We start from the raw sequence: 71,216 nt of genomic DNA on the forward strand, positions 1-71,216 counted from the left end.
GAACTCCAGATGCATGCACCACTTTGCGCATCTGGCTTTACGTGGGTACTGGGGAATCAAACCCAGGTTGTTAGGCTTTGCGGGCAAGCACCTTAACCGCTAAGCCATCTACTCCCAAATAACCAGTATTCATTAATCCCAGGTTTGCCTGAGACTCCTTTAAAAGATCTGCTTTTCTTTCTACTTTTTCCTTCCTTCCTTCCTTCCTTCCTTCCTTCCTTCCTTCCTTCCTTCCTTCCTTCCTTCCTTCCTTCCTCCTTCCCTCCCTTTCCTTTCCATCCTCTCTTTCTTTCTTTTTCTTCCTTCCAGGAACTGGAATTTATTGTCAATCATTTTCTATTTAGCATCAACAAGATGCCACAACTACAAAATATCATGCACATTGCAATGTGACAGGGCTTTCTAAGAGCACTTTCATTTTCATGGTGTGTGTGTGCACACGCATGCATTCAAGTGTATCACTGTGGGCACACACGGTGTGGGGGCGGAGGTCAGAGAACAGCTTCGGGTGTCAGTCTTTGCTTCCCACCTTGTTAGAAGCAGGGACTCTAGTTATTTATTCACTGCTTCATTTGCTAGGCTAGGTGGCCCATGAGCCTTCTGGGGGATTCTCTTCCCTCACTGTAGACACTCTGGAATTACAGACACTTGCCCCCACAGGAGCTCACACTTCTGCAGCAAGCCCTATAAACACCAAACCATTTCCCCAGTCCCAGCACATTCTTAACCAGAAAGTGATCTGGTGCTTCCTACTGTCTTGACTGTTCTGAAAGTTCTTTGATATTGGCTTGTTCTTTTGCCATAGGATTGTTTGTTTGTTTGTTTTTCCACTTAGGGTCTCACTCTAGTCCAGGCTGACCTGAAATTCACCATGAAGTCTCAGGGTGGCCTTGAACTCACAGCGATCCTCCTACCACTGCCTCCTGAGTGCTGGGATTAAAGGCGTGCGCCACCACGCCCTTGCTATAGGATTTTTAATCGCCCCCACAAAGTGTGAGTTTCTTAGGGGCAGGAGCTAAGCAGATTCAATACAAGGACAATCTCACAGTGATTAACATGACTGAAGGCCAATGAAAGTGAAGAAAGTAGTGAGAGGATCAACTTAGACCTCTGCTTTCTGATCAGTATGGCAAGGCAGGCCAGCTTGTTGTAAGATATTCACCTCCCTCTCTAAGAAACGTCATCAACTTTAATAAATGCCACAATTCAAGCAGGTTTGAGATGCATCAACATAGGATACATTATATAATGATGATAGTTGGTATTGAGTATATATATATGTGTCAAACTGTTTTTTAAAATATTTTTTATTTTTATGATTTTTTATTTATTTATTTATTTATTTTGGTTTTTCTAGGTAGAGTCTCACTCTAGCTCAGGCTGACCTGGAATTCATCTGTACTCTCAGGACGGCCTCAAACTCACAACAATCCTCCTACCTCTGCCTCCCAAGTGCCGGGATTAAAGGCGTGCGCCACCACACCTGGCAATATTTTATTTTGAAAATATTTTTAATGCTAGAAATACATTTTTAAGAATGTCTAAGACTTCCACTTTTTTAAAAACATAGTCTATTTATTTATTTGAGAGAGAGAGAGGAAGGGAGAGAATGAGCACGCCAGGGCCTCCAGCCACTGTAAACAAACTCCAGATGCATGAGCCCCTTGTTTATCTGGCTTACAAGGGGCCTGGTGAGTCAAACCGGGATCCTTTGGCTTTACAAGCAAACGCTTTCACCACTAAGCCATCTCTCCAACCCTTAAAAAATATTTTCATTTTGATTTATTTATTAGAGAAAGAGAGAGAGAGACAGAGAGGCAGATAGAGAATGAGTATGTCAGGGCTTCCAGCCAATGAAAATGAACTCCAGACGCATGTGCCACCTTGTGCATCTGGCTTACGCGGGTGCTGGGGAGCTGAACATGGGTCCTTTGGCTTTGCTGGTAAATGCCTTAACCACTGAACCATCTCCCCAGGCCTCAAAATATATTTTTAAAAATATTTATTTATTTATTTGAGAGAGAGAGACAGAGAAAGAGGCACAGAGAGAGAGAGAGAAAGAGAGAGAGAGAGAGAGAGAATGGGCACACTAGGGCCTCTAGCCACTGCAAATGAACTCCAGACATGTGCGCCCCCTTGTGCATCTGGCTAACGTGGGTCCTGGGGAATCAAGCCTCCAACAGGCATCCTTAGGCTTCACAGGCAAGCGCTTCATCGCTAAGCCATCTCTCCAGCCCTTAAAAAATATTTTTATTTATTTATTTGAGAGAAACAAAAGGAGCAAAAGAGGGAGGGAGAAAGTCAGAAAGAGAATGAGTATGGGCGTTCTAGGGCCTCCTGCCTCTGCAAAAGAACTCCAGATGCACATACCACTTTCTGCATTTGGTTTTACATGAGTAGTGGTGAATTAAACCCAGACCTGCAGGCTTTTGCAAGGAAGCACCTTTAACCATTGAGGCATCTCTCCAGCCCCCAAACTCTGTGCTTTAAATCAACAATCCTACTAGGTTAGGTTAGTACCATTATTCTCATTTTTCGATGAAAACACTAAAAAGATGTTCCTAAGGTCACAGAGATGGAAATGTAAGAGGTATACATTGCCCCTAAATAAATAATTGCTGGATCTGTGTAAAATTTTCAGTTGAACAAACTTTTCAAAGAAGCTTGTTTTAAAATGAACGTCCCTACATACGCATAGCAAGGCTAGAATACCATCTTGTTCCCCTCCGCAGTTTAGATAAAGTATGGCAGGGAATTGCAGAAGCTGAACACAACTTTAGCTTAGCATAGACCTCAAGCTTACCTGGGACACCTTTAGAAGGTCCACTTTGTTGTATCTTTTAAAGCTTATCAGTTACTGAGGGATCATAATTTGGGGCTCAGAATGTCACTCAATAGAAGAGTGCTTTGCCTAACAGAAGAAAGAAAAAGAGATTGTAATTTTTATTTTTTTTAAGGGAGGCTTTCAAAAAATATTTTTAAATTTATTGCAAAACAGAGCACACCAGGGCCTCCAGCCGCTGCAAATGAACTTCAGATGCAAGTGCCACTTTGTACATCTGGCTTTATGTGGGCACTGGGGAATTGAACCTGGGTCCTTAGGCTTTGCCAACAAGCACTATAACTGTTGAACCATCTCTCCAACTCCTGTAATTTTTTTTTGTTTGTTTCATCAAGATCCCCAATAAAAACTTTGTTAATTTAAAGGCATTATTTGCTCATTAAACCATTTATTATTGCTTGCAATTCTTCCAAAAGTCCCTTTTATAGACACACATCTTTTTTAAGCTTCTCATCTTGCTTTGGAAAATATATACATACACCCACGTGAGCTTTCGTTTTCATTTTCCAGGGGGCGTGGAGGCGAGGTGAATTACAATGAAATTGGTTTGTACTAGGTATTTTTATCACAGATCGGGAGGCGGGAACCGCAAGAAAACACTAGTTTCTCAGTAGGTCACCAGTTCTAGGGATTCACTGCACAATTACACCGAAAGTCATTTACTAACCTTAAAATGTATATATATATCTCCCGGGGCTGGAGAGATGGCTCAGCCTTTAAAGGCACCTGCTTGCAAAGCTTGAAGGCCCTGGTTCCATTCCACAGTACCCATGTAAAGCAAGATGCACAAAGTGGCACATGCATCTGGCGTTCTTTTGCAGTGGCTGGAGGCCCTGGCGTGCCCATTCCTACCTCTCTCTCTGCTTGTGCTTGCAAATAAACTATATATATATATATATATATATAATTTTTTTTAAGCATTCCGGAGCTGGAGAGATGGCTCAGCAGTTAAGGCGCTTGCCTGCAAAACCTAAGGACCAGAGTTGACTCCCCAGTGCCTACGTAAAGCCAGATGCACAAAACGGGGCGCAAGCATCTGGAGTTCCTTTGCAGGGGCTGGGGGCACCCATTCTCTCTCTGTCTCTCAACAGATAGAAAATAGATAAGACGTAATTATGTCTAGATGGGTAGATAGATGGTAGATAATACATAATTACGTTTTTTAAAAAAATCAATTAAAAATTATTTTCGTGGCAAGGCTCCTTTACATAAGACTTGGACCGAAGCCGTCACCACAACCAGCGGCAATCTCCTGTGCCGTCAAGCCCTTCCTGTCCCCAAGGAGCCCCCAGCGTCCCCCGGGGAGCCAGGCGGTGGCTCGCCCCGGGTCCCCGAGGACGTCCCCGGGCGCAGAGGCGCAGGAGGCGGCCCTGGGAGCGCGGGAAGCACCCCAGGCTCTCAAGTTCACGACCCCGTCTTTCCCACAGGGGAGAATAAAGGCACAGTGTGGTCCTTCCGCCCGCGGAGGAGGAGGTTGTGAGCGTCGCGGAGGGCGGGGGGAGGGAAACCCTTCGATCCGGTCTGGGAGAGGCGACGTCGGCGAGCCGGGGCCGCGGGAATCCGGGACGCCGGGAGGGGAGCCGCGTTCCGGGAATCGCAGCCTCGCCCGGAGTCCCCGCCCATCCCGCCCGTCTGCGCGCTCGTCAGCCAATGGCCGCGTGCGCCGGGGACTCCCCGCAGCCAATCAGCGCGCGGGGCTCTGGGTCGGGGGCGGGGCGAAGGGAGCGCGGCGGCGGCGGCGGCCAGCGGGCGGCTGGAGGGTCGCTGTGAAGGGTCCGCGGGGACCCCGAGCTGCGGAGCGCGTCGGGTTCCGGGCTGAGGCGTGCGGGGTGGCGGCTTCCCCCGGGGACGCCCCCTCCCGGGACGGCGGGTGCTGGTGGCGGGCCGCACCCACGGGCTCCGGCTCGGGCTCGGCGTTGGAGACGGAGGCGTCGCGGCCTGAGAGGTGAGGAGGGGCCCCCGGGCCGACGGGGGCGGGCGAGGAGGATGAGCTTCTCCCCAGGCCCGCGTGGAGCTGACATGGAAAAGTGGGGGGCCGGTCTCCCTGACCCGGGAGAGGATTCCCCCACAATGCGGGTCCCGGGACCTGGCATGGAAAAGTGGGGGGCGGTCTCCCTGACCTGGGAGAGGAGTACCCCACCACCCCCAACCCCAATGCGGGTCCCGGGACCTGGCATGGAAAAGTGGGGGGCGATCTCCCTGACCTGGGAGAGGAGTACCCCACCACCCCCAACCCCAATGCGGGTCCCAGGACCTGGCATGGAAAAGTGGGGGGCGATCTCCCTGACCTGGGAGAGGAGTACCCCACCACCCCCAACCCCAATGCGGGTCCCAGGACCTGGCGTGGAAAAGTGGGGGGCCGGTCTCCCTGACCTAGGAGAGGATTCCCCCCACCACCCCCAATGCGGGTCTGGGACCTGGCATGGAAGAGTGGGGGGCGATCTCCCTGACCTGGGAGAGGACCCCAATGCGGGTCCCAGGATCTGGCATGGAAAAGTGGGGGGCCGGTCTCCCTGACCTAGGAGAGGATTCCCCCCACCACCCCCAATGCGGGTCTGGGACCTGGCATGGAAAAGTGGGGGGCGATCTCCCTGGCCTGGGAGAGGAGTACCCCACCACCCCTAACCCCAATGCGGGTCCCAGGACCTGGTGTGGAAAAGTGGGGGGCCGGTCTCCCTGACCTAGGAGAGGATTCCCCCCACCACCCCCAATGCGGGTCTGGGACCTGGCATGGAAGAGTGGGGGGCGATCTCCCTGACCTGGGAGAGGACCCCAATGCGGGTCCCAGGATCTGGCATGGAAAAGTGGGGGGCCGGTCTCCCTGACCTAGGAGAGGATTCCCCCCACCACCCCCAATGCGGGTCTGGGACCTGGCATGGAAAAGTGGGGGGCGATCTCCCTGGCTTGGGAGAGGAGTACCCCACCACCCCCAACCCCAATGCGGGTCCCAGGATCTGGCATGGAAAAGTGGGGGGCGGTCTCCCTGACTTAGGAGAGGATTCCCCCCACCACCCCCAATGCGGGTCAGGGACCTGGAATGGAAAAGTGGGGACGATCTCCCTGACCTAGGAGAGGAGTACTCCACCACCCCCAACCCCAATGCGGGTCCCAGGACCTGGCGTGGAAAAGTGGGGGGCGATCTCCCTGACCTAGGAGAGGATTCCCCCCACCACCCCCAATGCGGGTCAGGGACCTGGAATGGAAAAGTGGGGGGCGATCTCCCTGGCCTGGGAGAGGAGTACCCCACCACCCCCAACCCCAATGCGGGTCCCAGGACCTGGCATGGAAAAGTGGGGGGCGATCTCCCTGACCTGGGAGAGGAGTACCCCCCACCACCACCATCCCCGGCACCATGACTCCTCCATCCCGGGCCTGGAAATCCCCGCATTCCGCCCTCTGTCCTAGCTCCCACTTCCCACTTGCCCAGCTTGGTCACCTGGTTCCCTCCGCCCGAGGTACCCCAACCTTACCCTGACTCCCTGCTTCCGTCGCACATCCCCGGGTTCCCCGAGTCCCCTACCCATGTCCCCTTTACAAACTTGACTCTTCCTCCCCACCGGGCGCCTGATTTCTCTCCCCCACCTCCCAAAGCCAGCATTTTGTCCTGCAATCCCAACCAGTGCTTAATATATATTTTTAAATCTCTTGCACCTACCAATTCCTAAATAGATCCGACGTGTCTTTTTAAACCTGAGAACGAGTCCTTCTGTCTCAACTTGGACACTTTTTTTCTGTTCATTCAAGGATGGACATTTTATTCATTTGTCCCTCAAAAGGAAATCTTGTTTTAATTAAATTAAATCTTTGTTTTAATTTGTATAGTATTGGGCATTTCAGTGGTTAACACTGTTTTAAAATTCTTATTGGAATGTCAGGATGCATCTTCTAATAAGCTCTGTTGGTTTAGTCAGTGCTGTAAACAAACCCTTTAGACTGTGTGGGACAGCTAGCTGGCTTTAAGTTAAACAACTCTTGGTTACTAACACAGGTCATCCTTTGAGCTGATTGCCACTTCCTTAATTTCCTAGTGTTAATGTATATTTGAAAGTGTTTTTGAACTACAAACTGGATGCTATGTTTTTATAGAACTAACCTCAGTAGTAAGTTAAACTGTGCTTTCCAAATACTTATTTTGGGGAATAATTTGGGGTTTTGCTTTTAATCACAAGTGAAAGAAAAAAATGGAGGAAATGTTAGGAAGGATAAACTTTGTACTAGAATTTTTCTTCTTCCCAAGTCTGTATTTAGACAAGAAGAGTCTTTTTCTCATAGGTAATTTAGAGCATTATAAATACAGCTGCCAGCTAATTTACTGGAGCATATTCTTAGGAATTAAACATGATGTTCTTATTTTTATTTATGATGGTGGGTTTTCTGTTTAACTTTTTTTCCCTGAGGGAATTTGACATTTCAATCAGATGCTACGGAGAATGTTAATACACGCCAGTGATCAGGTGTTAAACTAGCTACTTAGGGCCCCTCTATTACCTAGACAGACATCTTGTCATATCGGCAGATTTCTCATAGAAAATGCAATGTTGTAACGTAGTTTCGGAAGCTAAGCACTGCCTAAAACTGCAGTGGCAGGAAGGTTTTTTTTTTTTTTTTTCTCCTGGAAGTTATTTCAGACTTCCTCATTTTAATGGGTGTCAGAATTCCCTGGCCCTGAGACATTTGCAGCTTGACTCTGGGAGAAGCCTGGAATGTTCTCACAGCTCTCTCTCCCTTTCTTTGATTGCAAAGACAGTGTGATCAGAGTTGAGGTTTCTGTTAAGATTATTTCACTGAGCTCTTACCCTGCTGTAGGGAGTAATAAAGATAACTGAGTTATCATCAGGATCTTCACAGAATTTACAAAAATTGGGTTAACAAACCCATTTATAATAAAGAACATCATAGAGAGAGAGCTTATTCATAAATACAGAATAGAGAACATAATGGAAATTAGAACATAATAGAACATGTGGAATTATATTCAAATTATATTCATTATAATAACAAATACATATGTAATATTTTCTGTGTTTTGAGCATTTTGCTCACAATACTATAACCCTCATAACCTTATTAGGAGTCTTAATCTCTTACACAGAGGTAAACTTTTAAGCAACTAACTTGTCCAGCTAAGAAGTGATAGATCCTGTTTGTACTCAGCCTGGCTTCGGAATCTGGGCTCTTAACTATGGTAACGCTGTAACAGTGAGTAGCATAACGCTGCTGTATCAGAAAACTCATTATTGTGCTGAGATGTAGCCAGGGGTAGATGCTTGCCTAGCATGTGCCTGGGCCCTGGGTTCACTTGTCAGTACCCCATACATTAATAACTAAATACATACACAAACCTAATTTTCTGCTAAGTGCTGCAAAGTATGTTAGGTTTGGAGTGTATCACGACATGTAATTTCTGTTCGATCCTTTAGGGAACTCTAAAAGAGAAGTGGGACATGTGTGTGAGAGTGGGTGGGGGTGGAGTTCTGTAGAAGTTCATCTGGGGTTATAAACAGTGGGATAAAGCAGGCTTGGGAAGGCCTTGGCACTGTAGGAACCAGGTGTCAAAGCATAAACTCCAGAGGCTGGGGAGATGCGTCAGTGGGTAAGGTGCTTGCTGTGCGTCATGGCACATGCCTGTGTTCCCGGTGCTGGGGGGGGGGGGGTTCAGGGAACCCCGGGGCTCTCCGGCTGTCTAGTTCAATGTCATCAAAAAAGACTTTATCTCCAAAAACAAAATGGAAAACAGTTGAGGAAGACTTCAGTGTCAACCTCTGACCTCCATGAAAACAGACACACACACACACACACACAGACCCACGTGTGCATACCATACACACGAGGAAAGGAAGCAGACTTTAAAAACGACATGCTGTAGAGGAGACCCAGTAGTGAGTTACTGGAGTTTCCTGGTAGAGTTGGCTGGTGGGCAGTGATGAAAGTTAAGACACATTGCGCATTATGAGGCCAAGCAAAAGAGGAATGAAGCTTACATATTGGCTTTACAGTTGGAAAGTTGCAAAAATAATTTCAGCATGATTTGAGTAAAAGCCAGATTGCTTACAGTGTACGTGTAGTGGGACAACTTGAGAGAAGTTTGAGGAAAGGATTTTGTTTTGTGGTACTCAACCTTGAACCCAGGTCCCCTTCTGCATGGTAAGTGAGTGCTCTACCTGCCTCTGAAATGCCTTAGCCTTACTTATTACTACTACTATTCTAAAATAGACAAGTACTGGAAGAGGTTGATTGTACCCTACGGGTTCTTTGAAGCCAAGTTTTTAGGTTCTTTAATACCTAAAATATTTGGCAGTATTAGTCACCCTTGAAAAAACTTTTGAGGAAGAATTATGGCTTTAAAGTAATGCTTGTGAAGGATTCGCCCACCAACAGTGTTCAGAATGTTTAAGAGGGAGGAAAGAGACTAGAAGCCGGAAGGTGGTTGTCAGTATTGTGACCAGGGCCCAAGTTCGACTGGTTGTGGTAGAGGGTACAGAGACAGGCCCGGGGAAGGGACTATGAATGAAGTCCCTAGAAGATTTGTCACTGAGAAAACTTAAAACTGTAATGGGCACGTAAGAGAACGATGGACTCCGTTGACTTAGGCAGTTCAAGGTTGCGTGAGTTATTTATAGGTATGGGAACAAGGTGATTAAAAAAATAAATACATAAAAGTGTGCTGTTTTTAAAGATTTCTTAAGTTCATTTGAATCAGAGGTAGAAAATCCAAGATAATATGTAACTAAAGCTTCAAGTCAGAATTCTTGAAATCATTTTTGTTGGAGTAGTGTTTTGTTTGAAGTTCTGTACCTTCAAAGATACAGATGCTTCAGAGGAAAAGTAGGTGTCGAATACTTTGGATACAGTTATAGGCGAGAGATAAGAGCTAGCAGAGAGCACAAGAAAAGCAGATAAAGGAAAGCCAGCTAAGCTACTCTGTCTGGTTGCATAGGAACCAGGAGGTGTGAGGAATTAAGAGGCAAGGATGGAGAGCAATGTTGAAGGCTTCAGAAGCACTTAATAACGTCACAGGCCACTGCCTTTTTTTTTTAAATAATTCTGTGGCTGTCTCACAGTTTCATGAGAAGTTAGGGTAACCTACGATCAGAGAGCAGTGTCTGTTCCTATAGTGGCTGTAACTGATTATTGTTTCAAAGCTGCATTGTGTTGATCTGCAGAGCAAGAGCTTCATTTCTTTCAGCAAAATAAATATGTTGCCCTTTTTAAAGTTTGAGTGTTACACTTGGGTGTTGTGGTGCACACCTTTAATCCCAGTACACAGAAGGCAGATATAGGAGGATCTCCATGAGTTCAAGGCCACCCTGAGACTATATAGTGAGTTCCAGGTCAGCCTGGGCTAAAGCGAAACCCTACCTCGAAAAAAACAAAGAAAAAAGCTTGAGTGTTGCCTCCAACTCTCCACATTCTCTTTAGCAATGTGTTTTATACTTCACAATAAGGGAAAGATCCGCCTTACTTCTGCAGAGCCATCTTATTTTTTGTTTGGATGTCCTGTGTCTTGTACACTTCTGCAACCTCACACACTAGTGCATTTCAGGTAGGGCAGATAGACCTCTGGGACTTCTCCATTAGTGATTTTCACTTCACAGTTCAAATCAAAGATGATATACTTTGTATGAGTATGCTGTTTTCTCTCGGAAACTCTTAATTTAAAACCCTTCATTTAAAGCTGGGTACCTGTCGGAATTGGGTCTGTCCATGTCCCGGTAGCACTTAGGATATCTTACCTCTCTAAACTTTGAGTTTCCCGTGAGCAAGAACTGTTTCTTTGGCTTCAGTTGTAATTTGTAGCATTATATTTCTTAAGTGATGGTGAGAACATGGACGTTGTACTAAAGTATTTTTGAAACGTTCTCATTTCTCTAAAATAGACAAAAATAATTTGTAAAAGATTTTCTGCTCTTGAATCATGAACACACTCCATATTTCCTTCCAGTATGCTTACAGTCGGACTTTTACACCAATTCCATAATGAATCTGGAGTATATGTGTGCCATGAAGAAAGGGCTTTTTATTTTTTTATTTTTATTTTTTTGCTTATAGAGCTGGTTTATCCAAAAGTACATATTTGCAGAGTTGCTTATTTCCCCAGTGAAGTGAGAAGCCTTTTAAAAAGAATATTTATCAGATACTTGGGGGGGGGGTGTTGTTCTTAATATTTTTAATTTATTTATTTGAGAGCGACAGACACAGAGAGAAAGACAGATAGAGGGGGAGAGAGAGAATGGGCGTGCCAGGGCTTCCAGCCTCTGCAAATGAACCCCAGACGCGTGCGCCCCCCCTTATGCATCTGGCTAATGTGGGACCTGGGGAACCGAGCCTCGAACCGGGGTCCTTAGGCTTCACAGGCAAGCGCTTAACCACTAAGCCATCTCTCCAGCCCTTTTTTATTATTTATAAGGAGAGAAACAGGTTAAAGATGGCTATACCTTAGCCTCCTGCTACTGCAAAGGAACTCTAGATGCATACACTACTTTGTGCATCTGACTTTACATGGGTACTGGGGACTCAAACCCAGGCTGGCAAGCTTATTAAGCAAGCACCTTTCACCACGGAACCATCTGTCCAGCCCATGTTTTGTTTTGAACTATGATCTCACCGTGTTTCCCAGGCTGGCCTCTTGATTCCTAGGCTTATGTGATCTTCCTTCCTCAGCCGCCCCAACTTAGCTAAGACTACAAGTGTGAACTGTGCCCAGCTTATAAATTCTTTATTATTTATATTATCTTTATAGTGCCAGGGATCAAAACCATAGCCACTTGCATGCAAGGCAGGCTCTCAACAGAGACATTATGACCCACAAAGCCTGAAATATTTGCCTTATAGTCTTTTACATAAAAATTTCCCCACCTGCAGAATTTAAAAATGCACAAATACACCAACACATATATGGACAACTGATCCTTGACTAAGGTGCAAAGGTCATTCACTTGAGAAGGAATTGTGTTTCCAACAACTGCTTCTGAACCAGTTGGCTAATCATGTATACAAAACAAACTTGAATTCTACCTCATGCCATATATTAACTCAAAATTACTCTGAAACCTAAATGTAAAACTTACAACTTCAAAACTTGAAAATGAAGACAGGAGAAAACCTTTGTGATCTGAGGCAAAGATTCCTTAGATGTACCACCAAAAGCACAATGTCACACTTCATCAGAATTAAACTTCCTGATTTTCAAAGAGCAATTTTAAGATAGTCAAAAGACGAGGCACTGATTTTGGGGGAAAATATGTACAGATAATTTTCTAACAAAGGCATTATGTCCAGGTTATATATTAAAGGATGTTCAAAATAGTCAACTGGACACATCATGCAAGAACATGCATAGCTCATACCTACCAAGTGGCGTAGCCAGGCCGTGTCAGCACCCCGAGCCCCACACTGAAAGGACTGCATTAGGACATGCTGTGCGCTTGTTTGGAAAGCAGCATTAACTCCTCCAGCAGCATATGGAGTGCTTACTGTGCTAAGTAGGAGTCGAGATTCCAGGAATTGAAGGAACAAAATATGCAACACTTGCGCCTTATTTACTAGTCTGCTTTGGTAACAGGCATGGGACAGTCATTTCTTAGGGCTCCAAGCAGAGACGTTCTCTAAAGGTCCTGGAGCTAGAAATCCTGAGACTGGGAAAGAGTCCCTTGCCTGCCCCTAACTTCAGGCAGTAACCATCGGTTGACATTCCTTACCACGTAACTCATCTCTCATCTCTGTCTCTTGCCATCTGACATCCTTCTCTCCATTCTAAACATCATACTGCCCAAGGTTCCACCCTATTCCTGTGACATCTTCGCTAATTAGATCAGCAATGTCCCCATTTCCCAGTAGGGTCCCATTTTGAGATACTGGGGATTAGGACTCCAACGAATCTTTTGTAGGAGACACAGGTCGACACGTAACAAATAGTAAGCAAAGAACACTGTATGGCATTCTAGAATAGGTTAAACAGTGACCTGTGCTCCCCCCACCCCCCGGTCTGTTTTCAAGGTAACGTTGTACCGGGACACAGTCGTCATCGAGAGACCGGCCGCGTTGACCCTGCAGTTGCTCAGTTGACTACTTGCAACAGAACCAAAGGTCCGCAAAGCCTTAGGACGTGGGTTGTTTGGCCAGTCCCTTACAGAGTCTGAAGTGCTGTGGAGGGGGAAAAAAAGACAGAAAAAGGGGCAAAATAAACAGTTCAGGGTAGCTAGGGAAAGATCTTCTGCTTGTGTAGAAACTTTTGCAAGACTACTCACAGTTTTCTTCCTTTTTTCCTTTGAGGAAAATAATGAGGGTTTTTTTTTTTTTCTTTAAGAGGGACTTATTGTGGGCACAGTATACTGCTTTTCACCACAGTTGAGAATGGATTTTATGCACTATCAAGATAATCAGATTTTAAGACGGACTTGTTGTAGGCACAGTATAGTGCTTTTCACCTCAGCTGAGAAGAGAATGGGATTTTAAGCACTTGGAAAAATAATCAGACTTTGAGAAATAGCTCTGCTTACCACTGTCCCACCAGTGCAGCTAAGAACCTGACTTTGTTTATCCTTGTCACTGACACTCCCCCCCATGTAACCTATCTCATTTTTTCCCCAATATTTTATTTTTAGTTATTTATTTATTTGACAGAGAAAGAAGGGGAGAGAGAGAATGGGCACGCCAGGGCCTCCATCCACTGCAAACAAACTCCTGACGCATGCGCCCCCTTGTGCATTTGGCTAATGTGGGTCTTGGAGAATTGAGCCTGGGTCCTTTGGCTTTGCAGGCAAATGCCTTAACCGCTAAGCCATCCCTCCAGCCCACCTGCCTCATTTTGAACATCAAGAATACCCCATTCTAAAATGCAGATTAAAACTACATTGAGATTCCATCTCACTCCTGTCAGATTGGCCACCATCATGAAAACAAATGATCATAAATGTTGGCGGGGATGTGGGAAAAAAAGGAACCCTTCTGCACTGCTGGTGGGAATGCAATCTGATCCAGCCATTGTGGAAAACAGTGTGGAGGTTCCTAAAACAGCTAGAGATTGATCTACCATATGACCCAGCTATAGCACTCCTAGGCATATATCCAAAGGACTCATCTCATTTCCTTAGAAGTACGTGCTCAACCATGTTTATTGCTACTCAATTTATAATAGCTGGGAAATGGAACTAGCCTAGATGTCCCTCAACAGATGAGTGGATAATGAAGATGTGGCACATTTATACAATGGAGTTCTACTCAGCGGTAAAGAAAAATGAAGTTATGAAATTTGCAGAAAAATGGATGGACCTGGAAAGTATTATACTAAGTGAGGTAACCCAGGCCCAGAAAGCCAAGCGCCACATGTTCTCTCTCATATGTGGATCCTAGCTACAGATGACCGGGCTTCTGTGTGAGAATGAAAATACTTAGTAGCAGAGGCCAGTAAGTTAAAAAGGAGACATAGAGGGTAGAGAAAGGAAGGGAGGAGGATACTTAATAGGTTGATATTGTACATATGTAATTACAATGATTGTAATGGGGAGGTAATATGATGGAGAATGGAATTTCAAATGGGAAAGTGTGGGGGTGGGGAGGGAGGGAATTACCATGGGATATATTTTATAATCATGGAAAATGTTAATAAAGATAAAAATTTAAAAAAAAATGAACTTACTAATAAAAAAAAAAAAGAATATCCCATTCTAAAACAGATCAGAAAGTCCTGGGGAAAGGACTCAGATAAGTTAAACATGATTCACAATGACATTCATTTTTAGTTTACTTTTGTATTGTATGTGCTAGCTTCCCATTGCGGTTACAAAACCCACGAGGAAGTGAGCTAAATAGGAGAACAGGTCTATTTTGACTCACGGTTGCAGACGTTTCAGCCCTCAGTTGGCTCTGTTGTTTGGGTCTGTGGTGAGCTGTGGAAGCACATGGGAATTGCTTAGGAGGAGAGAGACCGAAGTCCCAGTGTCTCCTTCAGAGGCCACCACGATGGTCTACTCCCACGTACTAAGTTCCGGCTCTTAAAGGTCCCTCACCCTTTAGTAGCACAGGCTTTCATCAGTGGCCTTCGAGGGACAAGTGGAATCAGCCCTGCTAAGTTGACCATGTTTTGTACCTAATGTGAAGATTGCAACGTGAATGACCACGTTTTCACGTTTCTTTGTCTTTCATTTCATCCTTCATTGACCAGAACCATCTGCTCCTTGCAGTACCATCTTTTCAGAATGGCAAAAGGATGTACTAAAAAGTAGTATTTTTCTGAAAATTTTAGTTTTCCTCCAATGCTCAGTATACATGTGTTGCCCATCAGTGCCTCACTACCAGCTATATTAGGTGACGTATAATAATAAAAAGTGACATGGTCTATAAGATTTAAAGATGAAAATTGCAAATTAGGCAACCAAGTCTCCTGAGTTAGTCTCAAAGCATTTCTTTTTTAACTTTTTTTAACAACAAAATATTTATTTATTTATTTATTTGCAAGAAGAGACACAGAGAGAAACTGGGTGCACCAGGGCCTCTTGCCACTGCCAATAAACTCCAGATACATGTACCACTTTGTGTATCTGGCTTTACATGGGTACTGTGGAATTGTACCCAAGTCATTAGGCATTGCAGGCAAAGTGCCTTGACTGCTGAGCCACCTTGCCAGCCTTTTAACTTTCATACACAGATATGGTATATACTGATCATAATCCCTTTGTTATATTCTCTTGCCCTTTCTTCCCCAGCCCTTTCCACTGAATCCCTCCTTTCCTACTAGTCCCTCCTCTACTTTTTCCTTTAACCTGCTTTTGTCATGGAATGTCTTTATTTCTCCATCTATTTGAATGGATAACTTTGCAGGATAAAGTAGCCTTGGTTGACAGTTGTTATCTTTCAGAACTTGGAATATATCACTCCAAGCCCTTCTGGCTTTAAAAGTTTGTGTTGAATAATCTGCTGTAATCCTGATGGGCTTGCTTTTGTAGGTAACTTGATTTTTCTCTCTAACTGCTTTCAATATTTTTTCTTTGGTGTGCGTGTTTGGAAGTTTGATTATAATATGGCGAGGAGAGGTTCTTTCTGGGTTTTGTCTGGCTGGGGTTCTAAAGGCTTCCTGTATCTGCATTGGCACCTCTTTCCCAATTTGGGGGAAATTTTCTTCTATGATTTTGTTGAAGACGCCTACTATGCCTTTGGATTGGAGTTCTTCTCCTTCTACTATGCCCTGAATTCTTATATTGGATCTTTTCATAGTGTCCCGAATATCTTGAAATTCCCACTCATACTTTTCTATAAGTTTGTCTTTCTCTTTGTTGGATTGTATTAGGTCTGCTACCTGGTCTTCTAGCTTAGATATTCTGTCCTCTCCCTCATCCATCCTACTGGTGAGATTTTCTACAGAGTTTTTTATTTCATTAACTGTGTTCTTCATTGCTAGTAATTCTGACTGGTTTTTCTTTATTATTTCTATTTCCTTATTTATGTCTTGTATTGCCTTCTTTATTTCATTAAATTGGTGTCCTGCATCTTCTTTGATTCCTTTGATTTCCTCTTTGATTTCCTCTTTGATTTCTTCTTTGATTGTTTTCATGTGTTCTTTGACCTCTTTGAACATATTTATAATCATTCTTTTGAACTCTTTCTCAGGCATTTCCTCTAACTCTTTCTCACTGGAGGACATTTCTGATGCATTAATACTTTTAGGTGGATTTATATCGTCTTGCTTTTTAGTGTTTCTTGTGTTATAATGTATATATTTTTGCATCTTGGATTAAGTTAATGCTTGGATTTTCTAGCTAGCTGTGTATTCTTAGCTGTATCAATTGATTTGATATAATATATTTTCAGGGTAGAACCTTAAGGTGTAAGGTGTGGCTCTTAAGATTCTCAGAGTATCTACAAAGATGTTCTTAGGGGTTGAGTTTCCCTGCTATAGGAGTATTCAAGCAGGCTAAGTGGAATAAAATACAGGTAGATTCTAAAATTTAACTAAACACTGTACACATTCAATCAAAAACAGCCCCGAGTATGTATGCAAGAGTAGTTATTATAACGACCAGATCCTCTATCAACAAAAAGGTTAAGATTTCTGGTCTGTTGAGGGATCCAAGTCAGCTTGCGACCAAGTGAGACCCTTCCCTGGTGCAATCCCAGTTACCTTGGATGATTTTGGTCTCAGTCAAGTTGCTGCCTGGGTCGTCGGGCTGCTGTTCTGATTTCTGGAGCTGGGCACTTGCTTTTCCTGTGGGGCAAACCAAGCCTGGCAAGTGTGGCCCTGCAGATCAGCTCCCCTGCTGCTGGAACTGCTGCTGCTCAAGCTGCCCCTGCTGGGCTGTAGCCACTGCTGGTGAAGGTGTTGCTGCTGGACCCACCACTGCTGTTGCTGCTGTAGCTGCCACTGCTGGAGCCACCACTGCTGCTGAAGCTGCTGCTGCTGTGTCCACTGCCACTGCTCCCCCTGAAGCTGCTGCTGCGGAGTCTGCCGCTGCTGCCGCTCCTGGGTCCGCTGCTGCTGGGGCCGCTGTTACCGGTGCTGGAGCCACTGAAGTTGCTGCCGAACTCTGCTCCTGCTTGGGTCCCGCTGTCAGCCCAAGTTGGCATGGCCGGTCCCGGGCCGCTGCTCTGTTTGCCAGAGCTGGGCTCAGGCGGTGGGGGAGGGGAGGGAGCCGCGGCTGCTCTGGTTGTCTCGCTGCTTCACGTGTGCTTCTACCTCGCGGTCTGCTCCTCCGCTGCTCGCTGCTGCTCTCCCCTCACGTTTCCCGAGGTGCGGAGAGCGTGGTGTGAGGGAAGCGCCCGCGCCTGGCTTTTCCCGCGGCTGGAGCCGAGCCTGGTGGCTTTCTGTTGTGCTGCCCCCCGGCGGTTGGCGGAGCTGCCGGGGCCGCTTTTCCCGCCTGTGCGGGCTCTGGATGCTCTGGATCTCTCCTACTTCTCCGCTGCCACTTCAACTTCCTATACACCTCACTTTTTAGTAAAAGTGTGTATTTTGCTGAGTTTTTTTGGTCTTTTTTCCCCCCTAGGCCGCTTTGGCGTGGTACCTACGCCGCCATCTTAACCAGAAGTCTCCCTCCCCTACTTTTATTTTTAATTATTTGGGGGCGAGCGCATGCCCTCCTCAAGCCCTCTTGCTGCCGCAGGTGGGCTCCAAATGCATGCACCACTTCGTGCGTTTGGCTTTGTGTGAGTGCTGGGAACGTGAACCCCAGCCAGCAGGCTTCTCAAGTCAGCGCCTTTAACCACTGAGTCACCTCCCCAGGCCCTCTCTTACTTTAACTTTTTTTTTTGCCCTTTTCCAGTGTCCATGACTGAATATTGATGGGCCCAGTACTGTTCAGGTGTGGCGGAGGGAATGACAGGTACTGGAGGTCCTGGGTGCAGTAGCCACTTCATGTTTGGATCAGGATGTGCCACAGCACTGCTCCCCATTCTGACTCGCGTATTCTTTCTGCCCACTCTTCCACAACGTTCCCTCCCTGAGTCTTGGAGGGCCAACATTTTCACTAGTATTTTCTTGGTGAGATGATAGGGACTTTCACATGATTTCTTTTTTTTTTTTTTAACTTTTCACTTATAAGTTTTTTTGTTTTTTTGTTTTTTTTTTTTTTAATTTATTTATTTGAGAGCGACAGACACAGAGAGAAAGACAGATAGAGGGAGAGAGAGAATGGGCGCGCCAGGGCTTCCAGCCTCTGCAAACGAACTCCAGACGCGTGCGCCCCCTTGTGCATCTGGCCAACGTGGGACCTGGGGAACCGAGCCTCGAACCGGGGTCCTTAGGCTTCACAGGCAAGCGCTTAACCGCTAAGCCATCTCTCCAGCCCCACTTATAAGTTTTAAAATTTCTTACAAACCACATTCCTTGTTATTTAATCTACGTAAGTTGTATCAGTGGCTCAGTGTGAATGAAATAAAAATGGAGGATTCAATCTTTGCCTGTTTGAAGTTACCGTATTTGAAGAAGTAACTACCATACTGCTGCTAGAGTTTAACCTAGTACTGAGCGAACACTGAATGTAACCTATATTTCTAAGTGCATTTGATGGTTTGACAGTCGAGGCGTTAGCAATGTTAATTTAGTGACAGCAGAGGGAAAAAGGGGTGAATTCTACGAAAGACCTGCTGTAACTGCTTTTGCCCAAGTCAACAAAGCAACCTCTCAGTTTACTGTCTTGTTGCTGGGACAAAACACCTGAGCAGAAGCAGCTTATGGAAGAACAAGGGTTAGTTCAGCTTACAGTTCCAGAGGGCAGCGTCCACTAAGGCAGGAAAAGCATGGCACGCCTGAGCGAGAAGCCACAGCCCCACATCAGCAGAGAGGAGGGAGCAGCAGCAAGAACTCCGGCCCCAGGGGCTGGGCTGTGACACGTCAAGGGCCGTCCCATGGAATATTCTCTCTACCCCCACCTCTCTCTCTCTCTCCCTTTCACACACACACACACATCCTTCAGCAAGTCCCCACCTCCTGAATGACCCACAATCTCCCAAATAGCACCACCAGCCGGGGGATCAAGTATCCAAACACCTGAAGCTGTGGGGGACATTTACATTCAAACCACCACACAGTCCTTTGACATCTGTGACTCTGCGTAGACACTAGGGAATTAGGTGTCAGTGTCCTTGATGCCCTCATGTTCTCAAGAGAACAAAACACCACTATCCCTAGTGGTCCCTGCTACCCCAAAGGCTGAAGTAAGAGGAGTACTCGAGCCCAGTACTTTGCGGCCAGGCTGGGCAACATAGTAAAACCTTGTCTTGAAAACAAGAACAAAAACCATGCCACTCAGTCATTTGGATACTCTCACACAAGTGTTTCACAAGATTATTTTACTCCGAAATTCAGAAGATCTCTAAACTAGGCAGCTGTGCAGGTCTGGAAATCTAGTGTATTTAGAGCTTTAAAGGTACCGCGCAGTACATGCTGTTGAAGTGAGCGTTCTGAGCCGGGCTCTCCTGTCTTCGCAGGGGTGCAGCAGGAAGACAATGACACCTGGAGACGGAGGGCTCAGCTCCAGTCCTGGCTTTCTCACTTGCTAATTTTGAGCTGGGTAAGTAAGTTGTCTTGACTGATTTTTTTTTTTAAGTTCTTCTTGTCACTAATCCTTACCTCATCCCTCTGCTCCCCAAGGATATTAGGAGAATAAAGTGATTCACTGAAAGCAGTTTGTATAGTCAGAAGTCACGCCCAAGTGTTTTGTTAGAATGTCCTCCTACTGGGCTGAAGAGATGGCTTAGCGGTTAAGCGCTTGTCTGTGAAGCCTAAGGACCCCGGTTCGAGGCTCGGTTCCCCAGGTCCCACGTTAGCCAGATGCACAAGGGGGCGCACGCGTCTGGAGTTCGTTTGCAGAGGCTGGAAGCCCTGGCGCGCCCATTCTCTCTCTCTCCCTCTATCTGTCTTTCTCTCTGTGTCTGTCACTCTCAATAAATAAATAATTATTTTTTTTAAAAAAAAGAATGTCCTCCTACTTTATCCAAGGACTGCCTGAGGCAGTCTCTTCCTGGAGCCCGGGACTATTTAATGCCAGGAGAAACTGATGGGATCCAAGCCAAAGGGAAAGAGGCATGGGGACCCTGAGGGAAGGGAGTGATGTTAAGGTTTTGCCGGGGAGAGGAGAAAGAAAACCTGGCTGCCAGGAGGGGTTCTGTGTGATGCTTTGAGGTGAGGGCCCTGTGAGGGTGTCATTCACCCCCCACGAGTGGTCAGTCTATGACCATAACGGGTATGTCCAGAATCCGCCCCCTAGCCGGAGTGTGGCCTGGAGGGAGGACAGCCCGCGGAAGGTTGGAGGGGGAGACAGCGCTAAGACTTCCACAGTTGGTACTAGCGAAAGAGGGGAGAGGGATGAGGAACATTTTGCAGATGTATTCAGAATAACAACGTACCGTGAAAGATAATCCTAATTCCTACCTGGATTTTTTTTTGTTCACTCAGCAAACACAGCTTTGCCTTATTTTTGACAATTACGTTCATTGTACTGTTGTAGAATGATTGTAATCTTGCCGTAGTAACAGAATTTATATTAGCATTCCTGCTTTCACTGCCTTTGCGTTGAATTAAAAAGAAAATGGGGGGCTGGAGAGATGGCTTAGTGGTTAAGCGCTTGCCTGTGAAGCCTAAGGACCCCGGTTCGAGGCTCGGTTCCCCAGGTCCCACGTTAGCCAGATGCACAAGGGGGCGCACGCATCTGGAGTTCGTTTGCAGAGGCTGGAAGCCCTGGCGCGCCCATTCTCTCTCTCTCCCTCTAGCTGTCTTTCTCTCTGTGTCTGTCGCTCTCAAATAAATAAATAAATAAAATTTAAAAAGAAAAGAAAATGGGAATAAACATAGCCACAATATACGCAATAAATATTTATAAATTCCGTGTTCCAGTACTTTTTGTACCATGTGAGGAAATCCATGGACATGAAAGTAAGAATGACAACTATAGTAGTTATTGGATGTTTGTTCTAACTTTTAAAGAAAATCAGTGCTAAACCATGTTCCTTCAGCATTAAAAGTAGTGAGTTGCTTGTGGTTCATCTTTTAGCTCCTTTCCACACACACCGTGGTGTGGACTCCACCCATCTGAGGAGTCCTTGTTATAGGAGAACCACTCAGCTTTGATGTGCACCTGTCTGGTGTCTGTAGATACTAGTCATGGTTAAAGCTTCCTAGACAGGCGTATTTCAAGGAAATCAAGGTCTGTGTTCTGCAAGCACTGTGGAGAAGGGGTGCGCCTCTCAATGGAACAAAAAGGGAAAACCCAACAGAATACTGTCAGCTCTGTCAATTTTAAAACAACATAGGCCCCAAATGAAATTTCATTATATTGACTATAATTATAGAGTATCACTGTTGTCGCTGCAAAACGAGTGTTTTCCTAGGTCTTCCTTTTCTTACACTTCAGTGACAGCTTTTCCAAAATTAGGAATTACTACTTTCTTTTCATTTTAATTTTTTTTTTAAAATTAGAGATGGGGTAGATGGGGGAGCATGGGCACACCAGGGCCTCTAGCCCCTTAAAAAGAACTCCAGACACATGCGCCACCATGTGCATCTGGCCATGAGACCTGGAGAATCGATCCTGAATCCTTAGGCTTCATAGGCAAATGCCTTAACCACTAAGCCATCTCTCCAGGAATTACTACTTTCTGACCTTGAAATGAAATACAAGTCCTGTCTTTGTAGCACTGCTCAGTACAAAGACATCATAAATATTTTGCTTTTGAATAGGATTATAATAATGCAGTCCATCACTAAGGTTGCCAGTATTCTGGAACTGTATAGAAACCTACAATGTAACCCATGGTGCTGGGCAAGGTAGTGGTCAGCATGGAGTGACCACATACTACAGGTACCACTGTTTGGGGATGTTTTCTTTGTTTTAGTAAGCATTTGCACAATGCAGTGGATTTTCTAATATGGAACTATTTAAGTGCCTTTTTTTTTTTTTAACCTTGTGAGATTGAACCCAAAGCCTTGCCCACATTGGCAAGTGCCCTACCACTGAGCTTCACCCCTAGCTCTAATAATGAGCCTGTTGAAATCTGGGGAGTAAGGAGTAACACTGCTTTCTGAAGTTTCTAAAACTTCATTCTTTTATATCATCGAGTATAGTCTGAACAGCTCATTATCAAGTAATTTGTTACAGAGTATTACATAAGTAGGAAGTACATTAGGTCAAGTAAAGATGTATATTTAATACAAGCATGGATTCATCAAGAAAAACTGTACCCCAAAAAAAAAAAAACAAAAAAAAAAAAGAAAAACTGTACCGTATTTTTTGTAAGTAGAGATTTTGTTTTGTTTGTTTTTGTTTATTATTATTATTTATTTATTTGAGAGAGTGAATGAGCACTCCAGGACCTCCAGTCACTGCAAATGAACTCCAGATACATGTGCCACCTTGTGCCTCTGGCCTACATGGGTCCTTTGGCTTTTCAGGCAGGTGCCTTAACCACCAAGCCATCTATCCAGCCCATAAGTAGAGACTTTGTATGGATATATCATGTGTTGGTGCCATCATTTCCCTCCTCGCTGCCCCCATTCCTCTGAGGACCCGTCAGTGGGATTGCTGGCGTCCACTGTGGGTCGTGAGAGTGGCAGTCCATCATTCTCTGTGCATGGGCGTGTGTTGCTGGACGTTCCCTTTCCCTCTGTGGCTATTTCATCTTTCCACCTAGTGTTTTTAAATTTAAATTGTATATATTTTTCTTAAAGTCACTTTGGCACGTCATTACAAAGGTGCAAGGAGAGTCTCCCTGTCACCTGGTACCTCAGACGCACAGTGGCCACCAGCACCCAAGTTCTTGCCTTTCTTAGATGTATTTTTACTCACATAGTGATGGGGGTATATCTTACCATCTTTTTTGATTTTTTTTTTTTTTTTTGGTCCACAAATAAGTGAGGTGCACATGCTCTGTCTCTGCAGCATACCCTTGGATGACACTGCATACCAGAACATGAAAGACTTCGTTTTCTCGGAGACACCCCACACGCCGTGTTTGTGTGCAGCATAATTGGCTGCCTGTCAGGAGCACTTAGGTTATCTCAGTGTTGCACTGCTGAAAGCGGTGCTGTCATGCATGACCTCGTATGTACATATGTATGTATGTATGTTGATGTGCTTGTATCTTTAAGGTAGAACAGCTAGAAGCAGAATTACTAAATTCACATGTGCATGGTTTTTATTGATACATTATGTGGTTACACACTTTGGGTAGGTTTTTTTTTGTTTTGTTTTTGGTTTTGGTTTTGGTTTTGGTTTTTTGAGGTAGGGTCTCGCTCTGGTCCAGGCTGACCTGGAATTAACTATGTAGTCTCAGAGTGGCCTTGAACTCATGGAGATCCTCCTACCTCTGCTTCCCAAGTGCTGGGATTAAAGGCATGCGCTACCACGTGTTTTTTAAAATATTATTTTCAAGATCTTCCTATAAAGAGAGAGGAGATAGAGTGAGTATGGGCACACCAGGGTCTCTTGCCACTGCAAACAAACTCCAGACACATGTACCACTTCATGCATCTGGCTTTATGTAGGTACTAGGGAATTGAACCTGGGTCCTTTGACTTAGCAGGCAAGTACCTTAACCACTAAGCAATCTCTCCAACCCCTTTCTGTTTAGTCTTCAAGGAGATCTAATTTACAAACAGTACATGTCAACAGATTTGGCTGTTCAGTTTATGGGGAAGCTTACTTGATTTGCACTGTAACCTCCAATCATGTGGTCTGCTTCTATTGCTTAGTCCCACAGCTGTTTCGATGACATTCTGAGTTTTATTTTTTTGCCAACATTATAAAGCTCAGAATGGTACTGAGATAATTTTCTGTCTTATTCAGTCCAGTTTATATACTCGAATATAAGTGGGCAGCACAGTGAGGTGTTTTTCTGTTTTTAAAGTAGGGTCTCACTCTAGCCCAGGCTGACCTGGAATTCACTTTGTAGTTTCAGGCTGGCCTCAAACTCCCAGAGATTCTCCTACCTCTGCCTCCCCTCCCGAGTGCTGGAATTAAAGGTGTGTGCCACCACGCCCGGCCACAGTGAACTTTTACCACTGTCCAGATAAAGGTAGAGAGCATGCCCCAGCACCCTGGCATGGCACCTTTTGTGAACACACACACACACACACACACACACACACACTGTGCAGTTCTGAATTGTGTCATATAAAGGAACCATGCATGCAGCATACTTCTGTGAGCCTGGTATCTAGTTCTGTGTCTTGTGTGAAATGCAGCAGTGTTGTACTTTTAAGTCACTCTTGTCCATCACTGTGGCTCAGTTGCCTGGCCTTACCACAGTTTATTCTAATGCTCATGGATCCTCAGCTGCTGCTCCTCATCAAGCTCTTTGGTGGTGTTTTCGTTTTTCTTCTCACTGCTGGAGACTAACCCCAGGTCCTCTCTGCATGCCCTGCTGAGCTGCCCCGCCCCCAGCTTCTGTGAAACACTCGTATTTGGGAGAGAAAAGCACTCGCTTCTTTTTTGCTGTATGTCTCCTCTATACAGCTTTGGTGTGGTTACAACTGAGGTTTAATGTGTAGACACTAGACTTCACCAGTTGTTGGGGGTTTGATAGGAAGCCACGGGTCCCCGGGATTGCTACATGTCTCTTGAGCAGGATCGCTGGCTGCCTTGTTAAATTTTCTTCTTTCTCTGTTTCATTTCTTTCCTTTTCGAACTGTGTTTTCAAGGATGTCAGGAGATGGAAATGGTGTTTCCCCTTGGGAAGTTTGCCTATAGCCTTAAAAGAAAGGTGGTGGCTCCCTCTAGAGTAAAGGGCAGGCCTGCAAGGCTTGTGTTCCTAAAGTTTGGTTTTCTGTCCTGGAAGATGGATGACTCAGTGTCTGCAGGTGTCACCTGACTCCTCACAGAGCCCTGTGGGAATCAGGGCTTAGGCAAAGTGACTTGCCTCTGCGAGGAGTTCATGATCACAAGTGTCACGCATTGTGCTGATGCTCACAGCCGTAGCAAGCTACGTGTCAGCTTGAAAACAGAACAAAATCTCAGACCAGAGCCTTGGTAATTCGTGACACGACCCAGTGAATCTTGACAAATATCTATAGTCTTTATAAAGCCACCACCACAATCAGGTCATTTCTTTCATGTCCACCTCTACCTCAGCCATGTGGGACCCCTGTCAGCTTTGTGTTACCGTAGTTTGGTCACCTCTAGACCTTCCTGTAGGTAGGATGAAATAGTTTGCAGTTGGCAGCCTGTTGGGTCTGACTTCTCTCGCTGGACAGAGGCCTCTGGGGTCCCCCGTGTAGTTGCACGGGTCACCCACTTGATCCGTGGCTGCTGGGAGCTGTGCCCTGGTGCAGGCATACCACTTCTTGATGACTGGTTTATCTGTTCACCAGTCGATCCCATTTTGGGTCTTTTGTAAGTGAATTTACTCTGGACATTTGAGTATGTCTTCATGTGGACGTATGTTCTTAACGTGTGTAGAGGGTGAGTTGTTAGGAAACACCAGACTTCCCGGTCTCCTGCTGTACCCTTGCACTTGGTAAGGAGTCTCCAGATTGTTTCCAGAGTTTATGCCACTTTCATTCCTATCTGGTGTTTTTAATTTACAGCTCATTTTGAGTGAGCTGAAAGGTATCTTTTCAGGCTGGAGTGATGGCTTAGTGCTCAAGGTGCTTGCCTGTGAAGCCTAAGGATCTGTGTTACACTCTCCAGGTCCCATCTAAGCCAGACGCACAAGGAGACACACATCTTGAGTTCAACTGCAGTGGCTAGAGGCTCTGGCACACCAATTCTTTCTCTCTCTTGCTCTTTGTTGCTCATTAAAAAAATTATCTTTTTATATATTTTACTTGCACCTTCTTATCTATAAAGTGCCTATTCAAGTTTTTCTGCCTAGTTTTCTACAAGGTGTTAGGATTTGTAGTAATTCGTGGTTCTCTAGTAGGGAATATTTTTGTTTACACTGTGAGTTGCAGTTTTTTCCCCATTTGTCTGGTACTTTTTGAGGTACTTAGGGTGGGTTGTGGCACAAATAAGTTTATGTTAGAGAAGTCCTCAGTTGCACAGTTATTTACTAGTGTGTAAGATTTCACATAACAAGTAACAAGATTGGTGTTTTAATTAAGTTTCACAAATAAATTATGTCTTCTAGCAGTTTCACATAATCAGGACTTCAGTTGGAATACAGAAAATTATTCTGAAGGCTTTTGCATTCTTACAGGATTCTTCCGCCTTCTGTGAAAGAGCTACCTAATAGAAACAAAAGGTTGTCTTTTAGATATCATGAATGCGAACACGTGTTAAGAGCATTGCTTGTGTCTGTTACAGAAATACCTGTGCGAGATGCCAACCCTGCCGGCGTGGGTGGTGCAAGCTTTGGTTATTTTCCTCACCACCGGATCTACAGGTAAGGGTCATGAATATCATGCCCCGCAACTCCACAAATTACGGTTACGTGTTTTATATGCTATATAATTAAGCTCATGTTTAATAATTATATAATTATGCTTACATATTCCTTCTGGAGTCATTATTGTAAGAATAATGTCTTACATGATTTTAATAGCTGAAAGTACTAGTAGTGATTTGTTTTATATAATCTCAGTTCTAACTCTTAGTTATTCAGCAGTACTAAATGATAATTAGCTGTACTATAGTAACCTTAAGAACAAGGTCAAAAAAAAATCATGGTTTTAAACAAGGGAATAAGAGAATATCTGTTAATTGTTAGCATTTCTCCCCGTGATTGTCCAAAGTGTCACGGAGCCATGTGGTCGCATACCAGAGTGGAGTGGCATAATTTAGGTTGTGGCCTGATGGCCATCTGAGGTCTGGACCTCCTTGCCCATGGTGGGATGCGTCCACACTGTCGCAGGCTCTCCTGCTTTGTTCCCATGTGTTGCCATGATGCTCGATTACTCACTGCTATGAGGTTCGTGCAGAAATCAAGAACACATACTTAGACACTCTGAACAGTTTGACATGGCCACGGCATCCAAGTGAGCCCCCCCCCGCCGCAGGTGAGTGTCTATCATACCACACCACACACAAATAAAAATAAGTTCTTGTGCTCGTTTGCACAGTAAAGTTACTGTGTGCAATAATAATATACTCAGTGTTTGAAAACAAATGTAAAAATCAGCATGTCTCAGGTGTGTGTGTCTAATAGACTGTTCACCACACAGGAAGCTAGAGCTTGGGATTTTGTTGTCATCAACAATGGAATTCACAACCGTTAATCATATGATTGTTTGGTTTTTTTTAACCCTAATCTGATTCTTTGTTTTCAAGGTAGGGTCTCACTTTAGCCCAGGCTGTCCTGGAATTCCCCCATACTCTCAGGCTGGCCTTGAACTCATAACGATCCTCCTACCTCGGCCTCCCTCCAGGGTGCTGAGATTAAAGGTGTGCACCACCACACCTGTCTGATTCTTTGTTTTTTAAATAGAGAATCTTATCCCATGCATTGATAGGTAAAACTAGCATTCATTGCTAAAACTAATAATAATTTTATTTTTTAATATTTTATTTATCTGAGAAAGACAAAGAGGCAGAGAGAAAGAGAAAATGTGGGTGTTCCAGGGCCTCTAGCCACTGCAAATGAACTCCAGACACATGTTACCACTTCGTGCATCTGGCTTTTCATGGGTACTGGGGAATTGAGCCTGGGTCCTTTGGCCTTGCCAGCAAGTGCCTTAACCACTAAGCCATCTCTCCAGCCTAATATTTTGTTTTTTAGTAGGAAATCCTTTCCCTTTCATTTTTGTTAAAACTAATATATTTGGCCATTTTGGTCTATTCTTTTTTTTTTTTTTTTTTCATTTGGATACTACTTCTCTGAATTTTGACATACAGACAACTTGTTCTATTACTCTATTTCCCCATACCAACGGAATTCCTGGCTATAGAGAGTACAGACCATACCTACTTGTTTTCTGTAGAGTGGAGCCTGCCTGAATCAAGGGCCAGATGGTTGGTGGGCATGTATGGGTTGAGCTGTAAGCACTTTGTTTCCTGAGGATAAGTTAGAATGTTAAACCATGCACTGAAGCTTCAGCAGACTTGTTTTCATCCGGATCTGAAATGTTTATATTTTGTACATAATAATTTGGATGTTTCTTTACAGGTTTTAATGTTAATTCAGGCCATGTTGATTATCAGCTTGTTTCCTTTTTCTTCACAGACTGTTAGAGTGAAGGTCACAGGACTCTACATTGAGTGTTGCCATCCAGATAGTTCATACTGGAAAATTCCACCTTTGGTTTTTTTATTTGTTAGTTTTCTTTGATAGCCCCAGGAGTTGAACCCAAGGTCTTACACGTTTGGCAAGTGCCGGACCTTGTACTGAGCTACACATGTCATTGTTTTTCAGGTCAACTTCTGGATCCATGTGGTTATATCTACCCTGAATCTCCAGTGATACAATATGGTTCAAATTTCACTGCAGTTTGTGTGCTGAAGGAAAAATGTATGGATAATTATAATGTCAATGCCACCTACATTGTCTGGAAAACAAACCATGTGGCTGTGCCTAAGGAGCAGTATACCATCATCAACAGAACGGCCTCCAGTGTCACCTTTGTGAGCATGGCTTACCTGAGCGTGCAGCTCACCTGCAACATCCTTACCTACGGGCAGCTGGAGCAGAATGTGTATGGAGTCACAGTAGTGTCAGGCTGTAAGACTTGTCCTTTGTCAGCTACTCGGGAACTGCATGTCAATGTTGTCTCTTAGCCTAAGTGGAACCTGCATCGTCATTAACATAGAAGACATCTTAGACTAACAGTGGGTTTACGATTTTCTAAAAGCCATTTGCCAGATTCTTCAAAAACGCCTTGAAATGAGATTTTCTTTTAAAATATTGTTGATTGGCAGTTTGAAAATAGCAATAAAAAGTTAGCATCCCACAGTTATGGAGACAGATGAAACTGCTACCTGAGATGGTATATATATAGAGAGAGAGGCCTTCCTAAAGGCCCAGTGAAGTATGTAGGTGACCCAAGCCTTACCATTTCAGTCTTTGCATTTCTCCCGGTAGAGGTTGGGAAAGCAGTAAGAACAGACATTGCGTCGCTGGGCATGGTGGTGCGTACCTATAAGCCCAGTTGGGAGGTAGAAACAAGAGGCTCTCAAGGTCGGGGCCAACCTGGCCTGTATATATAGCAAGACCCTGTGTCAAAAGCACAGTAAGTCTGAGGATGAATGAGTGCTTTAGTCACTAGTCCTTCATCATGTCCATCCTTGTGTTTGTTTTTGCTTTTCCTAATTTCATTGTGCCTTAGGTGATACGCAGATTGAACCAAATAAAATTGCTTAAACGTTTCTTTTAGTTCCTCCAGAAGAACCTAAAAATCTGAGTTGCATTGTGAACGAGGGAAAGAAAATGATGTGTCAGTGGGATCCTGGAAGGGAAACGTATTTGGAAACAAACTTCACTTTAAAGTCTGAATGGTGAGTGACTCAAAGTTTGTCCTCCATTGGATTTATTGTTAGATATTTTTGCTGTATTTTGTCAACCAGTAATATTGCATGCAAATTTTAAACACTGGAAGAACATCTCAAGTATAAATGAAAATAGAATTATATAGTCTTCATGTCTACATATCACTCCGTTTCAGGAATGGTCAGCACATGACCAGTCTAACTTTTTGTGGATTCTGGCTCACATTGCCTGGAAAAAAGTCTCAACCACATTCCATCCATCCGTAGATACGTAGCTCTAAGAAAGATAAGAACTTCGGGGCCAGACAGAGGGCTTGGCAGCTAAAGGCACTTGCCTACAAAGTCAGCCATCCAGCGTTCAGTTCCCCAGTGCCCACGTGCAGACAGTTGCACAAAGTGGCATATGCATTTGGAGTTATTTGCAGTGGCAAGATGTGTCCAAACCCACACACACACTCTCTGAAATAAAAAACATTTTTTAAACATAATAATAATAATAAAAGATAGGAACTTAAAAAAATATCATCATTATAACCAAATAATTTGAAATACTCTATTAGACTTTCAGTTAGTATTAATTCCCCATTTTTCTGGTAGAATATTTATATTTTTTTAACTTAAATCCAAATAAACTGCATACCTTACAAATTAATATTTACTTCAAATCTCTCTTAAACAACATTCTACTTTTGGACTTTTTTTCATATTGCTCGGTTACCTGCTACAGATTGTTTAACATATATTTTTTTTGTTCCTTTGTTTCCTAACAATTACTGTATTTGGTCATATTTGGATTGATTTTTTTTTTCCTAAAAATTATTTCATAGAAGTGGCGTGTACGCCCATGAGGAAAAACTGCATTACTTTTCTTATTTTCTGTTGTTAAGCAGAGCAGTGATCTTAGGTGTTGTCAACCTTACTGTTCTTGTAAGGGTCCCTATTAGCTCTTCTGTTGTTGTTTGTGTGTGTGTGTGTGTGTTTGTGTGTGAGAAGGCAGGGCTCACTCTAGCCCAGGGTGACCTGGAACTCATTCTTTACCCCAAACTGCCCTCAAACTCATAGCTGTCCTCTTATCTCAGCCTCCCAAGTGCTGATTATAGACAGGAGCTTCCATGTCTGACCCTTTTAGTGTTGTTTTTTTAAATATTTATTTTATTTATTTGCAAGCAGAGAGAAGAGAGAGACAGAATTGACCCACCAGGGCCTCTAGCCACTGCAAACAAACTCCAGAGGCATGTGCCACTGTGCATCTGGCTTTATGTGGGTACTAGGGAAATGAGCCCAGGTTGTTAGGCTTTTCAGGCAAGTGCCTTATCTGCTTTTAGTGTTGTTAAAACACAAAGAAGTTGAAAATTAGCGAATACCCACACACTCATTTCATACCTATCGCCTAGACTCCACCAGTAACATCTTCCTGTCTTTGCCACATAGCCAAGTGTCTCCTTTGCCCTCCAGCAGTTCATCTCAGAATACACTCCCCTCCAAGAGGAGTTGCAGGCATTAATCTAATCTATACTTAACCACTTCAGTATTTTATTGTTAGAATTCGGGGTCTGTGTGGTTTGGTTTTTAGCCACAGCTTGCACATAGTAAGCACAGTAAGTTTTCGTAAGTGTGTGCAACTGTATGATGCACAACTAAGGTGTGGAGCATTTCCAGAAAGTTCTCTCCTGTGTGTTCTCAGTCAGTCCCATCTACCACCCAACCCCATGGTGTAACTACTTAAATGCTTGTCTGATTTCCTTTTTCTTTTTCTTTTCATTTTGGCTTTTAGAGGTAGGATCTCAGTCTAGCTCAGGCTGACCTGGAATTCATTATGTATTCTCAGGGTGACCTCAAACTCACAGTGATCCTCCAACCTCTGCCTCCCGAATGCTGGGATGAAAGGCGTGCGCCATCATGCCCTGCCCATGATTTTCTTCACCACAGATTGTTTTGCCTATTATGGAATTTCGTGTAAATATGATGATATAGTATCTACATCTGTGTGAGGTGTTTTTTTGTTTTTTTTTTTAATTTTTTGGTTTTTCGAGGTAAGGTTTCACTCTAGCCCAGGCTGACCTGGAATTCACTGTGGAGTCTCAGGGTGGCCTCGAACTCACAGTGATCCTCCTACCTCTGCCTCCCAAGTGATGGGATTAAAGGCGTGCGCCACCACGCCCGGCTGAAGTGGTTTTTGTGTGTGTGGTGTGCATGTTGGCATATGTTTATGTGGTGCATGTGTGTGCAAGGGCCAGAGGTTGACGTTGGATGTTCTCTGTCACTCTGCATTTTATCTTTGGGATACGCTCTGGCATTGAACCTAGAGCTCACCCACTCATTTAGCTGGCTAGCCAGTGAGCTCCAGGTTTTCCTCATCTCTGCCTCCCCAGCGCCGGGATTGCAGGCTCATGCCCAACATTATGTGGGTTCTGGGGGCCTCAGCACAGGTCTGTCTTCATGCTGCATGGCAGGCTCCTTACTTGTTGAGCCGTCTCCCAGCACTTAAGAAAGGTGTTTTTGTTTTTGTTTTCTGAGCCCAGCCTTGCTCCCACAGCTACACAAAGCATCATTAGGTAAGACAGCAGCAGCCTGGCCTGACCCTCCTGGCTCTGAAATTCTGAGATCTTCCCAGGAGCTCATGAGCATCCTGGAGAGATTTAGAACAGGTAACAAGATGGCCAAACACATGTAGAGAAAGGGGCCTATTATTATTATTATTATTATTATTATTATTATTATTAATTTATTTATTTATATGCAAGGAGGTAAAGGCAATGGATGGATGTACCAGGGCCTCTTGGCACTGCAAGCGAACTCCAGATGCATGCTTCACTCTGTGCATATGGCTTTATTTGGGTACAGGGGAATTGAACCCTGGTCATTAGGCTCTGCAGGCAAGTGCCTTAACTGCTGAGCCATTTCTCTAGCACTTAAAAAAAGATTTTATGGGCCGGGCGTGGTGGCACATGTCTTTAATCCCAGCACTAGGGAGGCAGAGGTAGGAGGATCGCTGTGAGTTCGAGGGCACCCTGAGACTACATAGTGAATTCCAGGTCAGCCTGAGCTAGAGCAACATCCTACCTTGAAAAATATATATATAGAGGGCTGGAGAGATGGCTTAGCGGTTAAGCGCTTGCCTGTGAAGCCTAAGGACCCCGGTTCGAGGCTCGGTTCCCCAGGTCCCACGTTAGCCAGATGCACAAGGGGGCGCACGCGTCTGGAGTTCATTTGCAGAGGCTGGAAGCCCTGGTGTGCCCATTCTCTCTCTCTCCCTCTATCTGTCTTTCTCTCTGTGTCTGTCGCTCTCAAATAAATAAATAAATAAATATATATATATATATATATATAAAGATTTTTATGAATTATCACAGTGCTTCTCAGATTTAACCAAGTTGCTTTTCATTGACTTTTTTCCCCAAATATTTAAGCAGTATTTATGATTCATAAAACTATAGCACTCTTCTTTATTTTTATTTATTTATTTATTTTGTTGTTCTAGTGATCCTGTCCAGGGCCTGACAAATGCTGGGCAAGTATTCTACCACTGAGCTCTACTTCTAAGTCTCTTTCTCTCCTCCCTTCTCTTCTGTATCTCTCTGTCTCTCTCTCTCTCTCTCTCTCTGTGTGTATCTTTCTTTCTGTCAACTAAAACACTTTAGAGTAAACTTCCCATTATCAGTGATGAAGAGAATAGTCAGATATTAGAAGCAAAAAAAGTGAAGATTTTCTTTTCTTTACCAGTTGTATGAGTCCAGCATCTTAAGTGGGCAGATAAGGAAGGATAGTCTTACTGTTACGAGTTCATATTCCCACACATTGCAGTGTTTTAATGGTTCATAATGGTGATTCCTACTGCCCCCCCCCCCTTTTGAGGCAGGGTCTCACACTAGCCCAGCTGACCTGGAGCTCACTCCTTAGTACAGACCAGCATCAAATTCACACTGATCCTCCTACCTCAGCCACCTAAGCGCTGGGATTAAAAGCATGCACCCAGTTCACATGCATCCTTTTGATACAACTTCACTGTCCTTTGGTGGATTCCTGGATCTCTATATCATCTTCTATGTTTCCTCACCATGTATTTCTCACCCAGTCCAGAACCATCCATCAGCCGGGAGTCCCTGGCTCCGTTTAGTGTGAAGTACTTTCTAAACATGACTCCGAATGTGCTGGGGCTCTGCTGCTAGCTCCTTGTTTCTGTTTCTTTATTGTTGGAACTGGAAAATATTCATGATTTACGATAAAATGCATCATGAGCATCAAAATATGTTAGTGTTTTTGACTTAAAGAGTTTTTTTACATAGTTTAATTCATCTAACATCTATATCTGCACTAGAAACACAGACTCCCAACAACATAAGTACTCATTTACCACATTGCACAATAAACGCAACTTGCAAAGTAACAATGCTAGGATTAACACCAGTAATAAGATCATTAATAATTAGTTTACAATTGATTTTCTCCCTAAAGTCTATATACTCAAATTTATTGTGTTTTCAAGATACTTAAAATAGTTCCTTTGTGCCTCAACTTGATACCTACATTCATGATTCATTTTGTTTTTGCTATTTAGAAGCTTTTCTTAACAGTTATGTAAAAAAATCAGTTATCCCTAGAAGTCAAATCTTTTGTCATCATTGTTCTCAAATCTTTAAAATACAATTGAGAAGGGCTAGGCATGGAAGTTCACTAGCAACCGGTGTAGCACTTGGGAGTTTGAGGTATCACCATGAGATTGATGTCATCCTGGGCTATAGAGTGAGTTCCAGGTCAACACAGGCTAGAATAAGACCCTGGTTCAAAAAAAAAAAAAAAAAAAAATCAGGCCTGGGAAGATGGTTCAGCAATGAAAGGCACCTGATTGCAAATCCTAGGCCTGGGTTCAATTCCCCAGCCGCCCACATAAAGCTGGACAGGCCTGCAGTGGCAAGAGACCCTGGTGCAGCCATACATACATAAGTAATTTAGATGTATTACTTTTTTAGAAGAGTGAGTGGAGGAGACAGCCCATCTGGCCGTGTGTTTGCCTGTAGCACGAGGACCTGAGTTCATCACCAGAGCTGATGGAGAACAATGGAAAGAGGCCTGAGCGTTTGTGCTTACAGCCCCAGCCCTGGAAGGCAGAGGTTGTAGGCCTCTGCGGCTCACTGATCAGCCAGTTTCGCCCACTTTGTGTTCCAGTCAGGGAGAGGAGCCTGACTTGAAACTGCTGGAGGACAGATACCCGAGTCGTCCTCTGGCCTGCATGTGCACACACGTGCAACCACATACACGCATGAACGTGTGTGCACACGCAAGCTGTGATTAGGGACGTCTGGGCTCTGTCCTCTCTTCTGCTTCATTTCCCTTCTTCCCTAGAGGTTAGCCATTCCTGTTTTGGGTTTGCTTTATCCTTTTATTTTAAGGAAAGGGAAGTTGATTTTTAAGAAAAGTAACTTGTCTTTAGTGATTAACAAGTTGTTAACTTTACTAAACCATCTGGGTCATACCAATTCTCCGATAACTTCATCTTAATTTTTTCAAATTTACTTTTACTTTTAATGACTGATCCTTTCAATTTTATATTTAGGGCGACAGAGAAGTTTGCTGATTGTAAAACAAAACGTGGCAATCCCACCTCATGCATTGTTGACTATGCTCCTATCTATTTTGTCAACATTGAAGTCTGGGTAGAAGCAGAAAATAGCCTTGGAAAAGCTACATCGGAGCACATCAACTTTGACCCTGTGGATAGAGGTACATATAAGCTTGAATTTGAGAGATCTTTAGTGGTTTGTAAATTGTTCAAAGACTGTAGAAGCAGTCATTAATTTTTATCGTCATTGTACAATATTAAGTGTGATCTAGTCCACAGCTGTTTTCACTTTGCACTTTGAATGTGTTTTGTGGTGGTTGTGTTCTGTTTGTTTTGTCTTGAGACAGGGTCTTCTGTAGCTCAGGTGGTCGTGAACTGGCTGCACAGCAGAGGCTGACGTTGATGATCCTCCTGCCACCAGCTGCTGAGCACTAAGGGTACAGGTGTGCCCTGTGCCGCCAGCTCCCTTTGAACGTTATCTTGTGATACTTATCCCGTCCTCAGACATCTTATACGATTTGTAGTCCCAGTATGTTTGCTCTGTCTTGATTTTCTTTCTTTAATAATAGTTTTACTGTGTATGGTTTTTTTTTAATATTTTGTTTATATTTATTTGTTTAAGAGAAAGAGAAGAGAGAGAGTGGTCATGCCAGGGCCACCAGCCACTGCAAACAAACTCCAGATGCATGCGCCACCTTGTGCATCTGGCTTTACATGGGTACTGGGGAATTGAACTTGGGTCCTTAGGCTTTGCAGGCAAGCTCCTTAATCACTAAGCCATCTCTCCCATCTCTTGATTTACTTTTAAAAACTGACTTCTTGTAAATATGTCATTGTTTTTTGAAATAAAAGTCCTTAAAATATTAACAAGTATATAAACAGACAGGAAGACTAAAGCTTCCACTGCATAGGATAGTATCGTTTTTAAAGAAATTCTTTCCTTTGGTGAGAATAAATTAGTCATGTAAAGAAAAGTAGAGTTTGTTTGACTTTGTATATGAAATTGTAAAGTAAGACATGATCAACATTAGGATTCATTTTATTCCGTAGTGAAGCCCAACCCACCTCGTAATTTGTCAGTGAGCAACTCAGAGGAACTGTCCAGCATTCTAAAATTATCATGGATCAACCCAAACATTAGGAACGTTATAAGACTGAAATACAACATTCAGTATAGGACCAAGGATGCCACAGCTTGGAGCCAGGTAAATTGAAAGTTGCTGTTTACTCGGTCGTGTTCCACAGGTGGTCTAAGCAGAGAGCCTCCATTGTCTTCTGCGTGTCTGAAGTTTCTGCGACGTGAGTATGTTTCTTGGTGGACAGCCCTCAGGATAGGAAAACCCAGCTGTGCTGTGTACAGTGGTCCTTAAGTGAGACACAGAAGTGACATAGGGCTGCAGGGAGCGCATTTTTGACGGGAGGTGAAAGGAAATCAAACAAAGAAGCAAATTAAGCAGAGGAGTAAAAATAAAAAGAGATCACGAGGATGGAGTAGAGTGTTAGCATGCCAGTTTGCAGGCCAACTTTGCTACAGTTGGCTGAAACCTGCCACCTGTTATTGTAAATAAAACTTTATGGTCTCTATTTGGGGACTACAGTGGAAGGGTTGAATGATTGGAAATAGACTTTCTGGCCTGCAAAACTAAGGTATTTACCACCTAGCCCTTTATATGTTTGTCAATTCCTAAGGAATGGAAAGGGTTGGGTAGCCAAGCAAAGGGATTGATGTTCCCAACAAAGGATGTTATGTGCAGAGGAAGTTTTGGAGGCTTTCCAAGGCTGTCCCAGAGCACCGTAGCCCACACGTCGTGTGTCGTTCCACTCATCGCTAGCAGCAGGCTTTTGCTTTTGTTTGTTGCGGGGTCATTGGTGTGTTTTGCTGCGTGGCTGGAGCAGTGAGTTTAGAAGGGATTGAGCCCATATTCACTGCTGCTGTGCTCCACTGCACTCCCCTAAGGCCAGAGCCCAGGAGAGAGAGACAGCAACCAAATAAGACTGCTGGTGACTGACTCACCACGTGCAGGGGGGATTATATCCAAAGTTCCTGACAGCCTGTTGTAGTATCACAGAATCATCAGTCACTCATACCAAAAAAATAAACTTGGCATCTGTTTTGTATCCAGTTTTGAATCTTAGAGTAACAGGAAAAAAAAAAAAAAAAACAGTTATTTATCTGTATTTAATCTACATTTTACTTCTGAGAGACAAGGTTATGTGGAAGGCTAGCTTCTGTTTTTCTCAGTGGAATTGGATCGCTTCCTTTGGCCAGTCCGGAGCTCCTCCCTGTCTCTACTGCGCTTGTCGTGGCATGCTGCTGCGCTAGCTCAGGTCTCATTGTAGGTGCCCATTCCGTCTTAACTCCCGTGAGCTAACGGGATCGGGGTACCTGGCCCATTCCGTCTTAACTCCCGTGAGCTAACGGGATCGGGGTACCTGGCCCATTCCGTTTAACTCCTGTGAGCTAATGGGTGCCAGGCCCACGGCTTTTACTAAATCCACCTTAAATTGTTTATGTTGTTTGTTTTGCTTTTGTTTGCATATGACTGGTCTTAGTAGGTTTGCTTGTTTTCAATTCTTTGAGACAAGATCTTGTTTGGAACTTACTACTTGCCATGAAGCTCAACAAGACCTGCTGCATGCATGCCTCCTGCGTCAGCTTCCTGGGTGCAGGCATTGTGTAGGCAAACTGCACTGCGCTTGGCCGGAGTGAGCCACTTACTGCCCACTGCGCTGCACTTGGCTGGATGTGCTTGCTGCACACTGCACTGCGCTTGGCTGGGTGTGCTTACTGCACACTGCACTGCGCTTGGCTGGGTGTGCTTACTGCACACTGCGCTGCACTTGGCTGGATGTGCTTGCTGCACACTGCACTGCGCTTGGATGGGTGTGCTTACTGCACACTGCACTGCACTTGGATGGGTGTGCTTACTGCACACTGCACTGTGCTTGGATGGGTGTGCTTACTGCACACTGCACTGTGCTTGGCTGGGTGTGCTTGCTGCACACTGCACTGCACTTGGCTGGGTGTGCTTGCTGCACACTGCACTGCGCTTGGCTGGGTGTGTTTACTGCACACTGCACTGTGTTTGGATGTGCTTACTGCACACTGCACTGCGCTTGGCTGGGTGTGCTTACTGCACACTGCACTGTGTTTGGCTGGGTGTGCTTACTGCATACTGCACTGCGCTTGGCTGGATGTGCTTACTGCATGCTGAAGTTCTGAGTGTTCTAGAACCCATGGGAAAGATAACAGATAAATGCTTCTGTAGTTTTCAAACCTTGTAACTTTATTCTTACTTTTTTTAAACTTTAACTTCCATTTATTTCTCTCCAGAGGTCGTTTATTACTCCTTCTGCGTTAAATTGATTTCTAAAATTGAACAAAATTTAGCACACCCTCTGTGTTGGAGACTTGTCAGTATTAATGTTCCATTTTCTTTATTTCTAGATCCCTCTTGAAGATACAGTGGCCACTCGATCTTCATTCACTGTCCAGGACCTTAACCCTTTTACGGAGTATGTGTTTAGGATTCGCTGTATGAAAGAAGACGGTAGGGGCTTCTGGAGTGACTGGAGTGAAGAAGCAAGTGGGGTCACATATGAAGACAGTAAGTAAATAACTACATGAGGAGAGAGCACTAGGCAGTGTGGCCGTAAGTAGCTCTAGCTGAGCTCTCACTGCTGGGACCAAACATCCTACCAACAGCAGATGATGGGAGGAAAGGTGTTTATTTTGGCTTATAGTCTGAAGAGGAAACGGCATGATGGCCAGGAACAGCTTGACACAAGCAGGGCTGGATGTGACCTCTGCCACAGCAGCAGGAGGGCAAGCCAGGCTCTGGCAAGGTGGAGCTGCCTTAACACCCCACAGCCTGCCCCCAGAGCACACCTTCTCCAGAAAGGCTCCCCCTCCCAAACTGCCACCAGCTGGGGACCAAACATTCAGAACAAATGAGTTTATAGGGGATAGCTGATTTAAACCACCAGTTATGTTGTGGGAATTTGTGGTGGTTGTTTTTTGAGGTAGGGTCTCACTCTGACTCAGGCTGACCTGGAATTCACTCTGTAGTCTCAGGATAGCCTAAAACTCGGTGATCCTCCTTCCTCTGCCTCCCTAGTGCTGGGATCAAAGGCGTGCGCCACCACATTGACCTGCTGTCGGATTTTTAAAACACAGACCTTGTTATGTTGTGATTGTGTTAGACTATAGTGTTCCATCATTTCATCTTTAAGAACATCAAGTACAATCTTTAATGTGCCTCATTGATAGTATAAACGCACTTGATCAATTTGCCTGAAGTCCTTGTCAGGAAGATACTTGTGTTAAGTGTTGTCTTCAGTTTCCCTCCAGTATTTCATAAGCCCTGGAGAGGAATGCGTTGGGACTTGGGTTGGTTTGTTTCCATCTTCTCTTTTTCCTCATTCCTTTGCACATGAAGTGTGTGCAGTATAAAGTATAAAGTAAGAGTCCTCTACAAAACAGCTGACATTGCTAGCCTCTGTGTAAGCCATCACGTAGTGATCTTGTGGTGTGAACCGTTCCCTACCCTGGGTTTACTGGGTGCAGCTTAAGTGTAGCAGCTGTGGTTTAGAAAACCTTCCCTTCAGCATTGCCAGAGGTTGAGGTCATTGTACGAAAGGAGTGCTAAAGGCACAAAGGCCCCATCCTTCCACACGAGTTCTCTCAGGAATCTAGGAAAGAGTGCAGTCTTGCTGTGGCTGATTTAGGAGGCCTCTATCAAATGACCAAGGTGGGCTGGAGAGCTGGCTTAGCAGTTAAGCGCTTGCCTGTAAAGCCTAAGGACCCTGGTTTGAGGCTCGATTCCCCAGGACCCATGTTAGCCAGATGCACAATGGGGTGCACATGTCTGGAGTTCGTTTGCAGTGGCTGGAGGCCCTGGTGCACCCATTCTCTCTCTTCTCTCTCTCTCCCTCTTTCTCTCTGTGTCTGTCCCTCTCAAATAAATAAAAATAAACATTTTCTTAAAAAATGATCAAGGTCCTTTGGCTTGACCAAAGGTGATTGAGGGAGTCTGAGGGAGGGAGCAGTTCTTATCCAGCAACCATGCTGGCCTAGAATTATGTAGCTCAGGCTCCCAGAAGTCTTTCTGTCTCAGTCTCTCAAGTGTTGAGATTCCAGCTTTGAACCTGGCTATTGACCAGGAATTCACCTGCAAATTTTAAGGCGCATGGTCATTTGGGCAAGTTCAGGAGACGTAAGAAAGTAGGTAAATACAGTTAATTGTTCATTTGAGGGGTACGTATTAGAAATTTTCAAGTCTGTTCAGGATGCATGATAGTCAATAGAATGAAAATGGATTAGCATGAAGTGGAAGCAGTGAGGAGCTGGTCATGACGAAGTCAGGGAAGAGAGGACTGTTAGATGGGGCAGTGTGGGGCAGAGGCCACCAGCGTGAGGCTAAAATGGATGCCAGACAGAATAAAGAAAATGAAAATACAAAAGATGGTGATTTTTTTTTTTTTTTTTTTTTGGTTATTGCTTAGAATATATTTAATCTTACGACAAGAAAAGAGTTCAGGTACCGTGGCATAAGGCCATAGTCCCAGCTACTCTGAATGCTAAAGCTGGAGGATTATTTGAGCCCAGGAGTTCTGGGCCACGAGCATGACCTCATCAAAACAAAAGACAACCTAACGCGACCACGAGCATGACCCCATCAAAAAAGAGAAAAAAAAAGACAACCTAACCCATCAAGCTGTCTAAAGAAAGACCCAATTGCATTGTGCTGAGACAGGGCATGTTCCTAGTATGAAAAGCCTTACCTACTTCAAAGCCAACTCTATCAGGAACAAAGAGACTAGCATGTAGGATTTTATTGTATTGTTACAATAACAGCTTTATTTTATGGAGTTCATGTGTTTTCTTTAGGGCCATCCAAAGCACCAAGTTTCTGGTTTAAGATAAATCCATCCCGTACTCAGGACTACAGATCTGTACAACTCATATGGAAGGTAAACAAACAGAAAACCACAGGTTTATACTTTATCTCACATAAATTCACTTCAGTGGTATTGTGAATTCAAGTTTTTTAACACCTCAAATTTTTCCTGTTGATCTTAATTTTAGCTTTTGGCAACTTTTTTAAAAATTTATTTAAGAGAGAGAGAATGGGCACGCCAGGGCCTCTAGCCACTGCAAACAAACTCCATATGCGTGCGCCCCCTTGTACATCTGGCTTACATGGGTCCTGCAGAGTCAACTGGGATCCTTTGGCTTTGCATGCACATGCCTTAACTGCTAAGTCCAGCCCTTGGCAGCTTTTAATACTAGAAATGCAGTACTTCATATAGTGTTCATGAATTGCAAATGATACTGTATTGGTATCTCAGCACAGCCTGTGAAAGTTGAAATTCTGTAAGAGGCCCCGTGTTCTCAATGTCACTGGATATACCAGGGATCCTCATATAAAATAACTAACAGAGTCGTCGGCATGTGGGCTGGTGAAGTGGCATGTAGAAAATACATCAGCACGGCAGCCCTGTACCACGCATGCAGCACCAGACACTCCTGGGGTGATGCCATCTCCCCGGATGCAGATGAGGTCCCAAGTTTTATTCCTGTGGAGTGAGTGGTAATAACATTTTACGATGAAATTCAAAATGACATGGCCAAGTCCCTCCCAGTTAAATGCTTAGAGGTTTGACATAATAGCAGAATTTGTGAACATGAAAAAATGATAATTCAAGATTTACAAAATGCTTTTCAATAAACTGTTTTACAGACTTTGCCTCCTTTTGAAGCCAATGGGAAAATCTTGGATTATGAAGTAACTCTTAGAAGATGGAAATCGCCTTCCCAAAACTACACAGTTAATGACACGGAGCTGACAGTGAATCTCACAAATGATCGCTACGTGGCAACTCTGGCAGCAAGAAACCGTGTGGGCAAATCTGATGCGTCGGTCCTGCCCATCCCTCCCTATCCTTTTCAAGGTCTGTGTTTGCAGCATGGAGCCTAGCTCATGGATGACAAAAGGGGGTGCAAAGTAGATAAGCTTATCTCCTCATAATTGGGACTAGTCATATGTTTAGTTCAGGAGGCAGATTTCATCCGGATGTGTGAAGAAATCCCTCCATGGCACATTTTAACTTTGCAGTAAGTTTACTTAATTCATGTTACCTGGTTTTGGAAATATTATTTCAAGGCTTTAGGTGAATACTTGTTTAACCTATAGCTGTCAAAGAAAATGTTGCAATTACAAACTTAAATACCTAAAACGTTTGAAGAACGTGGGGACCCTAAGGGTTGGAGTTTAAAAGTAAATGAATGTGTGTAAGTTGTAAAGTGCTTTTTTATGCAAAACTTGATAAGGCACATTTTATTTAGGAGTCTCATGATATTTCTGATTTGTCAGTGTTGACGTTTTGCCTTGGCATCCAACTTGTTTTACAGCTTCTCAGCCGGTAACGAATCTTAAAGCATTTCCAAAAGATAACATGCTATGGGTAGAATGGACAGCTCCAAGCAAGTCTGTGAGGAAATACATCCTTGAGTGGTGCGTGCTGTCGGATAGCTCGCCCTGCGTCCCAGATTGGCAGCAAGAAGAGGGTACAGTGCATCAGACCTACTTAAAAGGTATATCCGGCTGAAGTACTTAAGTTGATACCCTTCTTCTGACTCCTCGAGACAGACTTTCCTTTGCATATTCTCTCTGTGTGCTAGGCATCGTGTGCCACTGAAAAGAGACTGGGTTGTTCTGTAGCCCCACTAGTTGTTAGATGTGTGACTGTCAGCAAGTCACCGAACACTCAGCCTCTGAGTCGCAGGGTCTCTGTATAGACAAAGGAGTTAATGCTTTTCTTTTTTTTTTCAACAACCCCATATTGTTTATCATCAAAGGAACACTCAAACAACTGTACAGTAATGGAGCCCAACATTTGTTGCCAATTGGTTGTATGTGCCATGTGCCCAGAGTAACCTCCTCATCCTTCAAGTGAGAAAGAAGTTCCCAAGTTGAACTCCTTGCGTCCCTCAAGCAGGCCTGGAGCAGAGGTTTCCTTGTGCATGTCAATTAGAAGTACTAGCATAGAACAGTGAGGATGGCTCTGTGTGGCAAGGCACTTCTGATGAAGTAGCTATGAAGTAATATAAAAGCTCTAAAGAAAAATGAAAACAGTGCCAATGTGCAGTTTTAATAAAGAAGAACCATCTTTAGAGTTGAGCTGTGTGTCATCTGATTGAAGGATAGCCCAGGAGACATCCGCCATAAAGGATTTGAGCTTTCTTCATACAACAGGGGTTTTGGCTTTCTTTTGCCCTACTGTTTACATTTAATAAGATTCAGTGAGCTTGATTGCCTTATCATTAAACATGCAGGAGCTGGGGAAGAGACAGATTAGTCACCAGATGACAAGCATGTGCTGTTTAGAAGCCAGGGTAAGCCGTGGAGACACAAGAGTTTCAGGCTTGATCACCATGAAAGTGTCAATATTAGAACACAATGTCATCTCCCTGACTTACCTGACAGGTCACAGCCAGTAGGCAATGCTTTTTCCCTCCATTTCATCAGTGACGTCTCTGCAGTTCTCAGAGAATTGGGAGAAACCCGAGTTGTCAAACTCCAACCTAGTAAGATGTGAGATAACTGGAGATCCGTACTCCATTAACCTGGAATATTTTAAATGCCTGCTGCTTCTGTAAGCAGTACATGTGCTTTTTGTCCAGCAGCATCACTAGTGAAAGTAACCTTTCGTTTTTAGTTTGTTTCTTGTTTTTGTTTTGAGATAGGTTCTTCCTATGCTGCTCATGATGACCTTGAACTCATTATAGCCCAGGCTAGCCTGCAATTCCCCATCCTTCTGCCTCAGCCTCCTGAGTGCTGGAACTGAGCAGCCAACACCAAAGGTGGTGTTTACCACAGTGCAGTTTTAAGAGCACAGAAAACTGAATAGCTAATGGAATTGATTTGAAGTTCTCATGCGGGGTGCAGTGCTTGACGTGCGGTCCTCACCGTAGGGAACATCGAGGAGAGCAGGTGCTACCTGATCGTGGTCACGCCTGTGTACCCCGCCGGGCCCGGGCACCCTCAGTCCGTGAAGGCGTACCTCAAGCAAGCCGGTAAGCCCGCCCCCGTCCCCCAGTGCCGCCTTCTTTCCTTCTTTCTTGGTTTTGTTTTGCTTTTTCAAGGTAGGTTCTCACTATAGCCCAGGCTGACCTGCAGTTCACCATGTAGTCCCAGGCTGGCCTTAAGCTCACGGCCATCCTCTGCTGAGATTAAAGCTGTACGCCACTATGCCAGTGCCCATACTCACTTTCTTTGAACATGCTCAGTGTAATATTAACAAAAATATCTTAGGGCTGGGGAAATGCCTTAGCAGTTAAGGCACTTGAACCTGCAAAGCCTAAGAACCCAGGTTTGACCCCCCCCCCCCCCAGGACTCACATAAACCAGATGCACAAGGTGACGCATGCACCTGGAGTTTGTTTGAAGTGGCTGGAGGCCCTGGTGCCTCCATTTTCTCTCTATGTGCCTCTTTGTCTCTCCCAAATAATAATAAAAAAATACCTCTCTTAAATAAGGATCCTTCTCATTATGTTTAAGTAATTTTATTGTAAATAAGTTTGCTAAGTTCTAGTTAGTTTCTAAATTCTGATGCTTTTCAATCTGTTTACTGTTACAGCCCCTTCCAAAGGACCTACTGTGCGGACAAAGAAAGTGGGGAAAACTGAAGCAGTCTTAGAGTGGGATCAACTTCCTGTTGATGTGCAGAATGGATTTATTAGAAATTATTCTATATTTTACAAAACCATCGTTGGAAATGAAACTGGTAATAAAATTGTATCAGTTACTAAAAGTGAAGTTTTTTCTTAACCTTTCACATACTAATTTCTCACTTGTTAAGTAGTATGTAGTATCCAGGAGACATCTATAAATAAACCATATGCTTTTATGTTCATTACCTCATTTTTAAAACACATTGATTTGTGCTAGCAGAATTATGTCAGTTATAAATGTTATTTTGTAGGGAAAATATTTTTATTCCTTTGCAGTACTTTCATAATGCCAAATACACACAGTTGAAGCAAAAACATGGGATATTTAAATGAAACCCTGTTTCCCTTCCTCCAGTGGTGAATGTGGACTCTTCGCACACGGAGTACACGCTGTCCTCGCTGACCAGTGATACTCTGTACATGGTGCGCATGGCGGCATACACAGATGAAGGCGGGAAGGATGGGCCAGAATTCACGTTCACGACACCAAAGTTTGGTAAGGAAGGATGAACATTGATCTGTGTTGATTCAAGAGAGAAGCAGGCAGAGAGAGTGAGTATGGGCACTCCAGGGCCTCCTGTCACGGTGAAGGAACTCCAGGTGTGTGCACTGCTTTGTGCATCTGGCTTTATGTGGGAACTGGGGAAGTGAACCCAGGCCATCAGGTTTGGCAAGCACCTTTCACTGCTGAGCCATATAGAGACTAGACTATAGACTAGAAATTACTTTGCTAAAATTTTGTTCAAAGGTGTACCATAGAGGGCTAAAGGTTTAGCTCAGTGGAGAGTGCTTGTCCAGCATGTCCAAGATCCTAAGTTTCAGGAAGGGAGGGAAGACGAAAAGGAGAGGAAAGAGATGAGAGGGGAAGGGAACGGAGAAGTACACCTTTGGATTGAGAGATGAAATGTATAGATTGGCATGTTTGTACTATTTATCTAGTTCAGGCTATTTCTTTATACTATAGAAAATGTGATTTCTCACCTGTTTGGTGCTTTCTTAGCTATATCTGGCTGAATCCACATATATTTTAAATCTCAAAAAAGGTGTTATGTGTCTTTTCTAAGCAGATTCATTCTTTGTGCACGGTTGGTTGTAACAGCTTGAAAAATGGGTCCACTTTAGAACATCCTCCCTGTACCTCCAGCTCATGCTGTAAACTACTGAAACTGCTCCTCGGGTGCCCTTACTGACGAGCTTAGTCACGTCTGGTGTGTGCGTCTTGTCTTGACGAGTTTTCTGCTTTGCATCGTAGGCTCTTTCAGCCTCTCCATCCTTGACACTGCCTCCTGCCTGGTTCTTCGAGCTGGGCTTTTGTCTTCCCAGCAGTACGCTCATGGCCCTCCTGGCTCTCTCGTCCGCTTCCGCTCTTTTAGGTGGTCTGTATTCTGCAGACCTGTCATCGGCCCAGTTTCCCTAGCTGCTATTCAGACTGTCAGACCCATGACTTCCGCTAGCCTCTTTGCCTTCCCTGACGCCTTTCTCTGCCTTTGTTCCATGCCACAGACCAGAAACTTAGGTATAATCACAATACATTTCTTCCTGTTTTTCCCTCACGTTAAGTCAGCCGTCATAAATCATGCTGACTGAACCTTGCTTCTGCTTGCACCTTCCCTTCCATGTCCAGCTCATTCTCGGGCCCCTTGTGGTTCTCCACCATTTCCAGTCTTCCCCAGTGCTGCCCCCGTCTAGCTCCTCTCCTCCTTCTCTTACCTGAGTAGTTGTGTGCCCTCCCTACAAAACACTCACAGTGCGGTTTCTTTTTCCAGTACGTTTTGAATCATTGTAGAATTTCTCTTACTTTATTGAAACTGTATTTGTTAATTGTCACCCCCAAATGCCAGCAAGGGGAATGGTACAGAGTAATACCCATGTTTAAATGTGAGCTTTTCTGTAAGGGCCAGTGGTGACTGTCATTCTGGGATGAGGTCTCATGCTAACAGAAGCATAATACTTGAAATAAAACATTGAAAAAAATAGTAAAAAGTAATGCATACTGTAGGAAATGTATACAATAAAATGCGAAGGGAGGTAAATTAGTCCTAACTCCACTCTCAATAATCTAACCCTAACCCTCTTCTGTGTGTACAATTTTAAACCCTTTTTTGATAGTCTTCATACATGTATTTCATCATCATCCCCTCCCCATGGCCTTCTTTTGCCCCTGTCCCCCACCCCCTTTTCATGAACCCCATCTTCTTTTCAAATAGTCCCACATGTTCTTGGATTCTTTGTCTTTTTTTCTTCCTCCCCCATCCATGGTGCAGTGTTGGTGGGACCGTGTTGTGCGTGGTGTGTGTGGCAGTCGCGTGGGCTTTAGTGGAGCAGCCATGTTCCGCCTAGAAGGCGGTACCCCGTGGCGCTGCTCCCCAGCTCCGGCTCGTACACAGCTTTATGCCCCTCTTCTGCAACGTACAGGCCTCTCTCTCTCTTCCAAAAATGGATCATGTTGGTAAAGTGCTTACCTTGCAAGCCTGAAGATTTGAGTTCAGTCCCCGCACCTACATAGAAATGCCAGGCTTGGTGGTGTGCACCAGTGATCCCAGTGCTAGGGAGGTAGAGCTAGGAACCCTGGGGGAACTTACTGGTCAGCCTCATTGATGAGCTCCAGACCAGTAGACAGCAAAGGAAGTGGACATCATTCCTGAGGAGGACACCTGAGGTGGTCCTTTATGCTCATGGACACACATGTACCTGCACACACATGCATACGCATGGGTTACATTAGTATTACTTTATAATTGTGTTTCAAGTATCTGTGGCTTCTTCACGTGGTAAGGGTCTGGCCCCAAAGGACCTCATGGCTTAGTTAAAGAAATGTGGCAAAAGTAAATTAAAGCTGGGTGTGGTGGCGCACACCTTTAATCCCAGCACTCGAGAGGCAGAGGTATGGGAATCTCTGTGAGTTTAGGCCAGCCTGGGGTTACACAGTGAGTTCCATGTCAGCCTTAACTAAACAGAGAGCCAGCCAGGGCATGTAGATAGTAAACCAAGTAGAAACATAAAGCGTTGGTCGAGCAGTGTTTCACCTTTAAAGACGGTTTCCCAATGCTGGGAAGATGTTTAGCAGGTAGGAGTGAGCAAGCACAGGGACCTGAGTTTGATCCCCAGAACCCCTTAAGAAGCGAGGCCTGCCCGTGCATGCCTGTAGCCCCAGCCTTGATGTGCGGCAGAGACCGGGGATGGCTGAGGCTCACTGCTGAGCCAGTCTGTACAGAAATGGCAGCTCCAAGTTCAGTGAGGTTCGCTTTCTCAAAGAAATGTAGTAGAAGAGAGACACTGGCCATTCTCTGGTCCCTTCACGCATACACACGGGCGCATGTCTGCACCGTGCACACACTATCCGCGCATCTCACACACAAACCAAAACTTAATGAAATTTTAAAAAGAGAAGCTTCGTGGAGGAGAAAACGCTGGAGTTGGGATACGGAACGTAGGAGAAAGAAACCCCACAGGGACTGACATGAGCGCGGGCCCAAGACCAAAAGCGGGTGAGCCTAAGGTGCTGCTTGGCGAGGCTGCGTGTCCGGGGCCAGGTGTGCGCGGGGTGCAGCCCTCAGCAGGAAGAGGCTGACTGCAGAGCCAGCCTGGGCTACATCACGAGTCCCCGGCAATCACTGGCGTATGCCCGAGCTTTGCTCTGGTTTGTGATGGCTCCTCGGCTTCAAGGCACGTAAAATGACTTACAGAGAAAAGACGTGTGCGGGAAAGCTAAAGTTAGGTAACTACTGCATGACTGCAGCATTAGTCCCATGAAAAGTATCGTGGGAGTACAAGCTGAGCGTAGGCCAGACTCCGTCCTCGGTACCAGAACAGACTAGAACAGCTAAGCAGAGATAGCCAGAAAGGAGTGGTTAAAACCTCACTGTATTAACCGTCCTCTCTTAAGTGTAGGTAAGAAGTGGGGCTGTATGTAGGACTCTCCAATGTAGTTGCATTAAACACACTTTTAAAGTTTACTTTTGAGGCAGTGTCCAGCCATGTCGCCTAGGTTCCATGCTGGCTCCAAACTCCAAAAGCTGTGTAGTCGCGGCCTGTGCACACACGTGGTACCACGCACCACCACGCCTGGCTTGGCTTCTGTGTGGATGAATTATTTCCACCGTGCCTCCTGTTTAGTGAGCATCTTTCCTAGAAGTTTTAGCCCCAAACCAGATGTGTCATCTTTTTGAAAATGATAACTGATGCACCCAGTACACTGAACTCATCTTTTTATCCCCATAGCCAGTGCATATGTTATGCTTACTAAATGGCCAGGTTGCTGTGTATGGACAAATGGCCAGGATGTGATTAACCAAGGATGGAGAAGGGAAGAAAAGCCACCTTAAAATATGAGAAGACAAGTTAGGGAACAGGAAGGGATACTTTGTATCCCAGCAGTTACCCCTGAGCCCAGCCAGCACTTGGGAGATTGAGACAGGGCATGGCTATCATCTCGAGGCTAACGTGGGCCACAGTGTAAGACAGCGACCCGATGGAGCGTGGTAACGCTGTTTCCATGTCTTTCAGCTCAAGGGGAAGTGGAAGCCATCGTTGTGCCTGTGTGCCTAGCGTTCCTGCTGACCACCCTCCTGGGAGTCTTGTTCTGCTTCAACAAGCGACACCTGTAAGCCCGCACTCCTCACAGCGCTTGCTGAGCAAGCGTCCGCAGCCGGGCGCCCGGTGTCCACCGCAGCCGCGTGCATGTGTTGTGTGACCCCGGGCAGCCGGGCACTAGTCCCCTCCCACTAGTTTTCCCTTACCTAGAACTTCATATACGTGGACTCAAGTAACGTATATGACGTATATGTTAAACGTCTTGCATTAACACATTTTTTTAGATTCATTAATGTTGCAGTACCTTAATATTTTTCGCCATTATGTTCCTGAATCATCTTGTTTGGTATGAACATGTTAAAAGAATTTCCATTTTTCTAAGTTCTTGGCTGTTATACACAATGTTGCTATGAATATTCACATGCCAAACTTGGTGTGCGCATATATATCCATTTATCATGACTAAGCAAGTGCATAACTTCTAAGAAGCACTGAGACGAGAATGTAGCTCAGGCGAGAGCCTCGGCCTGGTATACACAAGGCTCTACTGTCTGTCCACAGCACTGCAGAAAATAAGAACATCAGACAAGTTGCTGGACGTGTTTGGCAGCAGCACCGTCTTGCATTCCCATAAGTAGCGTCCATAGCATCCACGCTGTCACCACACCTGACCCTGTGGAGGGGGTGATCTCAGCAGTCTTGCACGTGTGCGTACTGCTCTCACAGTTTCAATTCCCATTTCCCTGGTGACTGCTGGTGGAGCTTTTCATGTCTCAGGAGACTGTTTTTGGTCTATCCTTTGAGAGCTTACCACCAGTTTCAAATTGGGTTGTTTTATTAATATTGAACTGTTAAAATTTACAAAATTCTAATGCAATACATGTTTTTGTAACTTGTCCCAGCTTACACACTGCCATTTTTGTTTTCTGAAAACTGTGACTTCAGAGAAGCAGTTTCAAATGCAGTGATACGTTTTAACAGATTTTCCCACAGTTCATGCATTTTTTGATTTATTTTTTATCTATTAATTTATAAGAGAGAGAAAATGGGCACACCAGGTCCTCCTGCCACTGCAGACAAACTCCAGACGCATCCACCACCACTTATGTGGGTCCTGGAGAATCAAACCTGGGTCCTTATGCTTCACAGGCAAGCGCCTTAACTGCGAAGCCATCTCTCTAGAGCCCAGTTCATGCGTTTTGTAGCCTGTTTAAGAAATCTCTTCCTGCCGGGCGTGGTGGCGCACGCCTTTAATCCCAGCACTTGGGAGGCAGAGGTAGGAGGATCACCATGAGTTTGAGGCCACCCTGAGAGTACATAGTGAATTCCAGGTCAGCCTGAGCCAGTGAGACCCTACCACAAAAAATAATAAATCAATAAATAAGAAATCTCTTCCTCACCTAATAGCAAAATATTTTCTCCTATGCTCTTTGGTTGGTTTTTGTTTTGTTAGACAAGGTTTCAGGGAGCTCAAGCTGGACTTGAACTTCTGATCCTCCCACCTCTGCCTCCTGAGTGCTGGGTGACAGGAGTGCCCCACAGCCCCTGGCTGCTACATCTATTTACCAGTACCCTCTTTGTGAAAAAGAATCAAATTTTACCCCGTATGAGTATTGCATTTTTACTTAATTTGCTGCCTAGATAGTTTGAAATGAAAGCCAGACATCCTTGCATTTGGGGGGGGGGGGGGCTGGAGGGTCTTAGCCTGTTAGGACCTAAAGTCAGAGTTGGTTTTATAGCAGGATTGGGTATCAGAGGCATCACTAGTGAACACCGATGATCAGCTTTAGTTAGCCTCTAAACATTTTTCACTATGAAAACATTAAAATTATTGTTCTTTTTTGTTTGTTTCAAGGTAGGGTCTCATTGTAGCCCAGGCTGACCTGGAATTCACTCTGTAGTCTCAGGGTGGCCTTGAACTCATGACAGTCCTCCCACCTCTGCCTCCCGAGTGGCTGGGATTAAGGGCGTGCGCCTCTGTGCCTGCCTGTTCATTTTTAGCAGTGCATTAGTGGTCACAGGAGCAGTGCTTTGGCTGTGGGGTTGAACAAGTACTGCTGTTGGCTTGGGCTTCACATTTGCAGGTGATGCAGAACAGGGCTCGTTGCTGCGAGTGGCTCTGATGCATGTCCTGCTTCTTTTCTTTTCTCTTCAGCATTAAAAAGCACATCTGGCCTAATGTTCCAGACCCTTCAAAAAGTCATATCGCCCAGTGGTCACCTCACACACCACCAAGGGTAAGAATCAATCCTTCCCAGCTGTTTATAATATACAGGGTTTGACCAAGAGATACTCAGGCTGAATCAAACAGTAAATGAAAGTAAAATAGTTCATAAATGACAGTTTTAGTTAAACTTTTTAAAAATGCCTGTATATTCTAGATTCATATCCTTATCATAGCATATTGTGCTAATAGTCCAAATTCTTTCCAGTAAACATTACAAATATTTGAACATCAAAAACCTGTTACTCAAGCATTTTGCATTAGATAGTAAAACAATGATGAAATGATTTCTGGAAACTGGGACTAAACTCTTCAAACTTAAAATATTCCCAGTGGGGAAATCATTTGTGTCTGTTGTCCTCTAATTTTTCTTGAACTTAATTTTAACAAGCTAAAGATGTAAGTTTATATATTCTACAAAACCTCAGTCATTCAAGTTTGAGTTTTTAGTTTTTATACCCTGTTATACCTAGTTTGAGCATGAACTATGCTGTCTGTAGCCTGTTTGAACCTAAGGCGAGCAGTCTGATGAAGACACTCATAGTTTATTTTAATTATCTGCATGTCTGCTCATTGCCACTGACATAGCACCCTTGATTGTCTCCACACAACCCCCGAGGAAGTTTCACATGTGTTAGCTCCTTGAGGTTCTAAAGATTTATGTCTCTCTCCTTCTAGCACAACTTCAATGCTAAAGACCAAATGTATTCAGATGGCAATTTCACTGACGTAAGTGTTGTGGAGATAGAAGCAAATGACAAAAAGCCTTTTCCAGATGATCTGAAATCACTGGATCTGTTCAAGAAGGATAAGGTCAGCGCCGAAGGACACAGCAGCGGCATCGGGGGCTCGTCGTGCATGTCGTCCTCCAGGCCCAGCATCTCCAGTGGGGACGAGAACACCGCGAGCACCGTCCAGTACTCCACGGTGGTGCACAGCGGCTACCGGCACCAGGCCCCCTCGGTGCAGGTCTTCTCGAGGTCAGAGTCCACCCAGCCCCTGCTGGACTCCGAGGAGCGGCCGGAGGACGCGCAGCTCGTGGCCGAGAGTGGAGACCGCGGCGACAGCATCCCGCCCCGGCAGCAGTATTTCAAACAGAGCTGTGGCCAGCCTGACACCAGTCCAGATACCTGCCATTTTGAAAGGTCAGACCAGCTCTCGTGTGGCAGTGAGGAAGACTTGGTTAGACTGAAACAGCAGCCGGGTCTGGGTCACACCTCACAGCCCTGCGGATCGGAGCAGGTGAAAGCGCTTCAGGAAGGCTCTGCAGCAGACACGTTTGGCCCAAGGGCAGAGGGACACACAGAGAAGCTGGAAACAGTTGGAGTGGAGGCTGCCCTTGACGAAGGCATTCCTAAAAGTTACTTACCACAGACTGTAAGACAAGGCGGCTACGTGCCTCAGTGAGAGGAGCTGCTGCTCCAGCCTGAGCGGCGCCCGCGACGTGAAGCTGAGTGCTCGTGCACCCACATGGACGCGACCTTCACTCACTGCAGATAATCATGTGTCCGTGAGGACAAGATCCCATCTGGGCCACCTCCATTCCAGAAAGTCTGGGATTCTACTTCAAGCACTACATAAACTGACTTTGTCCTCTGAATAGCTGAGTGACTATGCTGTTTTGGGATGTTTGCACTGAAGAAAAACGAAGCTTGTCTGAAATGTATAAAGCCGAACTTGGTTTTGCTATGTGGAAAACAAAGGGTATTCACCCTGACATACTGAGTACGGTGGTACTGATTTTGATGAGAACAGTCGTCCCAGAGTGGCTTAGGGGGTCCCAGGGAAGCTAGGAGACCCCCCCCCCCCCCCGCTTGTGCTTCAGTTAAAAGGAGCTCATAGAGTGTAATCATCCAAGGTTTGAGGTCTCACAGAAGAAGCAATGAAGGCAGATTCATTTATAGTTGTACTAGTAGAGAGAATATTGGCTATTTACCTTCTATTGGTATTTATCCTGCCAAGAAAGAAAAGAAGTGAGCTATCACTTGGCAGAGTACAAATACTCATTTTCTTAATATTATGTGATCAGAAAGCTCACTAAGATTTCAAAAGTTTGCTTTTTAATATTGGCAGCCTCTTGAAAGTCCATTCTTGAAACTCAACAGAGGGCCCTGACAGGAGCTAGCAGTGAACATCATGAACTATCTCAAACATTTTAAAAACTGCCATTTTTAGAGGCTGAAAGTGTTGACATATATATACCCACCCATCCATCCATCACGGGCCATTATTAAGATTTCAGAGAATGTGAGAAAGCACTTTACACAGTGCGTCGTCAGCTTAAAGTGTATTTTAATTGTTTTTTACTCTTAAAAATGCCAGATTTCAATGTTCCACCTCCTAGTAGTGCTGGGAACAGACTGTAGAGGGCAGTACTCACCACACAAAAGCAAAATACCAGAAAACACGCACACTAATGCAGCCCATGCCGCGGTTGCAATTACCCTCATTGCAGAGAATCCCAGCAAAGACATAAGGGCTAGCTGTTGTTTGTTTGGAGCATGGAGGTTCGAACCCAGGGCCTTGCATGTACTAGGCAAGTGCTCTGCCACTGAGCTTACAGCCTTAGCTCTGATTTTTTTTTTTTTTTCCCAGACACGTTTTCACTACATTGCCCAGGCTGATTCCAGTACAGGCTCAAGTGATCCTCTTGCCCCGGCCTCCAGAGTAGCTGGGACTGTAGATGTGTGCTACCACACCCAGGAAGAGGTAGTATTTTTAATATCTGAGGAAGAATGAAACTTAACCCTACATTGTGATTTAGGAATCTTTAAACCAGTGATCTAGGCCTCCAGGACTCAGTGCTGAAGCTGTCAGTGCATGGTGTCACACAACACCCGGATGTGACATGGAGGCAGTGCAGCTACGAAGGCCTGAGGAAATGAGACGTGGTCACGCTCTGCCAGTGGTTGGCTGCTACCGGGTGCATTCAGAGGAGACAGGATCCTTTTCATTGAACATTGAGGTTTCAGAGCATGGCCACACTTAGAATAGAAGAAGTTAATAATACAAGGCTAAGAGCAGTTGGTGTACATACATTGATAACTGAAATATGCTTCTAGTTTTTCCTCAGCATACTGTTCATGTTAGATCATTTGATTTCTTGCAATTATGTAATTCCTTCCTAAGTTCTTTCACACGCATGAAACCGGAGATGCTTTGTTCTCGTATGTCGTTTGCCCATCCTAGGCAAAGCCAACATGAGAGATGTAAAGTGACAGAATTGGAAGCAGATGGAAAAAATCAGGGACAGGAGACCCAGACTCCCAGTACAAGATCATCACCACCATTTGATTGGGACATCAAAGTCTGGTCCAGGTCAGCACTAAGCTTGGCCTGCTGTGGATGAATCTGTCAGGCAGGAAGCTTACATCTAGCTTTCGTTTCCTCAGAACAGTCATGTTTCTGTAAACATGTTAGCTGCACTCTTCTTCAGAACAGGCAGCAGTGTCATGAGGAGCACTGTGCTTTGCACAGGGGGAGGGAGGGCAAGATGTGCGCTCACATTTCAAGAGCATGAGAATGAAGGGCCTCGGGGAAGCAGATCTGTGAGTCAAAACCCACGGAGCATGTGGTGCAGCAGTGAGCGCCTCTCCCTAGCACTTTAGATATTAGATGGTTATGTGGTTACTGTGCAAAAATACACCCTAGAAATAGGTATTGGAGCACTAATCATGTAATATGCATCTCTGCCCTGAAAGAAAAATGATGTAAAACTTGTCTTAAATCCAAACTTTTCCTAGAGCATGTTTTAGGGTCATCTGTTTGGATGCATGTACCTTGATTGTATTTTAGGTAAGCAGAGAAACAAAACTGATTTATTTATCTAAAAACTAGACAAATAAAAGTAGTAGATTTATTACTCTACATCTTCAGCGTGTAAAACGTGGTTTAAAGTAGTGCCCATCAGAAAGCACCTCTTTGTAAATAAAGCAGCTTCAGTGCCTCTTATGTAGCTGCCCTGTTAGGGTTGGGGAGGGGCCAACATGTGCTGCCTGTGTTGCTGTTATACTTGGGCTATCAGTTACTGGTATCTGAGATCCCACCCTCCTCTCATACATGTTTATAATGCTGATTAGCTATTAGAAAACTATTAAAAACCGAACTTTTACCCATGAGCCATGAATCACTCAGTACATGAATCAGTACTCAGGAACAGGCCTAACATTCGAGTAGAAGCAGAGAGGAAAGTGTGAGCGTCATCTGTGACCGCGTCTGCTTGCTACCGAGGCTAGTACATTTCAGCTTGATGCCTCAGCAAGAGGTTTTACCAGAGTCGGCACCGGCTCTTGTTCTGACATCAGAGGTTAATGAAGTTGAGGTGCACTTACAGGACATTTTATTTAAGCTCATATTTAAGGACTATCTAATGTACTTCTAGAAGTAGAAATCAGATACAATTTTAAATGTCTTTATTCTAACCACATAACTAGTTAGAACCATGACATAAATGTAGAGGTAGAATAATCATATGATTTGCCCAAATATTTGATATGCATTAATGTATTAAGCCAGAGAGATTTTACCGCATTCTATTCTCCCTCTGATTTGGCCCATTCTATTTTAAGAGCAGATTTCTAAAACATATACTTCTGTTTGACTAAAATTTCAGAGAAATGAGTAAAATCAAAATAACAAGCCACATAATATCTACAGCCGGACATGGTGCCACCCACCTTTAATGCCAGCACCTGGGGAGGCAGAGGTAAGGAAGATGGTTGTGAGTTCAAAGCCAGCCTGAGACTACATGGTGAATTACAGGTCAGCCTTCAGTAGAGTGAGATCCTACCTTGACAAAAACACCTAAAGGTAGATTGCTCAAAAAATGCTCTGGGCCTAGCTTTCTGTGGTGGGCACTTCTGCTAGATCTTACTGCCCAGGTAAGATTGGTTTTTTAAAAAAAAAAAAACAGTACCTTCCTGTAAATTAGAAAGCATACAGCCATGAAATAACAAGTTACTAAGGGCTACATACACTTGGTCACTGTAGACTCCAGCCAAGACTGTCAAGTCCAAGCCTGCCCCTACTTCCTGTGGGCCTCAACAGCTCTTCCCTTTCAGAGCGTGTTCGTAAACAGTTCGAACATTAGTACAGACAACGCTTTTCCAAAGCCAAGTATGTCTTCTGAATGTATTGCCCCCGTCGAGTAGGCTCTAGCACATGCAACCACGCCACGCCTCGGAAGACAGGGCGGCAGCCGGGTGAGCCTCTCTGCCATCTTGTGTTCCTTTGCTTTTCAGGACATATCGCGGTCAGTAACCCCACACACTGCTTAGTTTCATTCATACCCGCACGCTGTTAGTGGATGGGTCATGATGAAAGCACACTGAAGGCTGGTAGGGATGGACAGCTAGATGTTCCGGTCTCTTCTCCCTTATCTGGCAATGACAGGTCGCAAATGCTGTTACGTGAACACCGGAACATGAGGTTTTTAGACGAGGGATGTTATAAAGGTAAGTATCTGGAAACGTTTTAGCCTTTATGTTTGTGTATCATATACTCTAAAATTTGCTAGTGGCTTGCTAGCATGATACAGTGATAAGCATTATCTGTGTCTCCCTTTTATGTGAGCCATGCCTCCTGTTCTCATATGTGAAATGCTTTCAAGTTTGCTTGCTGTTGTACCCCACCTTATCCAACTTCATTTGGAAGGCTGGAAATGTGTGTTTTTTTTTTTACTTTTGAAGTGAGTTGCATGTGCTAATCATATAATCACAGCTGTCATTTTTACATTGACATACCTGTTTTATCCTGAATGTTTTACTATATATCAGCTCTAATCCTTTAAGTAAATTTAAGAAATAAATTCTCGGTTTTTTTCTGTGTGTATTGACCCATCTCCTGACTGTCATTATGCATAATGTTTGAAGTATGGTTAATACTGGTGTTGGTTAATAAGGGTCAGTGTAAGGAATCTGTGGCTCTTTTGTTTTGTTTTTTGAAGTAGGGACTTGCCCTATGTCTAGCTGACCTGGAATTCGCTGTGTAGTCTCGGAGTGGCCTCTAACTCACGGCAATCCTCCTACTTCCGCCCAGCTAATCTATGGTTTTTAAAAGAAATATTTTTATTTTTATTTATTTATTTGAGAGCAACAGAGAGAGAATGGGCGCGCCAGGGCCTCCAGCCACTGCAAACGATCTCCAGACACCACGTGTGTCCCCTTGTGTATCTGGCTCACGTTGGTCCTGGGGAATTGAGCCTCAAACCGTGTCCTTAGGCTTCACAGGCAAGTGCTTAACCACTAAGCCATCTCTCCAGCCCTAATCTGTGGTTTTTAAATGTTCATTTGGGATAATTAAACAAGATTTAGAAGAAAATAGGTACACCGTGTTGGCTTTAATAGCAGAAGAGATAACATATTTACCAGTTTTCCAGATTCACCCTGTAAATTCTGGAATTCCAACCAATTTCCCTTCCTGTGAATTTTATCATTGCCAAAGGCCCTATTACAGAGTCGCTGCACCACCTTGCGGTCTGTCTGTGCCTACTCTTCTAGAATCTCCACGCTGATCACAAGCATGAAGTAGCTTAACTGCCACCTTCTGAAGTCCCTGAGAGTGGACGAATCTAACCCAGTGACGTGTCTACACGGAAAGGAACCCTCAATCATTTTGAGTCCATGTAAAATATATGACGGGACCTAAGTCACTAAAGAGCTTGCCTTACAAACGTGTGGATCAGAGTCCAAACCCCAGAACTTACACAGAAAAGCCAGGTGAGGGGCATGCATTTGCAATCCCAGCACCCAGTGAAACCTCAGAGCTCCTGCTCCAAACAAATACTCTGCCTTAAACAAAAAAAACTGAGGAGAATCCATTACAGAGTCAACAATGACTAATCTCTAGAAAAAAACTGCGTGAGATATTAAGTACCTCGCGTATGCTAACAAGAACAGCTCAAAGAAGAGTGGCTGTAGTCAGTTACGTCTCGTGCCGCAGCGTTCCCTCTCGTCCCCTTCAGAGCCTCCATATCTCCCACGACACACGGGCAGCAGCATTCCCAAACTTCACTTCCGAGCCTCAGTCTCTCTCACGTCAGGGGGCGCAGAGTTCCCTCTCGTCCCCTTAGCGCCTCACTCTCTCATCATGCGCCTCAGCTTTCCGTCTCGTCCTGTTCAGAGCCTCACTCACTGTCACGTCCACGTGGCGCAGCATTCCCTCTCGTCCCCTTAGAGCCTCAGTCTCTCTCACGACACGTGCCACAGCGTTCCATCTCTTCCCCTTCAGAGCCTCAGTCTCTCCCACGTCCACGGGCCGCAGCGTTCCCTCACATCGCCTTCAGTGCCTCAGTCTCTCTCACGTCCACGTGCCGCAGCGTTCCCTCTCGTCCCCTTCGAGCCTCAGTCTCTCCCACGTCCACGTGCCGCAGCGTTCCCTCACATCGCCTTCAGTGCCTCAGTCTCTCTCATGTCCACGTGCCGCAACGTTCCCTCACATCGCCTTCAGTGCCTCAGTCTCTCTCAGGTCACGGACAGCAACATTTCCTGACGTCCCTTTGGAGCCTCAGTCTCTCTCACATCATGGGCCGCAGCATTCCCTGTGGTTCCCTTCAGAGCCTCAGTCTCCCTCATGTCAAGTGCCGCAGCATTCCCTCTCATCCTGTTCAGAGCCTCAGTCATGGCACAGCATTCCTCTTGTCCCCTCACAGCCTCAGTCTCTCTCACGACAGGGGCTGCAACGTTCCCTCACGTCCCCTTCACACCCTCAGTCTCTCTCACGTCTCCTACTGCAGCGTTCCCTCTCATCCGTTCAGTGTCTCAGTCTCTCTCATGTCCACATACCCCAGTGTTAACTCTCGTCACCTTCGGAGCCTCAGTCTCTCCCACGTCCACGTGCCGCAAAGTTCCCTCACATCGCCTTCAAACCCTTAGTCTCTCTCACATCACGGGCCGCAGCGTTACCTCAAGTCCCCTTCGGAGCCTCAGTCTCTCCCCCGTCACGAGCCGCAACATTCCCTCTCATCCGCTTTAGAGCCTCAGTCTCTCCTTTGTCACGTGCCAAAGCGTTCCCTCACATCCCGTTCAGTGCCTCAGTCTCTCTCACGTCCACGTGCCGCAGCGATCCCTCTCATCCCCTTAGATCCTCAGGCTCTCCCACCTCATGGGCCACAGCATTTCCTCTCGTCCCCTTCAGACCCTCAGTCTCTCCCACGTCACGTGACGCAGCGTTCCCTCTCGTCCCCTTCAGTGCCTACGTCTCTCTCAGGTCACGGGCCACAGAGTTCCCTCTCATCCCTTTGGAGCCTCAGTCTCTCGAACGTCACAGGCAGCAACGTTCCCTCACGTCCCCTTAGAGCCTCAGTCTCTCTCATGTCCAGGTGCCCCAGTGTTCTCTCTCCTGCCCTTCGGAGCCTCAGCCTCTGCCTGTCACGAGCCGCAGCGATCCCTCTCGTCCCCTTCACAGGCTCAGTCTCTCCCACATCACGGGCCTCAGCGTTCCCTCTCGTCCCCTTAGAGCCTCAGTGTTGCCCACATCACATGCCACAACATTTCCTCTCGTCTCCTTCGGAGCCTCACTCTCTCCCACGTCGCGAGCCGCAGCGTTCCCTCTCGGCCCCTTAGAGCTTCAGTCTCTCTCATTTCACGGGGCGCAGTGTTCCTAATAGTCCCCTTAGATCCCCAGGTTCTCTAATGTCACGTGCCACATTGTTGCCTCGCGACCCCTTCAAGCCTCAGTCTCTCCCACGTCTTTTGTACTAGCGTTCCCTCTAGTCCCCTTACAGCCTCAGTCTCTCTCACGTCCAGGGGACGAGCATTCCCTCTCCTGCCCTTCAGTGCCTCAGTCTCTACCCGGTCACGGGCCGCAGCGTTCCCTCACGTCTCCTTCAGGGCCTCAGTCTTTCTGAAGTCCACGAGGCGCTGCGTTCCCTCACGTCTCCTTCAGTGCCTCAGTCTTTCTGAAGTCCACGAGGCGCAGCGTTCTCTCACGTTTCCTTCAGAGCCTCAGTCTTTCTGAAGTCCACGAGGCGCTGCGTTCCCTCACGTTTCCTTCAGAGCCTCAGTCTTTCTGAAGTCCACGAGGCGCATCGTTCCCTCACGTCTCCTTCAGTGCCTCAGTCTTTCTGAAGTCCACGAGGCGCATCGTTCCCTCACGTCGCCTTCAGCGCCTCAGTCTTTCTGAAGTCCACGAGGCGCAGCGTTCCCTCACGTCTCCTTCAGCGCCTCAGTCTTTCTGAAGTCCACGAGGCGCAGCGTTCCCTCACGTCTCCTTCAGTGCCTCAGTCTTTCTGAAGTCCACGAGGCGCATCGTTCCCTCACGTCTCCTTCAGGGCCTCAGTCTTTCTGAAGTCCACGAGGCGCTGCGTTCCCTCACGTCTCCTTCAGTGCCTCAGTCTTTAGAAGTCCACGAGGCGCATCGTTCCCTCACGTCTCCTTCAGCGCCTCAGTCTTTCTGAAGTCCACGAGGCGCATCGTTCCCTCACGTCGCCCTCAGCGCCTCAGTCTTTCTGAAGTCCACGAGGCGCAGCGTTCCCTCACGTCTCCTCCAGCGCCTCAGTCTTTCTGAAGTCCACGAGGCGCAGCGTTCCCTCACGTTTCCTTCAGAGCCTCAGTCGTTCTGAAGTCCACGAGGCGCATCGTTCCCTCACGTCTCCTTCAGAGCCTCAGTCTTTCTGAAGTCCACGAGGCGCAGCGTTCCCTCACGTCTCCTTCAGCGCCTCAGTCTTTCTGAAGTCCACGAGGCGCAGCGTTCCCTCACGTCTCCTTCAGCGCCTCAGTCTTTCTGAAGTCCACGAGGCGCAGCGTTCCCTCACGTTTCCTTCAGCGCCTCAGTCGTTCTGAAGTCCACGAGGCGCAGCGTTCCCTCACGTCTCCTTCAGAGCCTCAGTCGTTCTGAAGTCCACGAGGCGCAGCGTTCCCTCACGTCTCCTTCAGAGCCTCAGTCTTTCTGAAGTCCACGAGGCGCATCGTTCCCTCACGTCTCCTCCAGCGCCTCAGTCTTTCTGAAGTCCACGAGGCGCAGCGTTCCCTCACGTCTCCTTCAGCGCCTCAGTCTTTCTGAAGTCCACGAGGCGCAGCGTTCCCTCACGTCTCCTTCAGCGCCTCAGTCTTTCTGAAGTCCACGAGGCGCAGCGTTCCCTCACGTCTCCTTCAGTGCCTCAGTCTTTCTGAAGTCCACGAGGCGCAGCGTTCCCTCACGTCTCCTCCAGCGCCTCAGTCTTTCTGAAGTCCACGAGGCGCAGCGTTCCCTCACGTCGCCTTCAGCGCCTCAGTCTTTCTGAAGTCCACGAGGAGCAGCGTTCCCTCACGTCTCCTTCAGCGCCTCAGTCTTTCTGAAGTCCACGAGGCGCAGCGTTCCCTCACGTCTCCTTCAGTGCCTCAGTCTTTCTGAAGTCCACGAGGCGCAGTGTTCCCTCACGTCTCCTTCAGCGCCTCAGTCTTTCTGAAGTCCACGAGGCGCAGCGTTCCCTCACGTCGCCTTCAGCGCCTCAGTCTTTCTGAAGTCCACGAGGCGCAGCGTTCCCTCACGTCGCCTTCAGCGCCTCAGTCTTTCTGAAGTCCACGAGGCGCAGCGTTCCCTCAAGTCTCCTTCAGCGCCTCAGTCTTTCTGAAGTCCACGAGGCTCATCGTTCCCTCACGTCGCCCTCAGCGCCTCACTCTTTCTGAAGTCCACGAGGCGCAGCGTTCCCTCACGTCGCCCTCAGTGCCTCAGTCTTTCTGAAGTCCACGAGGCGCATCGTTCCCTCACGTTTCCTTCAGTTCCTCAGTCTTTCTGAAGTCCACGAGGCGCATCGTTCCCTCACGTCTCCTTCAGCGCCTCTGTCTTTCTGAAGTCCACGAGGCGCAGCGTTCCCTCACGTTGCCCTCAGCGCCTCAGTCTTTCTGAAGTCCACGAGGCGCAGCGTTCCCTCACGTCGCCCTCAGCGCCTCAGTCTTTCTGAAGTCCACGAGGCGCTGCGTTCCCTCACGTCGCCTTCAGCGCCTCAGTCTTTCTGAAGTCCACGAGGCGCAGCGTTCCCTCATGTCGCCCTCAGCGCTTCAGTCTTTCTGAAGTCCACGAGGCGCAGCGTTCCCTCACGTCTCCTTCAGCGCCTCAGTCTTTCGAAGTCCACGAGGCGCATCGTTCCCTCACGTCGCCCTCAGCGCCTCAGTCTTTCTGAAGTCCACGAGGCGCAGCGTTCCCTCACGTCTCCTTCAGCGCCTCAGTCTTTCTGAAGTCCACGAGGCGCAGCGTTCCCTCACGTCTCCTTCAGCGCCTCAGTCTTTCTGAAGTCCACGAGGCGCAGCGTTCCCTCACGTCGCCCTCAGCGCCTCAGTCTTTCTGAAGTCCACGAGGCGCTGCGTTCCCTCACGTCGCCTTCAGCGCCTCAGTCTTTCTGAAGTCCACGAGGCGCAGCGTTCCCTCATGTCGCCCTCAGCGCTTCAGTCTTTCTGAAGTCCACGAGGCGCAGCGTTCCCTCACGTCTCCTTCAGCGCCTCAGTCTTTCGAAGTCCACGAGGCGCATCGTTCCCTCACGTCGCCCTCAGCGCCTCAGTCTTTCTGAAGTCCACGAGGCGCAGCGTTCCCTCACGTCTCCTTCAGCGCCTCAGTCTTTCTGAAGTCCACGAGGCGCAGCGTTCCCTCACGTCTCCTTCAGCGCCTCAGTCTTTCTGAAGTCCACGAGGCGCAGCGTTCCCTCATGTCGCCCTCAGCGCTTCAGTCTTTCTGAAGTCCACGAGGCGCAGCGTTCCCTCACGTCTCCTTCAGCGCCTCAGTCTTTCGAAGTCCACGAGGCGCATCGTTCCCTCACGTCGCCCTCAGCGCCTCAGTCTTTCTGAAGTCCACGAGGTGCAGCGTTCCCTCATGTCGCCCTCAGCGCCTCAGTCTTTCTGAAATCCACGAGGCGCAGCGTTCCCTCACGTCTCCTTCAGTGCCTCAGTCTTTCTGGAGCCAACGAGGCTCAGCGTTTCCTCACGTCTCCTCCAGCGCCTCAGTCTTTCTGAAGTCCACGAGGCGCATCGTTCCCTCACGTCGCCCTCAGCGCCTCAGTGTTTCTGAAGTCCACGAGGCGCAGCGTTCCCTCACGTCGCCCTCAGTGCCTCAGTCTTTCTGAAGTCCACGAGGCGCATCGTTCCCTCACGTTTCCTTCAGTTCCTCAGTCTTTCTGAAGTCCACGAGGCGCATCGTTCCCTCACGTCGCCCTCAGCGCCTCAGTCTTTCTGAAGTCCACGAGGCGCAGCGTTCCCTCACGTCGCCCTCAGCGCCTCAGTCTTTCTGAAGTCCACGAGGCGCAGCGTTCCCTCACGTCGCCCTCAGCGCCTCAGTCTTTCTGAAGTCCACGAGGCGCATCGTTCCCTCACATCACCTTCAGTGCCTCAGTCTTTCTGAAGTCCACGAGGCGCAGCGTTCCCTCACATCACCTTCAGTGCCTCAGTCTTTCTGAAGTCCATGAGGCGCATCGTTCCCTCACGTTTCCTTCAGTTCCTCAGTCTTTCTGAAGTCCACGAGGCGCAGTGTTCCCTCACGTCTCCTTCAGCGCCTCAGTCTTTCTGAAGTCCACGAGGCGCAGCGTTCCCTCACGTCTCCTTCAGCACCTCAGTCTTTCGAAGTCCACGAGGCGCATCGTTCCCTCACGTCGCCCTCAGCGCCTCAGTCTTTCTGAAGTCCACGAGGTGCAGCGTTCCCTCATGTCGCCCTCAGCGCCTCAGTCTTTCTGAAGTCCACGAGGCGCAGCGTTCCCTCACGTCTCCTTCAGCGCCTCAGTCTTTCTGAAGTCCACGAGGCGCTGCGTTCCCTCACGTCTCCTTCAGCGCCTCAGTCTTTCTGAAGTCCACGAGGCGCTGCGTTCCCTCACGTCTCCTTCAGCGCCTCAGTCTTTCTGAAGTCCACGAGGCGCAGCGTTCCCTCACGTCTCCTCCAGCGCCTCAGTCGTTCTGAAGTCCACGAGGCGCAGCGTTCCCTCACGTCTCCTTCAGCGCCTCAGTCTTTCTGAAGTCCACGAGGCGCTGCGTTCCCTCACGTCTCCTTCAGCGCCTCAGTCTTTCTGAAGTCCACGAGGCGCAGCGTTCCCTCACGTCTCCTTCAGCGCCTCAGTCTTTCTGAAGTCCACGAGGCGCAGCATTCCCTCTCGTTTCCTTCAGTTCCTCAGTCTTTCTGAAGTCATCGAGGCGCAGCGTTCCCTGTCGACCCCTTCGGAGCCTCAGTCTCTCCCACACGTGCCGCAGTGTTCCCTTATTTCTCTTTGAGCCTCTTTTTAATTCCCCTCCACCTGCTTGCGTCTGTCCTCTAGTTTTTCCATAAAGACCCTCCGTTTCTCTTTTGCTGTGATACTTTCCCTCTCTAGGAAAGCACAGGTCTGAAGCCATGTTGTTTTTTTTTTTTTTTGAGTCTCTCTACAAATACATGTAAGTTCCACTTACAACTCTGTCCCTGTCCTTTTTTTTTTTTTTTTTTTTTTTGGTTTATCGATGTAGGGTCTCACTCTGGTCCAGGCTGACCTGGAATTCACGATGGAGTCTCAGGTGGCCTCGAACTCATGGCAATTTCTCCTACCTCTGCCTCCCGAGTCCTGGGATTAAAGGCGTGCGCCACTACACCCGGCTTGTCCTTTTCTTTTAAAAAATATTTTACTTTTACTTATTTACTTGGCAGAGAGAAGAAAGGGGGAGAGGAAGTGAGAATTGGCACACCAGCATCTCCAGCCACTGCAAATGAACCGTAGATGAGCATTCCTTGTGAATCTGGCTAACATGGGTCCTGTTTAATCAAACCTGAGTCTTTTTGCAAGAAACGTCTTAACCACTAAGCCATCCGCCAATCCTGTTCTAGTCCTTTTCTAAAGACCTCTGTTCCTCTAAAATAACCTTATCAATTATACAGTGTTTCCACATGAGTGTGTTTTCCCTATTTTCCACATGCTTAACCCCCCTTCCTAGACTCCCAATCTCCATTAAATAAACCCCACAGTTTGTGATTTTCTCCTAAATAAGTTTAATAATTCATAATTTTCCTTCTTTAGTCTGGCTTTATTAATTCTTTATTAAAGGTAGTACAGAACCCCAAACTTGTGGTTAATAAATTCTGGGGGACCCCTCCTGAACCCCAAAATCTTTCATCACCAGCACTTGGGAGACAGAGGTGGAAGGACTGCTGTGAGGTGAGGCCAGCATGAAACCACAGAGTGAGTTTCAGGTTAGCGTGGGCTAGAGACAAGACCCTACTTCAAAAAAAAAAAAAATCTCTCTAAATGCAGAATGATTGCTGAGAAGTCACTAAACTTACTTATATTCAATATTTTCAAAAACAAAACAAAACCTTGTTCTGGAGAGATGGCTTAGCGGTTAAGGCATTTGCCTGCGAAACCTAAAGACCCATGTTTGACTCTTCAGATCCCACATAAGCCAGACACACAAGGTGACGCAAGTGTGCAAGGTCGCACACGCACACAAGGTGGCGCACTCATCTGGAGTTCGACTACAGTGGTTAGGGGCCGGGGCACACCAATTCTCCCTCTCCCTCTCTCTTGTTCTCTTACATAAAATAAAAGAAGCCAATCTGTTGGGCTTGCCTCAATAAAATAAAATAAAACTTTTCCAAAGTGTTTATATCCAAAAGAGAGAAAAACGTAGCATTTGGCTTCCTGTTCATTCCCTCCCCCCCCCCGAAAAAAATCTCCAAATAGACATATGTTATGTCACATTTGCATTTGACCCAAAGGGACCCCTTTATCTGCGTTTCTCTCATTCACTCGATCACCAAAGCCCCATGCCAGCCCTTCCTCTGGCGTGAACACGGTCCTGTGTGGCCCCATAAATTGGACGCCACCCACCACCTCGTCCGTGCTCCGTTCCCTCACTGTCATTTCTACCTCGTTGTTTCTCTTCTTCCTGTTCAATTCTTTCCACAGCGCAGGAAGGGCTCAGACATCTAATCTGTACTTTCTTTTCCTTATACCCGCCCTACACACACACACACACACACACACACACACACACACACACACCATAAGAACTGACAAGCCAGTGCCTCCATCTTATTCTCCATCCAGTTTTCCTGCCAAGTCAGAGGCTAACATGGAAGACAATAACCAGATGTGTATTCACTAACCCTTAGACAGTAAGTTCCTTCAGGGCACCCAGGCCGTGCAACTGCCATTGCAGCTACCTTGCTTTCTTCCTTTCCTTTTTCTTTTTCTTTCTTTTCTTTTCTTTTTTTTTTTTTTTTTTTTGAGAGAGAGACAGACAGACAGAGAGGGAAAGGGAGAAAGAGGTAGAGAGGCAGAGAGAGAGAGAGAGAGAATGGGTGCTCCAGGGCCTTTCAGCTGCTATGAACGAACTCCAGATGTGTGTGCCCCCTTGTGTGCTTGAGCAACATTGAATTTTTGTGTCTGGCTGTACCTGGGACCTGGAGATTCGAACAAGCATCCTTAGGCTTCACAGGCAAGTGCCTTAACCACTAAGCCATCTCCCTGGTCCCCCTTTTTAAAATCATTATTATTTTTATTTATTTGAGAGAAAGACAGAAAGAGAGAATGGGCATGCCAGGGCCTCCAGCCACTGCAAACAAAATCCAGATGCATGTGCACCATGTGCATCTGGCTTACGTGGGTGATAGGGAATTGAACCTTGATCCTTAGGCTTTGTAGGCAAGTGCCTTAACCACTAAGCCATCTCTCCAGCCCCCTCTCCTCCCTTCTTCCCTTCCTTCCTTCTTTTCGTCCATCTTTCTTTTTATTGGGGGGGGGGGCTCTAGTCCTGGCTGGCCTGGAATTCACTCTAGTCTCAGGCTGGCCTCAAACTCACAGCAATCCTCCTACCTCTGCCTCCTGAGTGCTGCGATCCAAGGTGTGCGCCACCACGCCCGGCCATACAGCTTTCTTCCTTCTGAGCTACTTTCAGGGGCTTCCAGTATACTCTCACATTCATCAGCTATTTGAGGGGCACCCCTCTACTTATATGGCAGCCCCTCCATCATGCAGCTGTGTCATCCATATCACAGAGAGGAACACAGCTCACTGAGATCACTCCCATAGACTTGTTTTTTTTTTAAAGAGAATTGGCACACCAGGGCCTCAGCCACTGTAATTGAGCTCCAGACGCTTGTGCCACCTACAGGTCACGTGCGACCTTGCGCTTGCCTCATCTTTGTGCGTCTGGCGTACATGGGATCTGGAGAGTCGAACATGAGTCCTTAGGCTTCACAGGCCAGCGCCTTAACCGCTGAGCCGTCTCTCCAGCCCGTCCCATAGACTTTCCACCCTGACTTTCCCTCCAGGCAGGCAGCTCCTCTCAGTCACAAGTCTTATCACACCAAGCAGGGGCCATGCCATGGCTTCTTCCAAATTCATTCCGGCTCCGTTGTATCCCTGCTCAGGTGGCACGTGTGGCCGGACTTTTCTGAGGGAGTATTTCCTAAGGACAGAGAAAGCAGTGGTAGACCTGAGAAATGTTCAGTTTGGTTAACCAGTGAATCTGACCGGCTTGCTTTACAGGAGCACGGGCACCTTAGGGGCTGCTGTCACACTGAGGCCTCCTTCCTGTCCCCTCCACACGGCTGTGAATCCACATGCACCCTCAAGGTGGCCAGGAGCCTACTGAGCTACGTGAGGCTCATGAGCGCCCCTCCCCCTCCTTCCACAAGGTTCTGTGATCTTGAGAGGATCTCTATGGACAGTCGCAGCAGTTCCATTTCAAGAGGGTCAGGGCCACGGCGTGTGCCTAGGGAACAGAGCTCTACCTGAGGCCAAGAGGGTGAGTGGGTGATGAGAAGCACTGTGGTGGTGGTGGGGGGAACTTGTCAGGACCAAGCCTACCAGGGAAGCAAGGAACAAGAGCCAGCTCCACATCCCCAGCTTGCATCCCTTTCAACGGGAGGGGCTCATCAAGGCAGGGCCACCAGGCCAGGCTTGCTGAGTCACAGAACATGCAGGCATTACTATATAGCCCTAGAAGACGGGCCAGTCCCAGGAGCTACACTGTAGGGACACTCCTTCCCCCCTCAAGCTGGGACCCTCGTGTTTTTCACATGTCTTTCCATCTCCTGATGCAAGTCCTCAGATAAACGTAACCAGCCGCTATAAGCGCAGCCAGGACCATCGGTTACCAGCGTGGCAGGGTGGAAAAGGAGGTGGTCCTGGGGAATAAGTCAGAGAGTTCCTGATTGTTTTTTTTCCATGAAGGTGTTGCCAAGGGGAAATGATGGGCATGTTCATATGCCTCTCTGCCTGCCCCTTCCTTGCCACTAACAAGATGGAAAGCCAGAGCCAGTGAGGAGCGGGTATCAGGAGCCCTACCTTTCTTCTAACCTGTTAGATTAGCCAAGTCCTGCCTTTGACACAGCACTCAGCATTTTGGGGATGGGGGCAGCGCCCATCTGTAGAACCTTGACATCCATCCACCATTGGGAAGGAGTCCTGATCGCACTCAGCGGACAGTCCCGAGGAATTCAGGGGCTCCAAGGAGAACACTGAGGTAGCACTGGTCACGTTTCGCTTCTGGCTGGCTCTTTGAAGAGTTTTTTGTTTGTGTTTTTGTTTTTCTATTGGGTTTTGTTGGTGTTGTTTCTGGCTTTTATCCCTGGTGGGGAGAAATTGCAAAGCTCTGTGTTTCTAGAGAAGAGACAAAAGTGTAGTACATCAACAGGAAACACTGCCCCTTTGGGTGGAGAATCCCACCCTCCTCTTCTGCTTGCTTGAAAGATACAGCGTGCTCTGGAACCAGCCCATGAGATGCTGTGACCTGTCAACTTAAAAGACTATTTATTGCCTATTCATCAGGAAATCAATATGCAGCAAGTCTGCCATGTTTCCTGGAACTCCTTTTTTTTTTTTTTTCCTGGAGGCTGATAAAACAGATGCTGACACAGGCAGAAAATATTCAGCATAGTTTCTGTGTGAACAGGAGTTGATTCTGAGAGGTCAGATTGTGTGTGTGTGTGTGTGTACTCTTGAGTTGTTTACTATGAAGGCAGATTTGAAACACAGACAACTGAGATGTGCACACAGTTGTGGCTTGATTTGTTGGTTTATTGAAACAGGGTCTCATTATGTAGCCCAGATTGTCTTTGAGCATTATTCAATTTTTAAAATTTTTTTCTTCTTTATTGAAAGAGGGAAAGAGAGCGAGAGAGAATGAATGGGTGAGAATGGGTACTCCGGGGATTCCAGGCACTGCAAACAAACTTCAGATGCACACATCACCTTGTGCATTTGGCTCACGTGGCTGCTGTGGAATTGAACCTGGGTCCTCAGGCTTCACAGGAAAGCACCTTATTCAATGGCTTGTTTAACTTTCTATTTCAGCTTTTTTTTAAATGTTTTTTTGTTGTTGTTTATTTTTATTTACTTATTTGAGATCGACAGATAGAAAGAAGCAGATAGATAGAAAATGGGCACGCCAGGTCCTCCAGCCACTGCAAATGAACTCCAGATGCATGCAGCCCCTTGTTAGTCTGGCTTACGTGGGTCCTGGAGAATCTAGCCTCGAAGCAGGGTCCTTAGGCTCCACAGGCAAGCGCCTAACTGCTAAGCCATCTCTCCAGCCCTTAGCTTTTATTTTCATTAATATTTTATCATTTCTTTTTACGTATACATGTGTGGCAAACACGTACATGTGCTCATGCTTGTGGAGGCCTGAGGTTGACATAGCCAGTTACCCTCCTCAGTTGCCCTCCATCTCAGTTAAAGAAAAAAAGAACATATTGGGCTGGAGAGATGGGTCAGCAGTTAAGGTGCTTGTCTGCAAAGCCTAATGACCCGCGTTCAGTTCCCCAGACCCACGTAAAACCAGATACACAAAGTGGCACATGCTTCTGGGGTTTGTTTTCAGTGGCTGGAGGCCCTGACACACCCAGAATCATTCTCTCTCTCCTTGCAAATAACTAAAGTTTTTTTTTTTTTCAGAAAAACTGTGTAAATAGTCGGTAAAGTCTAATGAGAGAAGGGAGAAAAGAAAGGAGGGAGGGAGGGAGGGAGGGAAAGGGAGAGGAAAGAGAAATTCTGGGGGGGGCTCTCAGAAGCACCTGGTCCATGACAGAATGAGTGAGAGAACAGCTGTGACAGCTATGGCATGAAGCCTCCTTTTTTAAAAAAAAAATTATTTTATTTATTTGAGAAAGAGGGAGAGAAAGGTGCAGATAGAATGACTGCACCAGAGACTTCAACCACTGCAAATGAACCTCAGATACATGTACCACCTTGTGCATCTGGCTTACATGGATCCTAGGGAATCGAACCTGGGTCCTTTGACTTCGCAGACAAACACCTTCACCCCTAAGCCATCCCTCCAGCCCATGAAGCCTCCTTTCACTTGATCACTTTCCTGGCTTGAGAACAGGAAAAGGAGGCAAAAAGGTGACCCAGAGTGCTAAAAGAGGGAGAGAAAGCAGGGAGAGGAGAGATGGAGAAGAGGGAGAGAGGAAAGGAAGGGACAAAGAGAGAGAGAGAGACACTTGAGCTACATAATGGATGCTGGGCCACGTCCAGATGAATCCTTTGGGCCTTAAGCACAGTAGAGAGTAGGCAGGCCAACCTAGCAGAGCTGACTTGTGGGGCCCTGTAAAACTTG

At 46.0% G+C, this 71,216-nt stretch overlaps 1 protein-coding gene across 2 annotated transcripts; it reads left to right on the forward strand.

Moving 5' to 3' along the window:
• The first annotated feature begins 4,685 nt into the window (after positions 1-4,685).
• Positions 4,686-56,664, forward strand: Il6st (interleukin 6 cytokine family signal transducer). Of its 2 annotated transcripts, none has more exons than XM_004664929.2 (17): positions 4,686-4,787; positions 19,760-19,842; positions 26,569-26,647; positions 28,613-28,918; positions 29,571-29,691; positions 35,237-35,403; positions 36,293-36,447; positions 38,691-38,850; positions 41,133-41,215; positions 41,986-42,196; positions 42,657-42,839; positions 44,220-44,321; positions 44,885-45,031; positions 45,334-45,474; positions 49,485-49,581; positions 51,667-51,748; positions 52,414-56,664. In XM_004664929.2, the coding sequence occupies exons 3-17, from the start codon at positions 26,584-26,586 to the stop codon at positions 53,140-53,142; spliced, it is 2,748 nt and encodes a 915-aa protein (XP_004664986.2). In that variant the 5' UTR covers positions 4,686-4,787; positions 19,760-19,842; positions 26,569-26,583; the 3' UTR covers positions 53,143-56,664. The 2 variants fall into 2 exon arrangements, with proteins under 2 accessions (XP_004664986.2, XP_044994845.1); XM_045138910.1 differs by lacking the exon at positions 4,686-4,787 and adding an exon at positions 18,178-18,311.
• The last annotated feature ends 14,552 nt before the right edge of the window (positions 56,665-71,216 follow it).

This window comes from Jaculus jaculus, chromosome 20, assembly GCF_020740685.1.
Source record: "Jaculus jaculus isolate mJacJac1 chromosome 20, mJacJac1.mat.Y.cur, whole genome shotgun sequence".
Lineage (NCBI taxonomy): Eukaryota > Metazoa > Chordata > Mammalia > Rodentia > Dipodidae > Jaculus > Jaculus jaculus.

Bases quoted from the DNA above. Each gene is read 5' to 3' on its own strand.
- Il6st (XM_004664929.2), top strand. From the start codon at position 26,584: ATGCCAACCCTGCCGGCGTGGGTGGTGCAAGCTTTGGTTATTTTCCTC. The intron at 28,919-29,570 runs GTAAGACTTGTC...CGTTTCTTTTAG, and splicing joins AGTCACAGTAGTGTCAGGCT to TTCCTCCAGAAGAACCTAAA. The intron at 51,749-52,413 runs GTAAGAATCAAT...CTCTCCTTCTAG, and splicing joins CACCTCACACACCACCAAGG to CACAACTTCAATGCTAAAGA.